Raw genomic sequence first — 68,974 nt, 5'->3', positions numbered from 1 at the left:
ATCCTCCCATCCTTCCATCCATCCTCCCATCCTTCCATCCATCCATCCATCCATCCTCCCATCCTTCCATCCATCCTCCCATCCTTCCATCCATCCATCCATCCATCCTCCCATCCTTCCATCCACCCATCCATCCATCCTCCCATCCTTCCATCCATCCACTCATCCATCCTCCCATCCTTCCATCCATCCACTCATCCCATCATCCATTCATTCATCACATTTGTTTGGAACTTCTATTCTGGCCCTGCCCCATGCCAGGCTCTGGGGTCCCAAAGAGCACCCGTGTGTGCCACCTTCAGCGCCCACCAGCAGTGGGTGGAGGCAAACATACATACTGACAACTATTTTCCCCAAAGCAGGTAATGTTCTTGAAAATGTTCTGTACATTGAAAACTTCATGCAAATGGTCAGAAATTTCCCTCTTCCTGCCTTGGCTTCTGTCCCTGGCACAGAGCCTGGTCCTGAGGAAGGCCTTTCATAAACACTGAATTGGGTTGAACTGAGCACTTTGGGACGTGAAAGAAGAAACAATATGACATTATGGTGTAGCTGGAGATAATACAGATAATACAAAAGACCGATGTTGGCAGAATCCCCAAACTTCGGGTAGCTTTGAGTGTGTTTGTCTCACAGGGCTTTCGACAATTAGCCAGACTTCATCTGGAGCCCTAACCCTGCTGCTGACCAGCTGTGTGACCTTGGGCGAGTTACATAGCCTCTCTGAACCTCCATTCCTCATTTGCAAAGTAGAGCTCACGATAGTGCATTTGATAAAGTTGGTGTGAGGATTAGGTGAGATTTAAGCCTGAAAGCAGTTAGCCCAGTGTCTGGCACATGGTGGGTACTCAGAAAAGCTAACTCTGCCCAGGGGAAGGATTAAGGGTGAGAAAAAGGACAGGGTCTCTTTCCTGACCCTACTTCTTACAGGTGGTGATTTTAGGCAAGTCAGCTCTCTGAACCTCCTCTCGAAAATCAGATGCTGATCCTGGCTGGGAGGCACTGGGGATGCACTGAATAAAAAGGAGAATAAAACGTCCTGGAGCCTTACATGGTGGCCACTGAATTAAAGGGGAGGAAATGCAGAGAAAATAGCAGAACTCTTTGCCTTTCCTCATGGGACACATGTCTTGTGGGGACTCTCTCACTATCATTCTCAGGCTTCTTGTCTCTCTGGATGATCCCCAGGGCCTCCTCTCTGGCTTCCTGGACCTGCTTTGCACCCTGTGCCCAGAGCCAGGTCTGACGATGTCACACCCTGCAAATCTCTCCCATCTGGCAGGACAGGAATAAAGGCACAGACGTAGAGAATGCACTTGAGGACACGGGGACGGGGAAGGGTAAGCTGGGATGAAGTGAGAGAGTTGCATGGACATATATACACTACCAAACGTAAAATAGATAGCTAGTGGGAAGCAGCCGCATAGCACAGGGAGATCAGCTCGGTGCTCTGTGACCACCTAGAGGGGTGGGATAGGGAGGGTGGGAGGGAGACGCAAGAGGGAGGGGATATGGGGATATATATGTATACATATAGCTGATTCACTTTGTTATACAGCAGAAACTAACACACCATTGTAAAGCAATTATACTCCAATAAAGATGTTAAAAAAAAAATCTCTCCCACCCTTCAGGGAACATCCCCTACGAGACCCTCAATGATCCACCCCACTGGCCCTTCTTACTTTCCTGCCTTGTGGTTTTTGAATAAGTCTCTTCCTTTTCCACACACACACACACACACGCGCGCGCGCGCGCGCACACACACACACACACGCACACACTATTGTCAACTCTGAGAGGCCGAGGTCTGTCTGAGATTCATCTCTTGTTTCCCAGGATGGTTTACACAGAATGAGCTGAAATGTGTTTGTCAATTGCATCTGTCAGGATTATTTGTGTTATTTGTAATGGAAAACACTACCCAAACTGACTTAAGTGTAAAAGGGAGTCATTGGCTCCCGTTAACTCAAAGGTCAATGGATTTCAGGCATGGTTGAATCCAAGTGCTCAAAGGAAAGTTTCAGGACAGTTTCTGTCTGTGACTTGGCTCTACCTTCTTCATTGGCTTCATTCTCAAACCGACTCTCCCCAAGGGGTAGCAGAGACGACACCAGGCTCACGTTCTCTCTTAACAACCTTAGCAGAAAGAGCATTATCTCTCTCCTAATACCTCTTCCAAAGTCTAGGGCTGATCTGCATTGGTCCGGCTGGGGTTACCTGCCGAGCTCTGAGCCAATCACAGTGGCTGGGGTGAAGGAATACACTGATTGGCCAATATGAAAACATTATGCCTGCAAAGGCGGCAGAGATGGAATGGTGGGCAGGGCAGGAGGACAGGCAGGGAAGGATGGCCAAGGAAGAGCCGGTTTCAAGGAGGAGGAAGTGATGTCTGTGCTGCCATCAAGTAAGATGAGGCTGAAAAGGGCCCGCTGGTTTCTTCCACATGGAGATTGTTGACGTCCTGGTGAGCACTGAGCTGGTAGGGTGACCAGTGAAACTGGGTGGGCAGAGGGGTAAACGTGTCCCAGGCAAGTGTGCTGCTCAAGGGGTGACCTGTGGGTAACATCAGCGTCTCCAGGGAGCTTTGAGGAAATGCAGAATCTCAGGCCCTGGCCCAGACCAACCCACCAGAACCTGCATTTGAACAAGAGCCCCAGGCGTTTTGCACCTGTTCCAGGCTGAGAAGCCCAGCTCTGGGGAAACCTGGCTGTGAAGCGGGAGAGGGAGGGGAGGAGGGAGCTGGAGGGAACGTGGCATTAAGAGAGGAACCTTGATTCTTCCTTAGGAGGGAGAGCCTGAGACGTGTTCAGCTGTGCATTCTTAACAATGAGAAAAATTAACTTTCTGTTCCCAACATGAAACTTCATTTGTATTTTGCAAGACCCTGTTTCAGATTTGCATAAATCAGATTCACATAGATGTGACCTGAATGTATTTGCTGCCTGAAGGAAGGAACGTCGTGGTGGTGGTGTATCCTGAGAGTCTCCCATGGCAGGTCCTTTGGTGCCTGGAGGCCTCCCCGGGATCACTGATTCTGGACCAGGGACAGCTGGCCCCGCAAAGACTTGGGGAAGAACCAAAGGCCACTCCAATTCCCTCTTCTCTCCCTTCTTTGTCCCTGCATCTGGCTCCACGTGACTCTTCTCCAGGACCGTGGAAACCCTCGGGGTGTTCACAGAGATGGTGCTGGCAAAAGGAGGTTGACAAAACAAATGCTGTCACATGTGTCACTGGGCCAGAAGGGCACATGAGCCACCACAGTCAGGGTGTCTTCAGGCCGGGGCCCAAGGGGCACAAGGGAGGCCTAGAGAGGACTGGGCTCTGGGGTCGCTTTGTGTGGGGTGTGGGGGGAGCCCTGGGGGCTTGGGCCCCTCCCGTCACTGTGGGTTCCCAATGGCCCGACCTCTGGTCTCTTGGCTGCCACCCCATGAGTCCCCCCACCCCCAGGATAGAGTTGTAGAACCAGGTAGTGGTGAAGAGGCCCACCTTCCTGAATCCCAATTCCCTGTGGTACCAGTGGGGAAACTGAGGCCAGAGCAACACGGGGGACTCAGCAAGGATGTGGCAGGGTAGTGCTGGGTCAGAAGGAGAACCTAGGGCATCCCTCCTCCCTGAGGCCCTGGACATCCTCCCTCTTCCAGCCTCCTGCTCTGCCAGAAGGCCTGGGTCCTAATTCACTCTACCTCCTTCCAGCTGTGTGCGAGTCGGCTAGGCAGCGAGCCTCTCTGAGCCTCAATTTCCTCATCTGCAAAACAGGGTTAGGATTACTTCCAAGGATGGTTGTGAGGACCACATGGAATGGCCCAGGTAAGGAGAACAGCACAGGGCTGGGCAGAGACTAAGAATAAACAAAGCTAAGGTCTATTACCTACCGTAATGGTATTGCTATTATTATCCCTATTTTTCAGATGGGGAGACTGAAGTTAAGTGTCTCAGTAGACTGAAGAATTGGGCTCTGAGCCCAAGAGTTCTGACTCCCAACCCACACGTTTAGTAGCATCACTTCTCTGAGCCTCAGTTTCCCATCTTTAAGATGAAGCTGATTACACTGACCTTGAGAGATGGCTTTGAAAAATTAAACGAGATCATGAGAGCCAAGTGCTCAGCACAGTACCCGGCATTAAAAAAAAAAAAAAAAAAAATGCTGCTTTGTACAAATTATCTTCACAGTATAAGAAACATGAATCTGCAGGGTAATGGCGCCACCTTGTGGTGTCCTATGGGAACTGCACATCTATCACCCAACCTGGGCCAACCCCATGGATTCTTCTTACTCCTTCCTCATGGAGCCAGGAGGGTAGGGGGTACGGGGGTTGTGGGGAGTGGAGAGGAGGGTGACTGAAGCGCATGGAGTCTCCAGCCCCTGTGATTGTGGGAACTCATCTATGGGGAGCAGGAGTGAAGCGGGGAGGGGGGTTGACAGTGTGTTCTCACAGCCCTTTGCAATTTCCCTCCACATCTCTGCACCAGTTCTTCCCTCTGCCTCGCAGTTTTTGGACCACCCACCGGTGGACGCAGTTTGTGACACTGTCCCAGGCTCTGCATCTAGGCTTTCCTCATGCATTGTCTCAGGATTATCCTATAAAATAGCCACTATTCTCACGCCCATTTTGCAGAAGAAGAAACTGAGGTTCAGAGTCAGTGGGAAGGGTAGCATTTGAACCGAGGTCTACCTGACTCCAAAGGTGTTCCCTTCACTGCACACCAAAGTGCCACAACAGGGGCCACCCACTCGCTGAAGCACACAACTGCACCATGAAATTCTCATGCGAAGAAAGGGTTCAGGGCTTCAATTGTGTGGGACCAGCAGGCCCGACATTCCCACCCACTGGGAAGGCCCTGGGATTCCCAGGGCCTTTGAGGCCAGGATTCTGACCTTCTGGAATTCTAAATGTGTATTAGCTTACGCTTCAATTTCATCCTTTCTAGGCAGATGCTGAAGTGTACCTTATACACTGAAAAAGCGGCTTTGGAGCAATTTTCTTATACAGGAAAGGAAGGCAGCGTACAGAGGAGCAGGATTGGGGGATACAGGATTGGAGGGTTACAGGCAGCTTCGCTAGTAGCACCTATTGATTCTGAGTCCTAAACAGCTTGGAGCCAGTCCTTCAGTCTGGCTCATGTATCTCACTGGAATGCCGTTGCCATACTGGGTGGAACACCTCCTCGGCCTCAGTGGTCCTCAGAAATACGCAGACCCTAGGCTGCAAATCAGACCAACTGCCTGAAGGGGGAGGATGTTCACTCCTGTCCCTCCCCCATTAGAGCATCACTCTTTTGGTTGGGTTCTTAGAGGCTTTTCTGCCTCGATCAGTACCCACCCTGGAGAGGTGTTTCATCTGATCGGTTTTGAGCGAATGCAAACCCAAGCTCTAACGAAGGGACTGTTTGCGGTTCGGCTGTGAGAGATCAATGGTGGGTAAACCAAGATGGCAGTTTTCTCGAGATGGGGTCAGAGAGCTCCGCAGTGACTCTCCTGGGCTTAACATCCTTACTGTGGTCCTGGCAGCGTTCCCAAGCTGATCCTAGTGATGAGAGGACTGCGGGGTCTCTGCAACTGACAGCAAAGAGAGACATTAGAAGATGCCACCATGAGAAGGACCTGTGGCGGCCACAGTTTTGTCAAGGCCCTCTCTGGCCTCTGGTCCTGTCCCGCTCCCATTTGCCCAGCACTCATCATTGACGGAAAGATCTTTAGAGTCTGTGCATGTTTTATAGATGGGAGAAGAGAGGTCCAGAGAGAGGATGGGACTGCTATAGGATCACCAGAGAGCTGGTAGCTGAACTGGGATTTGAACCCAGGTCTCTGGATGCCCAGGCCAGGGCATCTTTCTGGTCATCTTCTCTGACTTTCGCAATAATCATGGAGAATTCCAGGGAAGCAGCAAGAGGGCTCACGGATAAGTCAGGCCCTCCCTGGCTCCACAGGGAGACTATAGGCTGCCCCTCCTGCTTGGCAGGGATCCCATCTCCTTCCTGCTTCCTGCTTGGGTCCCAGTCTCGGTGAGAAGCCCAGAGGAGGTAGAGGCGGCTTGAAAGAGGTTATTGATGACAATCCAGAAGCTTGGCCAGGACAGCTCTCCTTCTTTGTCCAGCCCAGGCCCCCACAGAGGGCATAGGGGGTTTGGGGATGGAATGGAAGCACAATGATTACACAAATTCCTTTAAGACTCAGAAATCAGTTGGCTCTACTGGAAAGCTCCTCACACTAGATTAGTGGAACATCTCAAGAATCGCACCACAATGCTCTTTACCATAAAGCGGAATAGGCTGGAAACTTAAACATAATATGAAGAACAGCCTCACCAAGGAAAGGGACTGGCCTAGAAACCTAACGGAATGAGATATTCCAATTAACTGACCAGCAGAGTGAAATATTTTAGGAATCCGTCACGTACTCTTCCCTCCAGGGTGAGATAGCCCAGGAATCCCATAACACGGATCATTATGGAGTAAAAAATTTCAACAATTTCACTAAAAGATTAATCATTATAGAGTTGGTGATTCCAGGAATGTCACGACAGAACTCTTCGCCATGGAGTAGGTTAGTTAAGGAGCTCCACCTCGACACTGCTGACTCTGGAGTGGGCTGTCCCGGGAACCCACTCTAACACTCATCAATATGGAACGGGCTGCTCCAGACATCTCTCTCTAGCCAGAGTCACTATGGAATAAGACAGCCTGGACTCCCACCGTCACAGTCATCACTATGGAATGGGCGATCTCAGGAACCCTGCTGTGACACTGGTCCCTGGGAAGCCGGTGTCCACGAAGCCAGCTTCAGTGCTCGATATTGATCAAAGCATGGAATCTGTGTCCGGTGGGCTCTCTGTGGTTCCAAGATTTTACACCTGCTTTCAGGACTCTTGAGGAAGAAGAGTTCAAAATGAAGATGGAGTGGGGACTGGGAGACAGTGGGGGTAGGTATGAGAAGAAAAAACTTACATTCAGTCAGCCAGTTAATGAAAGAGGCCGGGAAGTGTTTGTCCTGGGAAAAACCAGAAAGCCCATGTTAACTGAGCACCTACTACACCAAGTTCTGCGCCTCTCATTTAATCCTCACAACAACCTCGCAATATAGGGACCATAGACAAGGAAGAGAAGACTCAGAGATGTGAATGGCTTTGCCCAGGTCCTACAGGATGCTGGTGGCAGAGCTGTTCCTAAAATCTGGACTTTTGAATTTTATCCTGAACAGCTGAGTGCTGGGAGCACAGGGGCTGTTAGTCCCAAGGTCCCTGAAGTTCTTACTTTGTGGAGCAAAGCACATTCCCCATAAATCAGGACTTCCCATTAGTTAGGGGGGGCTGGCAGTATCATGTTAATGCTTAAAAGAAGCTCAGAGGGGAAGGATGCATTTAAGACCAGACTGAACCACTCCTCCATTCTGAGGTCCCCATGTACTGTGATGCCAAGTAACTAGTTTGATTGTTTGTTTTATTTTATTTTATTTTTTTTGTGGTACGCGGGCCTCTCACTGTTGTGGCCTCTCCCGTTGGGGAGCACAGGCTCCAGACATACAGGCTCAGCAGCCATGGCTCACGGGCCCAGCCACTCGGCGGCATGTGGGATCTTCCCGGACCAGGGCACGAACCCGTGTTCCCTGCATCAGCAGGTGGACTCTCAACCACTGCGCCACCAGGGAAGCCCTACCCTCCATCCATCTCTATAATTTCCTTTTTTCTTCCTTCACCCATTCAATTAATACATATATTGTCTATACATACCTCTCCACCATCCATCTTCCCACACAAGAGTAATAGACCCTTCTTTCCTTCCATTCATCCACCACCCACCTGTCTATATATGTACCCTTTCACCCATTCATCCTTTTATCCAACCATCCTCTCTTCCTTCTTTCATGATTTTATCCATTCTTCTTTCCATCCATTCATCCATCTATCCCTCCATCCCTCCATCATCTTTCATCTTTCCAGTTTCTCTTATATCCATCAATCATTTTATCTCTTTCCTTTGTCTTTCCATCTATCCATAAATCCACTTATATTCCCTTTCTTCCATTTTTCCCTCCTTCCATCATATTCTGTTCACACTTCCTTGTATTTATCCATCCACGCATCCATCCATCTATCCACCTACTCTTCCATACATATTTCCACTTATTTATACTTTTGTCCTTTGTTCCATTCATCGATGTTCTTCTCTTTCATCTCCAGTTCCAACAAAGTATATTTGGAGTGCCTCCCCTGTGCCTAACCAGGAACTGTGAGACAAACACAAGAAAGAATATAATACAGAGTCCCTGCTGTCAAGGAGCTTCTGTTCTAGTGGAGGAAACAGCCAAGAAGCAGACAAGTACTACACAGTCTGGTACAAGTGATGGACAGGTGTGCGTGGGAGGTGGGAGTCCTGAGGAGGGATTCATTCTACCTGGAGAGGTCTGCAAAGGCTTTGGGGGGAACTAACCATTGGAGTCACACCTTGACGGGGTGCAGGAATTTTCCAGGTGCAGAAGGAGGGTGTGGGAAGTCACTTGGAGCAAAGCTATAATGTCTCAAAAGGGCCTGGAGCATATGGGATGATTGAGATCAGCTGGCTGAAGCAGCACGAGGGGGACAGAGCAGAATAAGGCTGGGGAAGCTGCAGGAAAGACCTTGACTGCCAACCTTGGGGTTTGACTTGATCCTCCTACAGAAGACTGAGCAGAGGTGTGATTCAGAAATACCTCTCTGGGAGCCATGAAAGGGAGAAAACAGGAGTGGGTGTGTGGCTACTGCAATAGTCTAAGCCAGAGAGCAAGTCTCAGGTCCATAACGCAACTTACATTTCAGGATGCTCAACCGTTGATTGGTGACGTGGAACCAGAATCGGACCACTGAGCACAGCTGAAACACAGACGAGCAGAGGTCTCCCGCCTTCCAGTCCAGCCCAACCTCTGACTGGTTGTATAAAACTGAGTGGTTCTATCAGAGGCTTTTACAAACACAATAGAAATCATCCTCTCCCACAGGTGTAAACTGCTTAGCACACATTAGTCCCTCAGTAAATATCCCTTACCCAGAGCAGGGACCTGGACAAAGGACAGGATGGCAAAGCTCTGGGAGGCTGGAGAGTCCAAAGACAAAATCGCCCGCCCTGGCTGCCTCTCTCTACCTCGGTTGCATCTCTGTGCCTCCAGCTGCAAAGCCTTTCCAGCTAATCTCTAGGGTCTGCCTGGGACCCACTTTGTCAAACTCACCATGTTGGGTAGAGAGCTCTGCAGGATCTGTTTCAGCATGGCTTCTATCACTGCAGAGAGCAGGCTGGGGAAGGGAACAGGGACTTTTGAAATAATGACAATTATGGCTAATGGTTACAAAAGGTTTCCTCCACTCCAGGGACTAGCCTAAGTACTTGGCATATACTAACTCAAATTACTATAATATTAAAAACACAGATTGCTTGAATCCCAGCACCACTGCTTCCTGGCTGTGTGACCTTGCCTAATTTACATAAGGTCTCTGTGCCTCTCATGTGTAATATGTAAAATAGAGTTGCTGTGAGGATGCAGTGAGTGAAAGAAAGAGATGGGCTAGAGGACATTCAACCCCCTCACCAGCAGGGCTTCTGCCACCTGACAAACAGGTGGTGTTTTTCACATTCTTTGTGATGATTTAAGGCACATAGAGGGCATTTCCTCTTAGAAATCAGTTTCCAAGATAGAGGTTGCAGAATAGTAGGTTGCAGCCCAAATGAGGTCCATAGGTGTGTTTTCTTTTTCAAGGACAGTCTTTTAAAACTCTACAGTTTTAAAAATTCAAATTTCCATTTTCTCTTTAAAATACAGAAAATTGACAAGACTGGGCCCACCTTCCCACATGGCCACAGTCAACTGGAGCTGAAGAGGAGCTGCCCTCTTCAGATGAGGCATATGCTGTCCAGTTTGCCACAGACCCCACCACTCTCTATTGCCTCCCTAAAAATGAAATTGAACTTGTATGCTGTACTTCTCTTAAACTGGGCTCCCTTACTAATTTATCCTAAATTCTTACCGCAATAGGCATTTAAGTTTGTGATCTCTATGCTAAGTTGTTGAATTCAGAATCTGAGAACTACAGAGGATCTCAGATACCAGGCAGTTGGGTTCTCAGGCTAGCCTGCCTATCTTTTAAAACTCATAATGAAATTTAACTGTAGCACTCCTGAGTTATAGCGCCTGTCTGTGACTTACAGCATCCTTCTCAACCATGAAGTAATGACATCAGAGGTCACCTCTAAGGTGGTGATTGGGCGCAGCCCAGGCTCTGGGCATCTTTTAAGAGAATGGCCTGTTTGAAATATAGTGCTACAGAATCTGATTAACCCTTAGTCCATTGCTCTTAAATTATGTGGGCATGCACTTTCAGACTTCATCTAGTGAAACAAGCTTAGGTTTTCAGGGTGGTCCACAAAAGTCTTTTTGTCAGTTTATCTTTTCACCCTTCAATCCATTCCTCCAACCGTATGTCCATCCATCCTTGCATCCATCCAACTATCCATCCACTCGTCATCCCTCCATCCTCCCAGCTACCCATCCTCCCACTCATCTATCCGTGCAACCATCTACTCATCCTTCTCTGTCTTGTTCCCCAATGTATCTCCAGGAACAACTCTGTAGTGGCTGGCTCAATATTTGTTGAATAGGACTTCCCTGGTGATCCAGTGGTTAAGAATCCGCCTGCCAATGCAGGGGACACAGATTCGAGCCGGGCTCCGGGAAGATCCCACATGCCACGGAGCAACTAAGTCCGTGCGCCAGAACTACTGAGCCTGCGCTCTAGAGCCTGCGCACCGCAGCTACTGAGCCCACATGCTGCAATTACTGAAGCCCACATGCCTAGAGCCCGTGCTCCGCAACAAGAGGAGCCACCACAATGAGAAGCCCGCGCACCACAACGAAGAGTAGCCCCCGCTCACCGCAAACAGAGAAAGCCTGCGCATAGCAACGAAGAACCAGCACAGCCAAAAAAAAAAAAATTTGTTGAATAAATAAAAGAACTACGAATCCATGTGTGTGTGCCTGAGTGTCTGTATGTGTGTGCCTTGTGTCTGTGTATGTGACTGTGTGTGTGTGTGTCAGGGGTCTCTGGTGTGATCCTGTCTCCATGTGCACATCTGCAAAGTTCTGGGAAGAGGCCACATCTTTCTCCAAGGCAACCTCAGCCCCCTGTAAGTTAGCTCCCTATTCTAAGCTCCCTCTCTGTGAAGTCTCTCAACTTTCTTGGAGAGAATCACTGACTTGGGAAGACTGTCAGCCCTCCTGTGAGTATCTCATTGTTCCTCAGAGACATCTTGAAATTCCTATGGGAATTGAGGGGACACTCCGAATTACCAAGGAATGCTAACTTTTCCTTGTGAAATCTCTCTTTCTGAGAGCCTTTTTATTTGTTTCTAAAAGAATTCTCAGTGTTTCCTGACAGCTCAGTGTTTCCTCAGAAATACCAGTGTTCCATAAGCATGTCAGAAATAGCAAATTCTAGAGAAGGTGTGGAGAAAACAGAACCCTCCTACGCTGTTGGTGGGAATGTATGTTGGTGCAGCCACTATGGAGAACGGTATGGAGGTTCCTTCAAAAACTAAAAATAGAATTGCCATATGATCCAGTAATCCCACTCCTGGGCATAATCTGGAGAAAATTATAATTTGAAAAGATCCATGCACCCCAATGTTCACAGCAGCATTCCTTACAATAGCCAAGACATGGAAGCAACCAAAAAGTCCATCGACAGATGAATGGATAAAGAAGATGTGGTACATATATATAATGGAATATTATTCAGCCATAAAAAGAATGAAATTATGCCATTATGGATGGACCTAGAGATTATCATACTAAGTGAAGTCAGAAAGAGAAAGACAAATACCATATGATATCACTTACATGTGGAATCTGAAATATGATACCCAGGAGGGTGATCACCTTGTCCCATTAGCCTGGGAATATTCTGGTCTCAGCCCTGAACTACCCTTCTCCCAGAAATCCTCTCAGTCCTGGCCAAACTAAGATAGTTGTTCATGCTATGATGACCTGAACATTTCTTGCAATTTCTTTGAGACCAATGGTGAATTTGATGTCAGAGTAAACACATTGAATAAAGTTTTCAACTAAGAAGAAATGAAAAAAAATAAAATATGATACAAATTAATTTGTTTACAAAACAGAAACAGACTCATAGATATAGAAAACAAACTTATGGTTACCAAAGGGGAAAGGGGGTGGGGAAGGGATAAATTAAGAGTTTGGGATTAGCAGATACAAACTACCATATATAGAATAGATAAACAACAAGGTTCTACTGCATAGCACAGGGACCTATATTCAGTGTCCTGTAATAAACCATGATGGAAAAAAATATGAAAAAGAATATATATGTATAACTGAATCACTTTGCTGTACACCAGAAATTAACATGACATTGTAAATCAACTATACTTCAATTTAAAAAAAATACATGCAAAAAAATAAAAGAATGTCAGTGTCTCTGAGGAAGCTGCAGGAATCCCGTGGGAATTCCAGGGAACTTATCAACCTTCCTAAGGAATCTTGGCATACCTGAGAAATCCTGGTGCTGGCTGACAGAAGGTCCACTATTTCCCTGGAAATGCCAGAAATAATGCCAGCACTCTCCCTCCTCCCAAGGGGCACTGAGGGAGTCTGGGAGCCCCCAGGCTGCACCTGGAGTCTGCACTGGGGCCTTAGGGTCCCACAGGCCAGGTGTGGGACCTTGAATGTATCCCTTCCTGTTGCTGGGTCTCAGCTACCCCCTAGGTACTGGCCTTAGCGGTACCCTGATGGATGGGAGGGTAACTTGCAAACTGTAAAGGGTGGTACACATTGAAGGGGCTGTTATGGCCACAAGGATGGGTGTCTCTGTTGCTTTTCGCTCATCCTCAGTGTGACTCTCCCGGGGCCCATCCTGGGTAGAGAGGAATTAGAGGAGAGGATGTCAGGGCCCAGAGTGGCAAAGGGGCCCAGCAAGGTCACACAGCAAACCAGGCTCCTCTGACCCCTGTAGGCCTCTCCTAAGCCCACTCCCTTATCCCTCCCAGGCACCCAGACTGTACCCAGTCACAAGGTGCTGGGCCAAGGGGCACGTGGGCTGGGCAGGCTGCCTGGGAGGGCTGGCTGGTCTGTGCCCTGCCTGTAGGCTCTTGGCCCATTTCACACCTCACTTAGCAGGAGGAAGACAAACGGCCCTGCCAGGGTGGGGTGATGCGAGGCCTGAGGGATAGGACAGCGTGACCAGGCTGAGTCAGGGGTGAGTGCATGCAGAGCCGAAGAGCCAGGATGCCTCCCTGGGTGAATCCCTTCCGTTCTCAAGCCTCAGGTTGCACCATCTCTAAAACAGGCATATCAGGGTCTGGAGATGGCCATATGGGAGGGTTGGCAGGAGGGGTATCTGCTGATGGTGGGGCAAACCTGACTGGCCAGTTCTCATCCCCAACCTGCAGTCGGCTCTGCCCCAGAATCTGGGTGCGGCACCTAGTGGGCCCTCCCTTTCCCTGACTGTTCGCAGCCGCGAGGGTTTATGTGGCACGTCACTCCACAGCCTCGGAAGATACACTATGATTTTTTTTTTTTTTTTTTTTTGCGATACGCGGCGCTCTCACTGTTGTGGCCTCTCCCGTTGCGGAGCACAGGCTCCGGACGCGCAGGCTCAGCTGCCATGGCTCATGGGCTCAGCTGCTCCGCGGCATGTGGGATCCTCCCGGACCGGGGCACGAACCCGTGTCCCCTGCATCGGCAGGCGGACTCTCAACCACTGCGCCACCAGGGAAGCCCTACACTATAATTTTTAATCAGAGCAACTTCAACCTGAGAAGACTCCAAACCTTTTTGTTTGTACTGAGTTATAGAATTTTTAAAAACCATGTACCTCTCACACCTTTCGTGAAGCAGAGCATACAGACATAAAGTGCACCATCATAAGCATAGAGCTGGGGGAACTGGTTAAAGTGAAGCTTCCCACGTATTATGGGCTGAATTGTGTCCACACCCCCCAAATTGATATGTTGAAGCGTCACTGCCAGGACCTCAGAATGTGACTGTATTTGGAAATAGGGTCTTTACAGAGATGACTAAGTTAAATGAAGTCATGAGGGTCAGCTCTAATCCAGTAAGCCTGGTGTCCTTAGAAGAAGAAGAGGATGGTGCTAAGGGAGAGAAAAGCCAGGCAGGGAATAAAAAGGATTGAGAGGGAGGGAGAGAAATTTTAGACACAGAGGTCAGAGAAGACCTTACTGAAAAGGTGACTTAGAGAAGATTGCAGGGGGTAAGAGAGGCACCCATAGTTATGTCTAGGGGGATGAGCAATCCAGACAGAGGGACAGCACGTGCAAAGGCCCTGGGGTAGGAAAGGTGCTGGTGTGTAAGAGGAATAGTTAGGAGGCCAGCAAAGCTTTCTTGAAGCTGACAAGTGGGAAAAGAACAGGGGATGAGGTAGGACAGGCAAGGAGAGAGATGTGCTTCTTTGCATCAACAATATGTATCTTGAGTAAATTATTTTTCAAATTCCCCCTTGACCGTAAGGCACTAAATATTAAAAATAATCTTTTAGATTGTTATTGTAGGGGAGGAACACTTTTTTCTCTACCCTTCTGGGTTCTTTTGGTTGGTCTATTGATTAAATTGATGTAAGACAGATTAACAGGAGAAAACCAAATTTAATTATGTATGTATGGGCGCTCCATAAAAATAATGAGAACCGAGGCCAAATCCAGCAGCTGACACTTCTATGCCACCCTGAGCTAAGGAATGGGACAGTGGCCTGGGGCTTCAAAGGGGAGGAGGGTAATTCACAGGACAATAAGAAGAGGAGGCGTTTGGTAGTTAGATGTATTCAGATAAAAGTTATCTCCGGTAATAGCTCTCTCTCTGAACCAGACCCCCTGTCTAACTATTTCAGGTGGTTAAGGGAGACCTAACAGTTTTTCTTGAGTCTGTATGCTGGGCTTGACTGCCTTCAGCTCAAAATAATCTACAGGCCAAAGTAGGTTATTTTGGGGTCACATATCCTGCCCTTCATTATCATTACAATTAATGGTCACATGCATTCTATTAAAATTTTTAATAATAATTTAACACAGAAAAGTATTGGTTGAGAAATGGATGTTTTAATGAAGTGGACAGTTTTTTTCCCAGTTAGTTGTTTTATCTGCGAATTACTTTACTCATTGCTAGAAGGAGGCAGGGTTCAGCACCCATCAGAGACCTAATTTTCATCTTTTGAGATCTAAGTGCTACAAAAAATCCTGTATACTTTTTCAACAAGTAAGCAGATGGACATGAGAGGAGTTTGATTAAAACAGTGTTGCTCAATTCTTTGAACTGCTTTCAATGTATATGACAAAAATCACGTGGGGTTGTATTATCAAAAAACGTTTCTCAACAACTCCAAGCAGATTAAGACTAGGAACAGTAGTAACACTCTTCTTTTGTTGAAAGAAAATTGAAAACCACCTGGCTTATTTCCTGGACACTCTAGGATCACTCATAGCCCATTTATTCCAAGTCCTGGAGGTGATGTTCCAAGGCAATGCTCTTGAGTACGGACTGGGGCAAAGAGAAAATGCTTCATAAGGAGGGGGAAGGAACACTTGAGGAAGGGAAGGTGGGAAGGTTTGTGGAAGAAGCCACTCTTGAAAAGAGGGTTCTTGGGAAAGAGAGCATAGAAAAATTGGGAATCAGTAAATGGATTCTCATAAATATCCTATAAATGAACCCACGGACAGTTTTTTTATATCCCTGCTCCAACCTGCTGGACTCACAACGTAGTGATGCATGGAAGATGTGTCTGTGGATTCTGGGTTTAAATCCTGAGTCTTCCCTTTATTATCGGTGTGTTCTCAGACTGCTTCACTAAGTTGACTAAGCCTCAATTTCCTCCTTTATAGAATGGGGACAAGAATAAAGAAATAAAAGAATAAGAAAATAAAGGGCTTGGTCATGTGGTACCCAGCACAAGGCAAGTGCTCAGAGGATCTTAGCTGCTGTTGTGATAATACTTTACATCTGTCTTCGGTAGTGCTTCATCACCATTTTGCCATTATTATTCTCGTTAATTAGGCTATCTTGGGAGTGAGGGAGCCCGAGTGGCAGGGCTTCTGAATCCCACCTTCCTGCAACCCAAGTAGCCCCACTCTCATCTGTTTTTCTATTTGGGCTGTCCAGAAGCCCTCACTAATTTTTCCATCTTGATTATACTACAGTATAATCACCTCAACCCAGGCAGAAGCCAACTGGTGAGAGGGCTCAGTTTGAACACCCCTGGTGCAACGTGGGCTGCCAGTTATCAACTGCACCCCCACCTCCTCTGGTCACTTTGCAGGACCCCATGTTTGGTTGGGTTTAAATGTCACCCCAACATCTCTGTGGCTTAGGTTGGAAGCATGTGCAGCAAAGTCAGGATAACCTGCCTTCAAATCTCAGCTCTGCTCTCTGGCGCTGGGTGACCGCAAATCCCCTCTCTGAGTCTCGGTCTCCTCATCTATAAAGTGGAGTTAATGTCTCGGTCTCCTCATCTATAAAGTCTCGGTCTCCTCATCTATAAGGTGGAGTTAATGGCGGCACCTGCTGTGAAGCGCTGTTGTGATGGCTGAATGAATCTCACGCCAAGAGCTTATCACGCTGCCAGGCACCAAGTAAACTCATCCACTGTTGCTGTTAGGATTTGCACAAAGAGCCCCGCAGGTGAGCTCAGGAGGCCTGGGTTGCCATCAAGCACTGCCTTTTCCTCACCAGGTAGCCCTAGCAAGTCACACCTTGCCCGTGCCTCAGTTCCCACCTCTGTGAAACGCGAATCCCAATCCCTCCTTCGCCTCACGGTTCCCAGATGAAGGCTAAATGAGGTCACAGCTACAACCTGCTTTGGAAACCTCCGTTGAGAGACAGGTTGCCCAAGTCTGGGAAGAAGCAGCAAGGCCTACACCTGGCTCCCGGCAGTAACCTGGAGAGAGGATAGGACCCCAGAGGTTAGAGGCTGTGTGGGAGCCAAGGTGCCAGCACACAGCCTGGGCAAAGACGTCCAGGCTCAAACGTGGCTCCCCAAGCAGTAGAGCTGCCGAAATTCAAAGCATCGCAGGGAGGGGAGGCTGTCCTACTCATGCATCCTGGAATATAGGAGCTGCTCATTAGATGAAGAATCAGATGTGTGGCTCGCAATAGGGTAGCGACAGGAGCTGGGAGACTTTTCTGGTCCAGAAACCAGGGAACGAGGACTGAACCGGGACAGGGACAACAGAACAGTTTGAAAGGTCCCAGCAACTTGGAGGGGGGGCTGGAGCAAGTCTGAGATGGAGGAAGAAGGCGGGTAGAGGGAGGACAGAGAGAGCCCTGAGGGTGCCGCCTCAGTGACGGGGAGAAAGACGCAGAATTCCCCAGGGGGAGACGCAGGCTAACAGGTGGGTTGTCAGCGTTCAGGTGGGGCAGGGGCAGGGGCGGGGCCCTTGAGGGTCAGCTCAGGGCTCAGAACAAGGGCTCTTCTTCGCTGGCCCCGCAGCTCCCCTAAGGCAACTGCCTGTTTTTTGTTTTTGTTTTTTTTGCAGTACGTGGGCCTCCCACTGTTGCGGCCTCTCCCGTTGTGGAGCACAGGCTCCGGACACGCAGGCTCAGCGGCCATGGCTCACGGGCCCAGCCGCTCCGCGGCATGTGGGATCTTCCCGGACCGGGGCACGAACCCGTGTCCCCTGCATCGGCAGGCGGACTCTCAACCACTGCGCCACCAGGAAAGCCCCTGCCTGGTTTGTTTTTATCAAGCCCAGGCCATGGCAACTTCTGTGTTTGCACTTTTCAGAGTCACCTCTTGCCTGGAAAGCGACTGGGGGTGGGAGTTGAAGGCTGGTTAACTCTGTCACAGTTGGTTCGTACCTCGATGCCGGGGAGAGGAACAGACTCAAGGGCTTGGGGGGAATCCCTTGAAACACCCTACAAGTAAGGCAAGCCCAACCGAGTTCAGGGCTGAGCATTGAATATCAGGTCTAAAACCAACCCTGTCACCTGCTTGCCTTTTCCCAGCCTCTGTCCCTGACTGCACAATGGGGATGGCAGACTAAAGTAATATTCCTCAAAGTCTTTCCCCCAATCTATCTGTGAAACTTGTTAAACTCAGATTCCAGTCCCCCATCCTGAAGCTACTGAGTCAGAAGCTCTGAGGAGTAGGGGGCCTGGGAACCTGCATCTTTACATGCTGCCCGGGGATTCTGTGCTCACCAGGATTTGAGACCTGGAGATGATGCAGAAGGAGCTTTGATGGGGACTTGGTCCTGAGCCTACCATACTACTCCTGGCGTGTGGCCCTGGGCTAGTCCCATTGCCTCTCTGGACCTCTGTTTCCGTTTTTTCCAAACAGCAAAGGCTGTGCTTAAAGATCTGCAAGGGGGTGGGGTCTGCATTTCTTGAGCATCTGTCAGGTGCCCAGCAACACACACCTGGGCTTTTAGGTTGACTGTGTCGTTGAATCACACACATTGACTCTACTCCAGAATCATGTGCAAAATGGGAAGTTTAACCACTTGAGAGCGAGACTGGACAACACTGGTGGAGCGCCTGCGTCCAGTCAGAGACTCTTCGGTGTGGCAGGAAGAAGGTGGTAGCTGGGCGCACGGGAGCCTTCCGTGCCTAAGCTTAGACCTCGGGGCTCGGCAGTGGGGAACCTCAGAGGCTCAGATTGGGTGGCCATCCTCTTCACACAGGGAAGTCCTGGGAGAAGGAAATGCCAATATCCAGGTGACCAGGCCTCTCCCAGTGGCCTCCTCTCTTCCTTCAAGGCCCTGACTGAGGCTCCAGCCTTTCCCACCGCGGTCTGCCTTGTCCACTTCGGCATATCCAACACCAATGTCAGGTTCCTTCCACCCCCCACCCCCACCGCAAGACCTTCCATAGCTCCCCACTGCCTACCAGAGAAAATTCAAGCTCTGTGGCCAGCCTTCCAGGCTGCTCACCTGCTCTGATCAGACTATTGCTTTTTCTGTTCCCCAAACCCTCTGGGCTTCCTTACTCTCTGCCTTTACTCACTGCGGTGCAGTGGAAGAGAGCAAGTTCTGAAGCCAAACCCAGGCCAGGCTCCCGGCGAGCCACTTAGACTCCCGGAGCTCACATGCTCATCTGTGAAGTGCGGGTCACACCCTTTATCCCCCAGAATGGCTGTGACAATTTCACAAGACAATGGGTGGGAAATTCCTTGCACTCGCTAGGTCTTTAGTCAAGGGTGCTGCTTCCCCTTCCACCCTCTCCCCCCTGTCAAACCTGACCTGCATTCATGGGTTTAAACTTGGAGCATCCTTCTCCCCCTCGTGCTTTGATCCAGAGACGCACCTGATAATCCCCGAAGGCTTTTTTTGCTGTGGGTGCTGCCTTCTCCGAGGTTCCCAAATGGTTTTCAGGTGGTAGCTGGGGGCTCCCACCATGTCTGGAAGCACGGGGATGCACAGGGCCGAAGGGGTCTCAGGAAGGGCATACTCAAAGAAGAGGCGCTCTCGGGCTGGGATGGCGCTGGCACGGGGAGGGCCGCGCAGAGCAGTGACACCCCGGCGGCTGGAGCAGCACAGAATGTGGAACCACTGGCCAGGGAGTGCAGTCCACCATGCGGTCCGTTGCTTTCCGGGTGACATCATCTGTGAGCAATGCTCCCCGGATCCCCGGTGGAGGTCCCGGCAAAAGGACCACTGGAATACAGGGATAACATCACCTCCAGGCAAAGCCAAGACACAGAAAAGCGCATGCAGGGAACACACATGCGCACGCACACACACACATACTCTCCTCAGCCTTCCTCTCGCTCTGCCAATTCCTTGTTACCCCCCCATGAGACCACCGCCACCACTGCCACCCAAGCTGTCGCCACCCCCACCCAACCCCCCACCACCACCACCAGCTAGGAAATGTTTTCCGAACAAGGGAACCTCGCCGACAGGCCGCCTCCAGCCCTCAGCCCTTGGTGTCCTTGTTGACGCGGCTGGCCGCACCTCCGGCAAGACCACAGCCAGATGCATTCACTTGCAGGGACTGGCTGCCAAAGGCAAGGTTCCTCCCATCCCTGCCCGCCGCGGCCCCCTCCCTAGCACTGCGGCGCTGTCCTTGCTGCTCCGGCCACGAAGTCTCCTAGGCCCGCATGGCGTCCCCGGACAAAGCGCAGCTGCTGCAGGGTTGTCCACCCTCAGCATCCCTGCCACCCGCTGCCACCCCCACAGCCCTCACTGCCGTTGCCCCCGCAGTGAACCACCTCCTGCTGTCCCCCCAGAGCACCCGACACCCCGACTGTGCCCCTGTGAAGCCTGTTCGGTGTGACCCCGAATATTCTACCGCCTACGTCCCCAAGCCCACCCTCGCTGCCTGCCGTCCAGGGTGTCCTGGAGCTGCTGGTGTCCGGCAGCTCATCACACCAGCTCCTCTGTTGTCACTCACAGCTCAGCGACCTGCTCCTATCACACCACCCACGCCGCTCAGCCATCCTCCCCGCAGCCAGCGCCCCCAACCTCCCCGCAGCGCAGGAGGGGTCATCGTCGGCAACTTCTCTCTGAACTCTCTGAGGTCTATCCTTCGACAACCCCGACGCAGCAAAACACTTGAAAACATCGATATCTCGTATGTGCCCTACTCCTTCCTTCCTTCCCGCGCACCCTGTACTTAAACCTCATGACAATCCCATGTGGTGGGGACTTCTGTCATCATTGGACAGTAGAGCCCCAGTTTCAGCGTCGTAGGCCTAGGAAAGAGTGTCAGCCCTGCCGCCCACATACTGCATGCCAACGGGCAGCTTAGCCCCTCAGAGCCTCCACTACCTCGTCTGCAGAACAGGAAGGAGAAGTAATCATACCGCCACGGCGACAGCTGCGAGCGCTCAGTGCAGCGCCCTGCACGGAGTAAGTGCTCCGTAAATGGCTGTGATGACCTTGATGGTGATGATATGTTGATTCAAAGGACTTAGCTTCTTGAGTTGTCAGAGAGAGGTCAAGGCTCCACAGTACAAACTAGAAGGGCTCAGCCTGGGAGTCCAGGGCTGGTCTGGTGCCCGTAGGGACTACAGTCCACTCCACACTGCTTCTAGGTGCTTCTGGGGTTGGTGGTAGGGTCTTGGTGCCCAACCCCAAGGTGGGACCTGGGCACAAGCAGGGACTGGCAGGACTTGCCAGGGCATCAAAGGCCAATGCAAATGGCCCACCTAGGGCCTGGGACAAACAGGCTCTACGGGAGGACACTGGCAGGACCCAACCTTCTCTCTGAATGCTTGACAGATGCCAAACAATTGTTCGGGCCGAAGGGAAGTCCTTAGGCCCAACACTGGACGTTCCAGCCATCCCAGTGCCCCAGCCAACACCACATGTGACAGAAGAGCTGCTCAGTTAACCCACAGAAGCGTGATAAATAATAAGTTGTCGGGCTTTTTAAGCCACTAGGTTTTGGAGTGGTTAGTGATCAGTGATGAATAACTGGAACAGAGTATTTCCCGGGAACCAGCAGCCTCAGAGGCAATTTTATCACACATGCCAGCATCCCATGTTGTGCCTGTTACTTCAATCAGTGGGATGCCCTTGCCCTTTCTCAACCTCACCAGATTCATCTGAGAAATGGAAGGATTGGACTAGAAGACTACTCTTTCTCATAGTGAGCCTACAACTGAGATTTTAGGTGTGGGATTGAAGGCCAGGGTGGTGAAGTTAGGAAGGAAAGAAAGGAATTTCAGAGGCAGTAGGGTCACTCGCAGGACTCTCTGACATTGTGACAAGACTCTGATGAAGTAGCCATTTCAATGAATCTGGAAGGACCTTTGCGAATGATTTGACTAAATGAGTATAACAGATGTGACACCACGTGACTTCCAAAACTGGATCATAAAAATGCCATTCAGCTTCCATTCTGTGCCTCTGGGATGCTCAGCCTTTGAACCCAGCACATGGACAGGCCACACGTAGGTGTTCTGACGACAGCCACCATCAACCACCAGCCAGCTGAGTGAGGAACCCCCCAGGTGACTCCATCCCCCAGACAGCAAGTCACCCCAGCCATTCTTCCCAGCTGAGGCCTGACGTCTTGGAGCAGAGATAAGCTGTCCTGACCCACAGAATCTGTGCAAACACTAAAACTGTGCTTTATGCCGTTAAGTTTTCAGATGGTTTGTTACTCAAGATTAGTAGCAGTGAGCTCTTTGGAGGGCTTCTAGCATTTGTTATTCATCAACTGCAGCTGAAATAGGACAGCAGTGGAGTTACCTAAGAAGTCTCATTGCATGTCCTGCCATGACATTTGCTGCGCTGCAGTGCTTCAAGGAGCAGCCTCGCTCACACGCAGAGAACTGGAATCCCTGCAGTTTTGAGTATCATCCTTGGTTTATCCGTGGAAACTCAGTATCATCCAAAGCTGGTGGAGATGCTTAACAGAGCCTCTTCTCACTTTTAAATTTAAATTAACAGTTCATTTGGTCTTGTCACTGTCAACTCAAGATGTAGTGATGGTTTGGTCCATTTCACCGTGAGCTGAAGGAGGAGGGGGCCGTGTGGTCTGAGGCCTGAACAGTCAGGCCAGGTGTTGAAGACTCTCATCGAGCCTCACTCCTCTGTTATACCCGGCACTGCCCCAGAAGTCCCAGCGTGCCAGACCACTCTTTACCACTTGGATCGTCCACCCCAAGCTCTTCTGCCCAGATTCTAATCTGATCCACAACTCTTTCTCCTTCCCTACTCTTCCAAGTCCACTTTCTCACTTTGAAAGAATGCCTGAGCATGCCCTTTGACTTTTGAGAAGTCATAGACGATGGGAAATGAAATGAGTTATTTATAACCTCAAAATGTACACACCCCCAAAGTTTCAATTCTTTCAAAAATTAAACAGCAGAAAAACTTAAACTTGTTGAAGGCTGTGGGTGTGTTTTAATGTCTGAGGAAGGGGTATGAGGGCCATGTGGAGGACTTCACCATCCCTCCTCCAGCACAGGACCAGTGGACAGATGGGGCTGAAGAAGGGGGTGGGGGCAGAGTTGGCAGGGCCCTGTGAGCAGTGGTGAGGGGTCTGCATTTTGCTCTGGGTGCCATGAAAAGTCCATAGAAGAACTTGAAGCAGAGAAGGGAGATGACTGGACGTGCAGTTTTAAAAACCCAACCTTCTGGCCGCTGAGTGGAGAAAGGATAGTAGGTGCAAGATTGGAAGAAGGGAGACCAGCGAGGAGGCCGGAGCAGTGGTTCAGAGGAAAGATGATGGGGGGGGTGGGGGTAGAAAGGTGGAGGTAGGAACAGAAACAAATGGGTGAATTCACAAGGATTTGTAGGAGGGGTTCTAACACTGGAAGTAGGAACAGAGCAGCCTTAGCCACTGGCCTGGAAATCAAGTTCCTGCCGCCCTCTTGAGACAGGACTTCCTCCCCTCTAGCCTTTCCCAGGGCAGACTGGACAGGAAGTCCTGACCTACTTCTCTTTGAGCCCCCTTCCCAGGAGCTAGGATTTGGGTGTTACCAAGGAGACCAGGAGAGAAAGAGACCCTGGATCCTGGGGAAAGGAAGGGTGATAGACTGTGAAGTCCCCTAGAGGGGTCTCTGATGATGCTTCCTCCTCAGAGAGACCTTCGCTGCCCACCCAGCCGTGCCTCCCCCTCCCCCTTCCCTCTCTGATATGTGTCCCTGTTTATCCCCCTTATAACCCTCAAGACGATCTCAAAATAGCCTTTTTTTTTTTTTACTAATTTACTTGTTCTTGTTTCCTTAGACCTTATTATTATATGTCTGTCTTGTGGACGAGGATCTAAGCTCCAGGAGGGCAGCGTTGGTAGCCACTTAGTGAATGAATGAATGATGCAGCCAGCAATAAACACAATGTATTGGGTTACAATAAACTGTTGCAAATAAACTAAATAGTTTAGCTCCCCAACATTTAAGTGAAAGAAAAAACAAGACATGGGGGGAAAAGGCTTTTTAAAAATCACTGGGAGGAAGAAATATCTTACTTGTGTAAAAGGGACTTCAGTATTTATATGCCCCTTCAAGGCTAGAAGCTGGGATCAGATAAGTCTGTTAAAACTGCTCTAAATGTGCTGTGTGGCTCTAAACATAGACATGGAGCTGTTTGGGAGATCTGCCCCTGCCTTGCTCTAGGAAAGAGCCCTTGGGCATTCTCTTGCCAGCATGCCAAGGGCCCCTCCTTGTTCTCAGTTTAGCTCTGATCAGAGGTGTAAAAGTTAATAAACAGAAACCTCAATTAACTAGCGTTGGGAGACCAGAAAGGGGAGCTGTCACATCCCACAACAATAGCAGAGCCCAACAGGAAGAAGAAAGACTCCTCGGCCCATGAAAAGCCACAGACTCTTTGTTCACTACAGCCCCAGCAACTTCCTTTCCCCCCTCTATAAAAGGGTTCTCCTTCCCTTGCTGTGGGGGGACTTGCACATGGCTCACCACGGTGGCAGACCCCAGATTGCAATTTCCTGCTGTGCCTGAATAAGCCCATCTTTGCTGAAGAAATAACTGGCAGTCTATTTGTTCTAGGTCAACAGAGGCAAGAGGTCCCACAGGCTCACACTCTAGAAATTAGCTCTAACCACAGCAAGCACAAATTAAGCACTTACTGTGTGCCAGCCTCGGTGCTAAGCACCTCAGAAAAAAAATGATCTCATTTAAATAGCCTCACACTCATTTTAGAGTATTATTATTATTATCCATTTTATAGACGGGAAAACTGAGCATCAGAAGGCTAAGGGGCCCACTGAGTCAACCAAGTGACAGTGATGGAATGTGAGCCCCATTCTCCTGACTCCAAAATTCTTGCTCTTTAATGACCTCCTGATGCCAGAGTTGAGGTTGGTGATGTATAAAGCTGTCCTGTGGCAGGGGAGCCTCTCTATAGAATGCTGTCTGATTGTTTTTAATATGGAGACAATGGCTGTTTCCCTCACTGTCTGGCAGATAGGGTTTCCAGGAGCCGTGGGATGGGGCTTGGGGAGCAGTTGCTTTGAGCAGACAATACACGGCCAAGATCTAGGTTTCATTGGATGCATAGTCACTGGGCTTTATTTCTAGAAACCAAGGGCTTGTCTGTAAAGAACTGATTTGGGAGCTTCCTTGCTCACTTTGTGGGCTGCTGCTGCATCCGTGCCTCCCCAGCTTGGACCTGAAGGCATGAGGTGCCTAGTATTTCTGCAAAATCTCTATGGCAGCAGGAGCCTCACTGCCCCTCAGCCACGTCTCCAGCCTCACCTACACAGGAGGACACGGGAGAGTGTGGAAGACATTACTGTGCTCAACGATATACCTGTTTTTCCTTTCCTCCTGATCACACTTCCCTACCCCTTGAGGTCAGGCAAGATCACGCGACCTGCTTTGGCCGATGAAATGTCAGTGGAAGTGATGTGCTTCTCTTCCTGGTGGAAGCCTGGAAGTGCTGATGCTTGACTCCCTATGGTTTCTTTGTTCCGGGGACTGTGCAGCTTTGGGGCCAAATTCAGCCCAGGGCTTGGAAGCCAGGATTGGAAACCAGGATTGGAAGCCAGGTCACATCTGGCTCTGGTGCCCAGGCCCTTGCCCGTTCTCACTGTGTTCTCTTTTCACAAGCCACGCAGCCCTGAAAGCACTGTCCCCACCCCACGCTCCAGCTCGGCCCTGGGGCTGGTCCGAGAAGATGAGCCTCCCTCCCCTGCAGCCCCAAACCCACGCCCTGCTTGGGTCCCCACGTCATTGCACGGAACCGTTGCCCCAGCCTCTTCCCTGCCCTCATGGGGAAATTCGGGGAGCCCCACGAAGGGCCTTCTACCGAAGAAAAAAGAAAAACACTAGCACCCCACCTCCCCCATGCCGGGGATCCCCCGTTCATTAGCCGCGCCTAGAGGTGAGCGACGCCCGCCTTCCGCGGGATCTGGTGGGAGGTCCTTTACCTTGTGCCGCAGCACAGCTTTGATGTGATTCTGCAGCGGGGCCAGCAGAACAGGGGCTGTGCTGAAGAAACCAAGGGGCTTCCCTGGTGGCACAGTGGTTGAGAGTCCGCCTGCCGACGCAGGGGATACAGGTTCGTGCCCCGGTCCAGGAAGATCCCACATGCCACGGAGCGGCTGGGCCCGTGAGCCATGGCCGCTGGGCCTGCGAGTCTGGAGCCTGTGCTCCGCGACGGGAGAGGCCACAACAGTGAGAGGCCCAAAAAGAAGAGACCAGGAAGGGCCCCTGAGCTCCAGGTCGGCACGGTGGGGCCTGTCTCTCTGCAAAACCACAGGTCCCAGAGGAAAGACTATCTCCTCAGCCGGGGGCCAGTGATTCCCACTCCACACCCTGCCATATGCCGGGCACAGTACAGGTACGACTGTCCCCACAGAGGAGGAACTGAGATGCCAAGAAGGGGGTCATTGGTCTCAAGGTTCGGAAGTGGCCGAGATGCGAGAATGAGGCCAGGCTCGGGGGAGACAGAGGGTGTTGCAAAAGCCGGACACGGCCACGTCCTTGGCCAGCTGGCCTCATGGCCACTGAGCCCGGTGAGGCGGGGGTGGGGCTGGCGGCCCGGGTCTGCTTCCTGCTTGGGCCCCATTTCTCTGCGACGCACCTACTAAAGTCCCTTCCTCATTGAGAGGTGGGTCTGAGTCAGTGTTTCTCTGTGCGGATCCATTGGAAATCACGGTTCCTTGGTCTCCTAAAATGCTGACTGTAGCCACTTCCCAGCCTCACTGAATGGCCTCCTGGGGAGGTGGGAGGATGGCATCTATGTTCTCAACAGCATCAAACTCTGGACTTCCGTCTCCCCGTCCATGAACCACAAGCAGCCCCTGCCCATGAGGCCCGTGAGGGGTCGTGGGGGGCTGTGAGTTACACGGGCTGCTCATGGGACCCTGGTGGGAATAGATTTACACCCAAGCCTTCTCTGAGGAAGAAGTCCAGTCTTTGCGTAAATGTCGCACCCTCTTAAGTCTCTGAAGCACTCAACCGCCTCACCGTGAGCCCCCATCCACGGGCGGGAGGGTGTAGACCTAATGCAGAGGAATTCGCAGCGGTGGGGTTTTGTCAGGCTGCCAGGGTTTGAACCCGTTTGCCAGCTGTGTGACCTTAGGCAAGTCACTTAACCACTCTATGCCTCCGTTTGCTCTCCTGTAAAATGAGGGAAATGCTTCCACCTACCTGGTAGGACTACTGTGAGCTGATGCACAGAAGGGGCCCAGAGCACACCCAGCACACAGCAGGTGCTCTGGAAGTAGAGCGACTGTCAGTTTTAGATGCCAACAGGAGCAGCCACCTGACTCAAGGGGAGAACCTGGCGGGCCCCGCCCCTCCCTGGGCCTCAGACTCCTCATTTCTGCGGGGAGGGGCAGCCCTCTGAGGTCCCTAACAGTGGCTGCCAGCCCAGACTCCCTCCCCATATAGTATGTTGATGGCCACTGTGCACCGTCATGTGGTGCAGGGCAGTAGCGGGGACGTGGGCTCTGGCCACAAACTCACTGTGTGACCTCAGGCAACTTCCTCCCCCTTTCTGAGCCTCAGTGTGCTCGCCATAAAATAGGTGTGATACTGTGGGGGCGGGTGGGTGTGCTGCTCAGGTCCGTTTTGGTGATTGGATGAAGTAGAAATTTCAAGAAATGACACCACGGCCTCGGTGTCTGGGATCCTGCAGCCCAGCCCATCCCCCAACAGACACCCACCCGTTATAGCCATCAAGCACGATGGCTTTGTCAAAGAGAGAGAAGCAGCCGGAGATGCTGACCACGGGGGTCCCGATGGAGCCCTGGTTCACAGGGGAGTTGGCCAGCAGTGCCAGGGGTAGCATCAGATGCAGGGGCTCTGGGACACTGCAGGACACCAGTCCTGAGCCACAGTGGTACTGTGGCCCAGCAAGCCCACATTGACTGATGCAAGACCCCACAACCACCGCCCTCCCCCCTGGCAAGAGCCTGCTGACCATCTAACACAGGCGGGGCCTGCACTCAACATGAGATGGCCCCACCTGGGGCAGGCCGGATGCACTCCCAAACTCCACTCAGGGTCACAGACATTGCAGCAGATGACCGTGAACTCTGGCTCCCTGTACCCTCTTACTGCAACACCCTGGGCCAGTCATTCCCCATGCTGAGCCTCAGTTTCTTCTTCTGTAAAATGGACACAAGATTGGTGGTACCTATCTCACAGGGCTGCTGTGCTGAGTTTTCTAGGAGACAATCATGTGAAAACATCCTGCTTGGAGCCTGGCCCACAGCGAGCCCTCATAAAATGGTAGTGTCAGCTCAGAGGAGTTAACACAAGAATGCCCAGCTCCAAGTTTGAATATATATAATGCACAGAAATAATTCTAATATTTTTTTTATTTTTATTATTTTTACTTTTTTTGTGGTACGCGGGCCTCTCACTGTTGTGGCCTCTCCCGTTGCGGAGCACAGGCTCCGGACACACAGGCTCAGCGGCCATGGCTCACGAGCCCAGCCGCTCCACGACATGTGGGATCCTCCCGGACCAGGGCACGAACCCACGTCCCCTGCATCGGCAGGCGGACTCTCAACCACTGCGCCACCAGGGAAGCCCTAAGCTCTTTTTAATGGCTTCAACTTTGTATCGGTGTACTGCATTTATAAACTTTGTACCGTAGGCAGATTGTAGCACCCATTTTACGATGCTACGTATGAAGAAGGAAGAAACTGCATGTTTGTTGCTGATGATGATGACCACAATGATGAAGAAATAAAATTATTGCTAGCAAGAGTCAGAAAATATATGTGCTTTTTATAAGGACATCTATATACATATATGAGTTCTTATACATATATAATATATATATACACACACACACATATGTATATATGGATTCTCTTGGAAATCCAGAGTCTTGGCGATAACGAGTCTGCGTTCCCACAGTTAGCCCGGCCCCTAAACGTGTCTGAGTTTGGGGTTCCTCCACCACCTCTGCCTTTGAGCCTCTGCATTACAGGGGGCTGCAGGGGGCTGTAAACTAGCTCAGATCTGTGTCCAGATTCAGTGTCTGGCTTTTGGAGGAAGTAGCCAAGGGTCTTGCCAGCCCTGGGGACCCAGGAGAGGCACCAGGCCCCCATGCCTGGTCACATCTCGTAAATCCTCTTGTACCCACTCAGCCGGCAGGTGGGAGTATCTAACCGGTCAGGGAAACACTCACCTGGTGGGCTGGAACGCCCCTCCACTCCAGTCCAGGAAATGCGGGACAGTGACCTGCAGGGGGCGCTGGAGAGGGGCTTTCTCGGCTTCAGCCGCTGAGCGGCCAGAGCAGGGTGAGGTCAGGTTGTCCTCAGGAGACGCCGAGAGAGACCACACTGCCCACCATCCGCCCCACACCTTGGGCAGAGAGAACTCAGATTGGAAGGGGTGGCCTTGTCCACGGGCACATGGGGGGCCACTTGGCTCCCCATGTGCCAGCCTGGGGTGCACGACCCCACCAGGCCCCTCCAGACGTGCCTTTCCACCTCTCACTTCTGCCTCTCCAAACCCTACGTGTCTACCCTTTCCTCGAAAACAGTCACACTCTGTGCCCTTTTGCAAGGATCTGAGCAGACCCCACCTCCCCGGAGCCTCCACAAACCCCCAGGCAGAAGGAGCACTTCCCAGTCCTGCGGGGATGGGGTGGGGACCGCCTCACCTGGAGGCTGAGGGCTCTGGAGTCCCTCAGATTCTGGGTGCAAATCCCAGCTCTGCTACTCACCATCTGTGAGGCTGCACCGTGCCTCATTTCCCCCGCCTATTCATCTGCAATGACTAGAATGGTGCCTGTCACATGGGGTCCTTGTAAAGACTGACTCAGTTCACAGTAAGTGTTAGCTCCCATGGCTATTTGTTTTTTGTAGTAATGATGGCTAGCACTTCCACAGCGCTCTTCTGTGCCAGACACTGTTCTGTGGGCTTTAGTTTTCCTCAAAATTCTATGACGTTAGTACATTATTAGGCCCAGTTTTCCGAGCGCTGAGCACCCTGGCCAGGAGAACTCAGATCTGGGCCAAGGCACCCAGCCCTCAAGGCCCTGGACTTCCTCCCGTACCTGGGCTGCTGAGTTGACAGAGGCGCTAACTAAACAATTAAACACGAGCAGAATTAAAATGAGAGGTTGTGGTGCAGGCAGGGAGCATCAAAGGAAGACCCCAGAGGCCCGAACTTCCCTCGGACTCGCTGTGGGACCTGGGGAATCCCTGTGCCCCTCTGGGCCTCAGTTTCCGCAGACCCTAGAGCATAAAGGTGGTGGTCTCCATGCTCCCGAGGCCCCTCTCCTGCCTGACCGTCTGCGGCTGAGATTCACATCCAGACCTCTGGACTCCATCCACACCTCTGGACTCCATCCACAGTGCTCCCCTGACAGGGGCTTGAATTCTGGGGCTTGCGGGATGGGACGGGAGTAAAAAGCCACCAGCCTAGCCACGGAAGAGGTGTGTGCATGTGTTCTCGGCAGTTTGCTTCCGCTGAGAACACACAGGCAGGTGCACCCGGCGGCGGGGAGGGGGCTGTCTGGGGACAAAGGAGGCTCTCACAGCACAGCAGAGGGAGGGAGCCAGGGGAGGGCAGCAGGCCTCCTGTCCCTGCCTGCAGTCATCCACGTGCCACACTAACACGGATCACTGACCCCTTTCACTGTCTGCCCATCTGTCCGGATGCAAGGTTCCAGAAGGTTGTGTGTGCCCCACGGGGACCCTGCAGCTTCCTTGAGCCACTGCCTCGCTGCTTCGTGACCTGGGACCCCTGAAAGTCCCCTCCACTGTCTGACCTGAGTTTATCACGTTGTTATCTGAGTTTGATCTGGTCTTGGGGAAAAGAGCTTCTGATCTCTCACCGCTGACCCAGCCTTGGTGGGATCCCAAAAGCCTCCCCGGGTAGTGCTGGTGGACAGCTTTTGTCCCTTCCTGGGCCTAGATGTCCTCATTTTGCCCTCTGCCCTAGGACTGGACAGGACTTGGAAGGAGGGAACAGAAACATGGGACACAGGCCTCACCCAAAAAGGGCCCAGAGAGGGGCTGGTTCTCACTGTGAGCCCAGCAGCGCTAGATGTGCCTCTCCCCAGCACGCGTGCACATGCAGGCCCCCAGGCATACACACGCCCAGGGTGCACAGCCACAGTGGTACACATGTTCAGGCCTGCACTGTGGCCCTTGCACACAGGCCAGTGGTTAGGCACCCTCCCCAACACACGTGGGCACATCTCCATGGATTTTCAAACTCATACCAGACGCACACAAGCAAAAGGAGCCCCTCAAACCGACCCATCCTCACATCACTTGGCCACGGGAGCACATGTGCACACCGGGCACAGCATGTAACTCCCACTCACGCATTCATTTATTTATTCATTAATAAATACTTGTTCAGGGCTTCCCTGGTGGCGCAGTGGTTGAGAGTCCGCCTGCCGATGCAGGGGACACGGGTTCGTGCCCCGGTCCGGGAAGATCCCACATGCCGCGGAGCCTGCGCGTCCGGAGCCTGTGCTCCACAACGGGAGAGGCCACAACAGTGAGAGGCCCGCGTACCGCAAAAAAATAAAAAAATAAAAAAAAAAATAAATACTTGTTCAGCAGCACTGTCTGGGGGCCAGGGACACAGCGGCAGAAGAGAGAAAATCCAGGTCCCTGTGGGGCTTTGAGGTCATCGATGCATGCGTACAATTAGGATCGTACACACACGTACAGACATGGACTCACAAGCACATGCTCATGCAGAGACACACGCAGGACAGCCTGGCGGCACGTCTCTTACCGTAGCTCAGCACTTCCTTGTTGAGTCTGACCACGGTGTCCGGCCTGGAGGCACTGACCATGGGCAACAGCAACGCCAACAGCAGGCCCAGCCCGCGTGCCCGAGCCATGGCAGCCCTGGCCCCTGCCCCCCAGGATCTGTGCGCTGGGGTGGGGACAAGCATCAGGGAACTTGTCCAGAGCGGTCCTGCCCTGGGCAGCTTAAACCTACCCCAGCCAGGACGTCACAAGCTGTGAGTGGCGATCCCAGTCCTGCTCACGACCTGCCACATGTCAGTTTTTGCATCTCTGCACGGGCAAGAATCCCCTTCCCAGCCTGCTTCATCAGAAACCACGGGGGCATCTGGTCTGGAAACGGCCCCCAAGGCCCAGAGAAGACATGGCCTTGCCTAGGGCCACACAGCAAACTAGGACCCGGTGCAGGACCCAAGTTGTGCCAAAGGAGGATGGAGAGACGTCCAGATGTGGAGACTGAGGGCAGCTTCCTGTCTCAAGGAGGGAGCCCAGGCCCAGCAGTCCAAGGCCTAGGGCTGTGTCATCTGATGCCAGGAATCCAGCCCAGCCTGGTGCCCAGTTGTCCGAACCCAGCCAGAGGAGGACCCAGGGTGGTCCAATCCTCACCTCATCCTGTGCCAGGTGAGGAATGTCCCAAGTGTAGGCCTCTCACATGGCCCCCGGCCCCTCCTGACCCAGCCCAGCTGGGTGGACTTGGGGAGAGGGAGTCAGGCGGGACCGGGGGCCACTGCTCAGATGGGTAACTAAGGCCCAGTGAGGCGGCACTTGCCCAGTGTCCCACAGCAAGACCAGGGATGGACCCTTCTGCAGAAGGCTTTTGGAAGTAGCATCCCCACTGAACAGATGGAAAAGTCAAGGCTCCTCCCTGGAGGAGTGCCAGCCCCATCTCTGTTCGGACCTCAGGCAGTTCCCGGGGCAGGTGGGTTCTCAGTCCCAGCCAAGCCCTCCGCCCGGGGCACGTGTGGAAACTGCTTTATGAGGCTCCCCGGTACACAGGACCCACTGTGGGGGATCCAGGGAGGGGCAAGTTTGCTTGTGGTTGCAAGTGTTTTCCCTGCAAACATGGCCTTTGCCAAAGTGTGTGATCCCACATGTGTTGGGGGGGGAGGGGGGCTGCCACGTCCACGTAGCAAGCCCGCTGCCAACCTCTGCAAGACCCTGGGGCCGGGCAGCATTGGGGCCTCAAAGATCAGCAGATCTCTAGAAGGAGGGCTGCCCCCGGGAGGTCCCCTCATCGCCCCTGGGCCAGGCCCAGGAGGAAAGGGATGCCCAAAGCCAGGGGGATGACTGACCTCTCCACCTGTGCCTCCAAGCGGAAACCCAGCTCTTCTAGGAGGCTACCTGAGCCCCAACCGACTGAGCCCTCTTCCTGGTCACACATACTTCGCCCTCATCAGACGTGGAACCCGAACTCAAAGGGTGGCAGACGAGAGCGTGTGGAGGACCCAGTGCTGCTACTTAACACTCAGCCTCTCTCCAGATGCACATCCCACTCACAGAGGACTGAGCCCGTCTGCTCTTTCCGCGTTACAAACTCCAGCCTCCGCCTTGGCTATACGGGGCCCAGGGGACCGTGTGCCCCCGAATGGGTCTGTCTATACATGCGTGTCTGAGGGGTATGTGCGTCCTTATGGTTGTGTGTGGTTGTGTGTGCGTAGTCATGCACACACACGTGTACTAGGTCATAATTACTGGCATCAGAGGAAAGTGTGTGTTTGTGTGTGGGTGTGCACATGAAATGGACGTGTTGCCGTCTTAGTTTATGGTGTCACATGCCTGTTTACATGAGTGCAGGTGTGGGGAGTTTTGTGTACAATATGTTTAAGTGGGCTTAGTATACTGAGTGTGTCTGTGGGTCTGTACGTGTATGTATATGTGTGCATAGTGGACTGGTTCCTGACATTCGGGGTATGCATATGTGTTTGTGTGTGCACGTACATGTCTGCACAGTAGGTGATGGCAGAACTGCAGGGAAGGCCCTTCCATTCTTCTGCATGGCTCATCTGGGGTACAGACACAAGGGTCCCCAGGGCCTTCCCCCACTCCAGAGCCCTCCATGGCTCCCACTGATTCCACACCAGCCCATATACCAGGCTCAGAGTCCAGGCCCACCCACGCTGGGTCCCCACTAGTGCCCACAGAGTTGACAGGAAGTGCAGAAACCATCCAGCCCTCCCGTTAGAGACCAGAGTTCCCCTGGACCAGCCCTGCCTCCTAGCCCATGCTCCCCTGCCCCATTCTTTAGGCAGAAAGGAATGAACGGAGCCAGCTGCATCCTCCCTGATATCCTTCCTCTGGCCTCAGTTTATCCACTGATGCATAAGACCAGCCCTCCTGGTCTTCGCTGTAGCCGAGGCAAACAGCAGACTCAGCGGAAAGCAGCACAAATATTGACCAAAGCCACTCTCAGTGTTTGCTCTAGGCATGAACACTTCCTCTTCCTCCACATTTCAAGCACCAGGGGACACTGGGTGACAGCCAGTAGAAACAAAGGAGGGAGATTCTCACCAGCCCCACCTCCCAACCAGCAATGACAAGCACTGTTCCATGAGCACCCGCTACGTGCAGGCTATTCTGCAGCCACTTTACCCTCCACCCCGAGAATAGGAGCTGCTTCTGCTCACCCCTGTGCTTAACAAATAGCCTAATAAATACTTGTTCGATGACTAAATGAATGCACCAATGAAAGGCCCTTGTAACGATGACAGTGGCAGCATTTCAGGGCTTCCCCTTCACCAAATATTCTTCAGGGCACTGTCTTAGTTTCCTATTGCTGCTATAACAAATTACCACAAACTTAGTGACCTAAAACACAAATTTATTACCTTAACAGTTTTGGATGTCAGAAGTCCAAAATGGGTCTCCCTGGGCTAAAATCAAGGTATTGGCAGGGCTTTGTTCCTTTCTAGAAACTCTAGAAGAGAATCCACTTCCTGGCCTTCATTCCTTGGCTCATGGTTCCTTCCTCCATCTTCAGAACCAGCAAGTTAGGCTCCTTATGCTGTCATCTCTCTCCTCTTCTGCCTCCCTCTTACACTTATAAGGACCCCTATCATTACCCTGGGCCCACCTGGATAATCTAGGATATTCTCCCATGTCAAGGTTAGCTGCTTAGCAACCTTAATCTCATCCACAAGCTTCAGTTCCCCTTACGTAACCTAAAATATTTACATGTTCAGGTTTTAGTATGTGAGCCTCTTTGGAGGACAGTTACTCTATTTACCACAGGTACTTAGCCTGCAATTTGAGCAACTGCCACCAGGGGGAAGAAGTGAATTCATTTTTAGCTCCACAATCCAAATAGGCTCTTCACAGGCAGGACTGACTGAAAAACCACAGCCTTCTGTATGCTCTTCTTTTTCACCAGTAAAAAGTAGAACTTTATTAAGACAACAACACATAAACAGCATTTTGTATTATGTAAAATACAAAACACCAAGGAGAAGCTCGACATTACAGAATAAATTCATGTACAGCCTAAGAATGTGGGAAGATTGGGGCAGAAAGGGGCCTGGGAGCAAGAAAAAGCATGGCCTGGATATTGGCATGCCAGGTCTCTCCCCTGTCCAGCCCCAGAATCCCTGGCATGGCCCTTCCTTTCTTGAGACCTCAATTTCTCCATCTTTAAAGTGGAAAGTTGGTCAGAATGGGTTCCTCCAAGGGGAAGTTCCAGGGCCAAGCTAGAGACTGGGCTGACCATCCCCACCTGCTCTGTGAGGTCACAGTGCCAACAGCTCCCCTTGACCCAGGGAAGATTCCACATGGCACCTTCCAGGGAACGCTAGGAGGTGGCAGCAGGAGTAGCCATTTCCTCCTCACCGACTCCCAGAGAGCCCTGCCACCAATTCCCCATCCTAGAGAAGGACATCGATGCCCCGGTCCTCAAGGAGCCCTGGGAACTCATGTGACCCACGCAGAAATGTGGTCCACATCCCCAAGGAGGTCAGATCCAGGAGGTGAGGACAGCATCCCCTCCCTCTGCCCAGCCCTTGACAGTTTACAAAATGCTGCCCCTCAGCCTTTTCATGGAAGCCAGCGGGCATTACCAGCTGCGCCTACAGATGCAGCACCTGAGGTTAGAGAGATTAGACAGTGGCTTTCCTAAAGTCTCCCAGCCAGGAAGTAGTGGAGTGGTTATCTTTTCAGCACGTGTTTACTGAGCACCGTCTGTGTGCTAGGCACTGGGCAGAGTGCTGGGAGCATGGCGTTGCACCAGATGGGTGTGGTCCCTGCCCCTGTGGAGCTCACGTGAGGGAGACAGATAGTAAATGAGAAAACACACATCTCTGCCATCTTTATCTGTAGGAGACCTCTGGCTGCAGGTGATGGAAATTCCAGCTCAAATTGATGCCTAAGTCTGGGCCCCCAGAACAGGTGTATATCCCAAGAGGGTGTACAAAACAGTTCACTGGGGTAAGGGGAAAAATTATTAGAACTTCAGTGTGTATTTTCCTTTAGCTCATCCTCTTTTAATTTATATTCCTCAGGCAGGTATAAATAAATCTTGTACATTTGAAAGGGCAAATAATATATCAGCACACTTGTAGATATATATATATATATATATATATATATATATATGTATAGCTATACATACATATATAAATAACATTGGGAGTATAACAAAAAATGATGTTTGGAGACCATTACATTAAGAAATAAAGAAAATATGTATACGTATAGCTGATTCACTTTTCTGTATAGTAGAAACTAACACAACATTGTAAAGCAACTACACTCCAATAAAAATTTTAAAAAAAGAAAAGAAAGAAAAATGTACAACACAGGGAATATAGCTAATATTTTATAATAACTATAAATGGACTATAACCTTTAAAAATTGTGAATCACTGTATTATACACCTGTAACTTATAAAATATTGTACAACTATATCTCAATTAAAAAATTTTTAAAGGAATAAAGAAAATTTATCTCACATATTCAAAGGTCCCAAGATATGGGGGGCTCCAGAGAACATTAATTCTGAGGTTCTGCAGTGCCAGCCAAGATGCAGGTTCCTGCCATCTTTTTTTTTTTTAAGTTTATTTATTTATTTATGGCTGTGTTGGGTCTTCGTTGCTTCGCGCGGGCTTTCTCTAGTTGCGGCGAGTGGGAGCTACTCTTCGTTGTAGTGCGTGGGCTTCTCATTACAGTGGCTTCTCTTGTTGTGGAGCACAAGCTCTAGGCGCGCAGGCTTCAGTAGTTGTGGCCCGTGGGCTCAGTAGTTGTGGTGCCTGGGCTTCAGTAATTGTGGCTCATGGGCTCTAGAGTGCAGGCTCAGTAGTTGTGGCACACGGGCTTAGTTGCTCCGTGGCATGTGGGATCTTCCCGGACCGGGGCATGAACCCGTGTCCCCTGCATCGGCAGACGGACTCTCAACCACTGCGCCACCAAGAAGTCCCTCCTGCCGTCTTTTTGCTCTCCCTTTTGGCCTCCGCTCATGGTCACAAGATGGCTACCACTGTCCCAGGGGTCACACAGAAGCATGGTCATATAGGGTGGAAGGAGAGTGGGTATTGCATCCTGTAGGTATCAGCTTAGCAGTGAGAAAACTTTTCCTCCAAGTCCCAGACCCCTGTATCCACCCCCACACCTCACCCCTGCAGACTTCCCCATCCTTGTGCCAACAGCAAGGGGACTGAGAATACAACAGGCTGAGACCAATCAGGACCATCTAAATCACTCGGGGGAGAAGGGGACAAGGGACCAAAACCAGCCTTCTGCCAGTAAGAGGAGAGAGTGGCTTTTGGAAGACTGCCATAGCAAACTGAGTCCTTTCCTCTAAAGAGACCTGCATCGGGGGTCAGCCAGACCTGGGTCTCTCCCTGATTCGCAGTCCTGTGTTCTTGAGCAAACTTTTCTACAATTCAGTTTCTCCATCTAGAAAATGGGGACTCCACACTCCTTGTAAGTTGTAAAATGCAATTGTGAATCTTGTTGTTGCCAGGGTCACCCAACGAGGCCGGAACACCCGCAGGATGACAGAGGAGGATTTGTCAAACACAAGTGAGAAGGGAGGGGAGAGGGGATCCCAGGGTCATTGTGGGCAGTGAGGGGCTGAGGCTCAAAGATGTCAAATGGACAACCCAGGGTCACCCAGCAAGGGGAGGGGCAGGGCAGGGGGCAGGGATGCTCCCGCGGTGTCTGCAGGCACCATATCCCAGAGGCTGGCAGTGACATGACAGCCCTGTGCTCTCTGCAGGTGACACCTTCCTGTTGCCTATCCGCATCAATGCCTCAGGCCTGACCCAGTGCATGCTGGGATGTATGTGTACATATACACAGAAGAGCTGCCTGGGCCATCAACATGGGCCTGGGAAGAGGGCCCAGCCTCAAGTCAGGCTGCAGGTTGAGCTCTGGGGGTCTTCCCTTCAGAGGTGTCAGGGGTGTCATTCCAGTGAGGCGCTCTGACAGTTGGAGAGAGGGACTAAGAGAGAGACTTGCTGTCTGGAGGAGAAGCTAACTGCTAGGCCTTTTCTACTCTGCCACCAGGCTGGCCTCTGAAGTCATGGGAATGATTTGATGCAACTCACCCTCACTTCAAGGACATGGTTCTGACCACACCCTAAAGATCAGTCTTCTATGTTCGTCCAGCCACACTTCCACTATTCATCCACTCAGTCATGTATCCAACCATCTGTTCACATATCCACCTTCTGGGATATCCATGTATCCCATTAGTTCATCCACCCCTCCAGTCCGTTCACTGAGTCATCCATCAATTCACCCACACCTTTATTTGTTAATATTCATATCCATCCAGTCATCAACCCATTCATCCTTCTAACCCCCCTCTCATTCTCCCATCCTCATTCATCTTCCTATTCATCTATCTTCCAAGCCGTTCTCTTACCCATTCTTCCATTTATCCATGCATCCTTCCACCTATTCATCCATCCTGAACCCCTACTTTTTGCCTAGCTCCCCAATGCGGGGCAATGCTAGGCACCCGGGGATGAACCAGACAAGGACTCTTCTACTGAGAAGCTCTCAGTGTCTGGGAATGGACATTAGCAAGGACATCTCAGACTTTTCATGTGCCTGAGTCACTTTTAAGTGTTTATTAACCACCGGTTGCTAGCGGGTTTACTATAGTTCCAGTACTCACTCCAAGCTGGTGCTTACCCATAAGTAGAGCAAAGGACTGTCCTGGGCTCGAATGGCAAATTGAGAGGGTCTCCCAACAACAGGGTCTCACCCCTGTGAGTTGTTGCAGGATAAGAATGAGGGTGCAGCTACTCACTGCTTCCCTGTCTTCTCCACAGCCTGGATCAGCCGCCTGGCTTGCTTCCTGAGGACTCAGGCCCACCAGGTTCTGTTCAACACCTGCAGGTGAGCAAGGGCAGGTGAGGGGAGGGTTATGGGGACTGGAACCGTGCACTGGTGACCATGGCAGCCCCGTCACTGGTTTGGACCTCCCCTCAGATAAGCTATCTCAAACCTGGTTTTTATCACGTCGCCTCACCCCAGACCCCAGTGTGGCTCCCCATCGCTCCAGCACATCAGCCTGTAGCCCTCTGAAATCTTGTCCCTCCCTTTCTTTCCAAGCTCCTCTTATTCTGTTTTCTGCTGTGGATCCATTGGGCCAGCAATGGGCCAGCTAGGATTCTCACTCCCTGGACCCACTATTCCTCTTCCCACCTCCATACCTTTGTACAGGCCGTTCTTCCCGCCTGCAATGCCTGTCCCATTCTTTCCCTTTCTGTTCCCTGCCCATGCAAATGCCTCTAAATTCCTGCAAGAGTTTTCCACTTCATTTGTTCATTTAAAGTTTATATTCTAAACGCTTCCTTAATGCCTACTCTGGGCCCAACCTGGCCTCCATCACTCATGAGCTCTCAGTTGGGTGGGGCAGGCAGACACCAAAAACAGTGCCAAGCTGGAAGTGTTGACTCTGGAGGTTGTAGGCAGAGGGGACATTTGAACAAAACCCTGAAGGGTGCACTTCCCGGGAGAGAAGAAGGGAGGGGACAAACAGTATATAGATGGAGGGAGTGAGAAGGACATGGGTGACCACTGTGAGCTGATCTCTGATGGCCCCAGATACTGAGGTAAGAGCTTTCTTTCCTCTGAGATGCTGTGGAGCCACAGAATATGGCCAGCATTAGGGAGAGAGTGTCATTGCCCAGAAAGGAGCCTGTCTCTTGGGGTGGGAACGGGGCAAGAGCCAGGCTAAGACTTACTAGGCTGTGCAAAGCCCTACCTCGCCTTGACCACTGCTTCTCTGTCTTCCAGATGCAATCTGTCCCTCTGCAAGCTCATGGGAAAGACAGGTGTTCTGATCCTCTGCGCTTTTGGTGTGTATCCAGAGCCCTGCCCCATCCCAGGTGGAGGTATCCCTGGGCTCTTGCCCATCCTGGGAAGGGAAAGAGTGAGGGCTCTGGCACTGACTATGTGACACTGGGTCAGACACTGCCCCTCTAGGAGCCTCAGTTTCCTCATCTGTCTAATCAGTGTTGCTCGGAAGATTAAATGAAACAATGACCAAGAAAATCTTTTGAAAGCTAAGAAAAACTTTGAAAACTGTAAAGCTCTCCCCAGACCATGTATGATATTCATTTCTCTCTCTCTCTCTCTCTGAGTCTCTATGGCTTCCTACCAGACACCACCACCACCACCGCATCACAGCTTTGCTTTTTCAAGCAAAGGAATCTCCTCCTTCCACTTAAGGGCACCACGGGGTTTGGAGCGGGGGGAGAATTTCCTAGGAAATTAGAAATTCCTAGGCAACATAACCCAACAGATAAGATTCTTTTAAATAGCTTTATTAAGGTTATTAAGGATATCATAAATAACCCCATTTTTAAGTGTATAATACAGCAGTTTTTAGTATATTCACAAAGTAGTGCACCCATCACTACTAACAAATTCCAGTATTTTCACTGCCCCCGAAAGAAACTTCCCAGTCCCTGGCAGCCATTCCCCATGCCCCCTCCCCTTCGACCTAGGCAACCACTAATCTATTTTCTGACTCTATGGACTTGCCTATTCTGGACATTTCATATAAATAGAATCATACAATATGTTGTCTTTTGGTTCCTTTCACTTACAGTGTTTTCAAAGTTCATCCATTTTGTAGCATACGTAAGCATTTCATTCCTTTTTATGGCTGAAAGTCCATTGTATGGGTAAGCCACATTTTGTTTATCCATCCATCAACTGATAGACGTTAGGGTTGTTTCTACTTTTTGGCTGTTATTAATAAAGTTGCTATGAACATTCCTGTAATATTTTTGCATGGACACGTGTTCGCAATTTTATTGGGTATATACCTAGGTGTAGAATTGCTGGATTACTCTAACTATCTGAGGAATTGCCAAACTTCTCTTCCAAATGGCTGCACCATTTACATTCCCACCAGCAATATGTGAGGGTTCCAATCATTATTTTTTTTTACATCTTTATTGGAGTATAATTGCTTTACAATGGTGTGTTAGTTTCTGCTGTATAACAAAGTGAATCAGCAATACATATACATACATCCCCATATCTCCTCCCTCTTGCGTCTCCCTCTCACCTTCCCTATCCCACTCCTCTAAGTGGACACTAAGCACTGAGCTGATCTCCCTTCCAATCATTATTGTCTGTCTTTTATCAGCCATCCTAGGTCATGAGAAGTGATATCTCATTATGGTTCTTACTTCATGTCCCTAATGACTAATGATGTTAAGCATCTTTCCTTGTGCTTATTGGCCATTTGTATATCTTTGGAGAAAGGTCTATTCAGATCTTTGCCCATTTTTAAATTGGATTGTTTGACTTTTTATTCTTGAGTTCTAAAAATTCCTTATTAGTCAGGATTCAAGTCCCTTATCAGATATATGATTTGCAAATATTTTCTCTTATTCTGTGGGTTGTCTTTCTTGATAAAGTCCTTTGATTAAGGCCAATTGTAAATTTTAATTAAGTCCAATTTATCTGTGTTTTCTTTTGTGATATGTGCTTTTGGTGTCATATCTAAGAAACCACTGTCTAGCCCAAAGTGATGAGGATTTACTCCCATGTTTTCTTCTAAAATTTTTATTGTTTTAGCCCTTACATTTAGGTCCATGGTTCATTTTTTAGTTAATTTTTGTATATGGTGCGAGGTAAGGGTCCAACCTTATTCTTTTGAAGTAGATATACAATTGTACCAGCACCATTTATTGAAAAGACTTCTCTTCTCCATTAAATTGTCTGGTACTCTTACTGAAAATCAATTGACCATAAATATGAGGGTTTATTTCTGTACTCTCAGTCTATGCTATTGACCTATATGTCTATCTGTTTGCTAGTACTACCCTGGATTGGTTGCTTCACAGTAAGTTTTGAAATCTAGAAATCGTTTTGGCTATTGTGGGTCCCTTACATTATAATATGAATTTTAGGATCAACTTTTCCATTTCTACAAAAGAGGCCATTGGGGTTTTCATAGGGATTGCATTGATCCACACATGAATCTGGGGAGTAGTGTCACCTGAACAATGTTAAGTCTTCCAATCTATGAACATTGGGCTGTCTTTCCATTATTGATGAATAACTCTATGCCTCCTTTAATTCTTTCAATGATGTTTTGTAGTTTTCAGAGTGAAAATTTTGTACTTCTTTTGTTAAATTTATTCCTAAGTATTTTATTCTTTGACATTCTGTTATAGATGGAATTGTTTTCTTAATGTCATTTTCAGATTGTTCATTGCTAGTGTTTAGAAATACAGTATCCTCAGGGGGACTGGTTCCAGGAACCCCTGTATATACCAAAGTCTGCAGATGTTCAAATCCCTTATATAAATTCATGTGGTACAATGAATACAGTCAGCCCTCCTTACTTGCAGGTTTTGCATCCCCAGATTTGACCAACTGCAGATGGAAATTTCGATCAGCAGTTGGTTGAATCTGCAGATGTGAAACCCCCCAACATGGAGAGCCGAAGGTATATTTATTGAAAAAAATCTGTATGTATGTGAACTCCACAGTTCAACTCCTTGTTGTCAAGGATCAACTGTACAATTGATTTTTGTGTACTGATCTTGTATCCTGCAACCTTGCCAAATTCATGTGTTACTGCTGACACTGGGCAAGACACCAGTCTTGTATACTTTAGGATCTCTATATGCAACATCATGTCATCTGCCTTTTATTTCTTTTTCTTGACTAATTGACCTGGCTATAATCTCCAGGATAATGTTAAATAGAAATGGCAAGAGCAGGGAATTCCCTGGTGGTCCAGTGGTTAGGACTCATTGGTTTCACTGCCAGGGTCCGGGTTCAATCCTAGTCTGGGAACTAAGATCCCACAAGCACAGTGCTGTCAAAAGAAAGGGAGGGAGGGAGGGAGGGAGGGAGGGAGGGAGGGAGGGAGGGAGGAAGGAAGGAAGGAAGGAAGGAAGGAAGGAAGGAAGGAAGGGAGGAAGGAAGGGAGGGAGGGAGGGAGGGATGGAGGGAGGGAGGGAGGGAGGGAGGGAGGGAGGGAGGGAGGGAGGAAGATGAAAGAAAGAAGGAAAGAAAGAAAGCGAGAAAAAGAAAGAAAGAAAGAAAGAAAGAAAGAAAGAAAGAAAGAAAGAAAGAAAGAAAAGAAAGGAAGGAAGGAAGGAAGGAAGGAAGGAAGGAAGGAAGGAAGGAAGGAAGGAAGGAAGGAAGGAAGGAAGGAAGGAAGAAAAAGAAAACTGGCAAGAGCAGACCTCCGGTCTTTCACCATTAAGTATGATGTTAACTGTGGGTTTTCATAAATGGCCTTTTTCAGACTGAGAAAGCTCCATTCTATTCCTGGTTTGTTGAGTATTTTATCATGAACAACCAATGGGTTTTACAAGCTTTTAATAATGGCTTGAATAATGAGATTTCAGGCAGCACAGATATCATAAAATGCAGGGGAGACCACACCCCCTTTTCTTCTCTTTGTCAATTATCCCCAGTAAGATTGAGACAGGAGAGAGAGAGGAGACAGATTATTTGGTTTATGGGAGACACTTTGCATATATGATATCATTCAATCATGAAGTGCATATGACTGCTATTCCCATTTTACAGAGGAGGAAACGGAAGTGTAGAGAGATTAAGTAACTTCTCCCAAATGCTAGTAAGTGGCAAGGCTGGGATTTGAATCCAGATGGCTTCACTCCAGAGCTCTTAACCTTTCACCTTAAATGGCTCATTCTCATTCCCCCATCCCCACAGGATTCTGGATGTTTTCTATGCACTTGCTGTCCAAAATGGATGTCTGGCAGGTGAGTGTGTGCTCTCTTCAGGCCCCACCACTGACTGGCCTCACCCCAGCCAGTCAATGTCGCCTTCATAAGCTCCTTTCACTCTTAGGGTCACAACTGGACCCTACTCAGTTCCTGACTCATTCCAGCTCCAAATCTCTGCCTTTGCCATGCCACCCACCCGGAACCCATTTCTCCTGCCAAAATGTGACTTTTGAGGACCAGAGGCATAGTTCCTCCTCCAGGACGCCTCTCCTGTCACTCATTCCCAGAAGTGACCCATCTCTTCTTTGTCAAGGCCCCCACCTAGAGTGGGATGGTGAGGCCAGGGAACACATTTCTCTCTATTCAAGGCAGTTTGTTCTTCTGCTTAACTGAGATGAGACCATTTGCTTTGTGGTTCCTGGAGAAGAAGGAGGAGGAAACCAATGGCCAGAGCTCCCTGTCTAAGGACAGAAAAGAGCCCTAGAGAGAAAGGGGATCTGATGGGCCTGTCCTTCCCTCTGCTCTTCTCCCCTCATGAACTTCATCATATATATGCTTCAAGATCCAGCTAAAATGTCACCTCCTCCAGGAACACCTAAGCAGAGGTAGTCACATTCCCCTCTCCCACAATTTTCTGTAAACATAAATGCAATTTTTTGGTAATAACTATTTCCCCAACTGTATTAGGAGTCCTTGAAGGCAGAGCCAGGTCTGATTCATTCCAGCAATGTCCACCTCAATGCCAGGCACAGGGTGGACACGATCAACGCTGGATGTCTTGATGGCCAGATGGGAATGTGAATGGATGGGGGATGGAAGTAATGGATGTAGGGATGGGGGGAAAAAATGGATGGATGAATGGAAGAGTGTACAGATGAGAGAGTGGATGGATGGGAGGGCAGATGGGATAGCCTGAGTAAATGGATAGAGGGATGAATAGATAGTTGAGTGGGATGGTAGATAGATGGGAGGGTAGAGGGATGCATGCGTGCATGGATTGATGAGACGGTCAATGGATAAGGTAAGGCAGATGGATAGGAGGGTAGATGGATAAGAAAGATTGGATAAATGGAGGAGCAGATGGATGGGAAAGGGTGGATGGAAGTGTATGTGGATGGATGAATGAAAAGAAGGGTAAATTGGATTTTGAATGTATGGCAAGTGGATGGGTGGGTCGGTGGGTGGAAGAATAAATAGGAAAGTGGATGAGTGGATGGATTTATGGTTGTGGGAGGATGGATGGATGAAACTCTATTGGGCCCAGATTAGGTCATCTGAAGAAGATCCCTTGCTTTCCTCAACACCCCACCAGGATGAGAGCATAAATGGTCCACTGCAGAGATTGAGGTAAGAAGAGTCTGCTAAATAGTCCTATTATCACCTAAAAACCAGAGCTATAGCCAGGACCTGAGACGTATTGGCTAAGAATGTGGGCTCTGCCAGAAAACCTGGGTTTAAATCCCAGCTTCCATACTTCCTACCTGGCTAAACTTATGCAAGTCACGTCACATCTCTGGGCCTTTGATTCCCCATTTATGAGTGAGGTATAACATCCACCTTGTTCTAGGTAATTATGGGTATTAAAGAAGATGTAAACTGTCTTGAATAGTTCCTGGCCCATAGTTAGTGCTCAGCAAATAAGAAATTTTAACCAACAAGATACCACCTGGTGGCAGCATCCTTAAATGCAGACAAAATACTCAAATATTTAGAAGGAATGAGATGGGTTTAAGGATAGTTGGATAGTCCAAGCAGAAGGAAGAGTATGAGTAATATTTTAGAGGTAAGAACTTTCTGGGTAGGTTCAGGGATGGGCCCATGAGAGTGGAAAAATGTGAAGCTAGTTCTTTGTGGGCTGACTGGCAAAGGTAGAAGCTGAGGGTAATAGCAGCATCATCACAAATTGGTCAGTCCATATTCTCACTCCTTCCTCATAAGGATGTACCAAGAAAAGGTGCAACATCATGCTGGGGAAATCCAGGACCTCCGAGGTAACTTGAATCAGCTCATTGCCAAGCTCCAGAAGATGGAAGCCATGTCAGATGAGGTGAGATGCTGGCCATTCTGCCCCAAACACCTGACCTCTCTTTGTTTGATGCCCCACTCCTCATATCCCAAGTTTTGGTGGAGCATATCCCACAATAATTTCCTGGGAAAGAGCAAAATAAGAAGTATATTATTTTTTTAAGAACTTGCGTGTTTGAAAACACCTTTACTCTACTCTTGCACTTGACTGATAGTTTGGTTGGAAATAGAATCCTAGATAGGAAATTTTCCCCTGAGGATTTTGAAAGACATCCACTGTTGTGTTCTATTTTATACTGTTGCGTTCTATTTTATACTGTTGCTTTAGAGAAGTTTAATGTCACTCTTATTATTCATCCTTTGAGTGTGATCTGTTTTCATTCCTGAGAGTTTGTAGGATATTCTTTTTACCTCCAGTGTTCTATATTTAATCTGCTTGGGGGGTTGCTGAAATTATTGACTCTCTGGGTTGATTTTTTTTCAATAGTTTAGGAAAATTCTTAGCTATTATTTCTTAAAATATTGTTTCTACCCCATTATCTTCTTAAAATATTGTTTCTACCCCATTATCTTCTTAAAATATTGTTTCTACCCCATTATCTATCTCCTCTCCTGGGACTCCAATTACATCTATGCTAAACTTTAGAGTGCTTTCCACATAATTCCTATATTATTACCTGGTTTGCTTGTTTTTTCATTCTTTTTCTCTATGTGCTTAAGTTTTGATACTTCCTCTTCATATTTCTTCAGGTTAACTAATAATCCTGTAGTCTGTTCTGTCCAATCTACTCAAAACTTTCCATTAAGTTCTTAATTTCATATATTGTATTGTTTAGTTCTAGAATATATATTTGATTCTTTTTCATAGATTTTAATTCTATGGTGAAATTCTCCATCATTTCATCTATGCTGTCCGTCTTTTCCTTTATTTTATTTAACATACTGGTCACAATTTTTTTAAATCCTTGTCTGCTAAATCTAATATCTGGATCATCTATGGTATCCTATTTTCCGTTTTTTCTTTGGAGTATCAATCTTATGGTCTTGCCTTTTCATGTCTGGTAATTTTTTAGTGTTTTCTGGACATTGTTTACAAAAGAACTAGATGCTCCAGATAATTATAATTTCAAACAGGGAGAGTTCCCCCTTTTCTTTGTAAGGAAGATGAAGTATACTGATCACTTCTATGTAAACATGCATTGAACTGGTTCAGACCTGGATTGCAATTTTTATAGGATTTAGTCAGAGGTTTTCAGTTTAACCCTCTAGCCTCCTGCCCGTGCAGTTTCAAAAATTGGTAAATTTTTTTTTTTTTTTTTTTGGCTGTGCTGGGTCTTCGTTGCGGTGTGCGAGCTTCTCATTGTGGTGGCTTCTCTTGTTGTGAAGCTTGAGCTCTAGGCTTGCGGGCTTCAGTAGTTGTGGCGGGCGGGCTCAGTCGTTGTGGCTCGTGGGCTCTAGAGTGCAGGCCCAGTAGTTGTGGCGCACGGGCTTAGTTGCTCCATGGCACGTGGGATCTTCCAGACCAAGGATCGAACCCATGTCCCCTGCATTGGCAAACAGATTCTTAACCACTGCACCACCAGGGAAGTCCTGGTAAATGTCTTGATGGGAAAGACTGCCATGTGTTTGAGGCCTCTTGAGTTTCCAATTTTTTTAAATTTATTTTATTAAAATATAGTTGATTTTCAATGTTGTGTTAATTTCTGCTATACAGCAAAGTGATTCAGTCATACATACATATATATTCTTTCTCATAATTTTCCATTATGGTTTACCACAGGATATCGATTATAGCTCCCCGTGCTATACAGTAGGACCTTGTTGTTTATCCATTCTATATATAATGGTTTGCATCTGCTAGTCCCAAACTCCCAGTCCATCCCTCCCCCACCTCCCCTCCCCCATGGCAACCACAAGTCTGTTCTCTATGTCTGTGAGTCTGTTTCTGTTTTGTAAATAAGTTCATTCATGTCATATTTTAGATTACACATATAAGTGATATCATATAGTATTTGTCCTTCTCTTTCTGACATACTTCACTTAGTATGATCATCTCTAGGTCCATCCATGTTGCCACAAATGGCATTATTTCATTCTTTTTTATGGCTGAGTTGTCTTCCACTTCATATATGTATATGTACCACATCTTCTTTATTCATCTGTTGATGGCCATTTAGGTTGTTTCCATGTCTTGGCTATTGTGAATAGTGCTTCAATGAATATTGGGTGCATGTATCTTTTCGAATTATACTTTTGTTTGGATATATGTCTAGGATTGGGATTGTAGGAACATATGGCAACTCTATTTTTAGCTTTTTGAGGAACCTCCATACTGTTTTCCATAGTGGCTGCACCAATTTACATTCCCACCAACAGTGTGAGAGGGTTCCCTTTTCTCTATACCCTCTCCAGCATTGGTTATTTGTAGAATTTTTAATGATGGTCATTCTGACTGGTATGAAGTAGTCCCTCGTTGTTTTGATTTGCATTTCTCTAATAATTAGCAATGTTGAGCATCTTTTCATGTGCCTGTTGGCCATCTGTATGTCTTCTTTGGCGAAATGTCTATTTAGGTCTTCTGCTCATTTTTGATTGGGCTGTTTGGTTTTTTATTATTGAGTTGTATGAGCTGTTTGTATATTTTGGAAATTGAGCCCTTGTTGGTCGCATCATTTGCAGATATTTTCTCCCAGTCTGTAGGTTGTCTTTTCATTTTGTGTGTTTTCCTTTGCTGTACAGAAGCTCATAAGTTTGATTAGGTTCCATTTGTTTATTTTTGCTTTATTTTTATTGCCTTGGGAGACTGATCTAAGAAAAACAATTGGTACAATTTATGTCAGAGAATGTTTTGCCTATGTTCTCTTCTAAGAGTTTTATGGTATCATATCTTATATTTAAGTCTTTTAGCCATTTTGAGTTTATTTTTGTGTATGGTGAGAGGCTGTGTTCTGACTTCATTAATTTCATGTAGCTGTCCAGCTTTCCCAACACCACTTGCTGAAGAGACTGTCTATTCTCCATTGTATCAATATATTCTCACCTTCTTTGTCAAAGATTAATTGACCATAGGTGGGTGGATTTATTTCTGGGCTTTGAGTTTCCAATTTTGGATACAAAATCTCTGACCCCACTGGAAGCCTTACCTGCCAGGGTCAAGCTTGGATTCTCAGCCTCTAATTGTACCCATAATTTGTTTAGGGCCCTCAGGTAAGCACAGCTGTAGCTACTCAGTATTGATTTAGCATTTCTTCTAGGGCATGACTTCTTACAGTGAGGCCCCTATTCCAGCAGCATCCACATTAACTGGAAAAATGTTAACATTTTCAAATTAATGGGCCCCACCCAGACCTACCAAATCATATACTTTGATGATAGGAACCAACTATCTATGTTTCAACAAGTCCTTCAGTGATTCTGGCACACAATAAGGAGAATCACTGTTCTAAGGCTTTAACCTCTTGCTTGTTTTGTTTTGGGGTCCACTTCCTCAGAGGGACTTTGTTTACTAAGGCTTGTGAGACCAGGAAGTTTTATTCTGCCTTTCAGAAGCTTTCAAAGTAGCCCTTTAGCTTCTTACATAGTCTTGGGGTTCAGTTAGCATCTAATGGAGGAAAGTGGTCATGGTCAAGGCTCCTCAAATCTCCAATTTCGTCTCACCCACTGTATGTAACTGTTAAAAACTTTGCTACTTTCTCTTTTACCAGTAGCAGCCCCTTGTCTGACCCAAACTCAGATTCTCAACCCATGCCCAGAATCATCAAATGCCCCAGGGATTTTTTTTAAGAATGTCAGCACATTTTAGAGTGGTTGTCCCCTCTCTAGAATTTTAGTCCCTCTGTTCCTGTTTCTTTCATAGCTCAGTGATGGTTTTAAAATATGATTTAGTAAACTATCTGGCTTTTTCTAGTTGTCTTTAGTGGGATCATTGGTTCTCTGTAACTTACTACATCTTACCTAGAAGCCCTACATCTTACCTTATAGCTGAAATGTCACAATAATATGCCTATGGGCTGGCCACACTTGGAACCCTTTTAATTTGGAAACATGTGTTCTTTAGTCCTAAGAAATGTTCTTTAAGAAAGACAAATATCATATGATATCACTTACATGTGGAATTTAAAATTATGATAAAAATGGACTTATTTGCAAAACAGAAACAGACTCACAGACATAGAAAACAAACTTACGGTTTCCAAAGGGGAAAGGGGGGAGGGATAAATTAGAGGGCGAGTTTGGGATTAACATATACACACTACTATATGTGAAACAGATAAACAACAAGATCCTACTGTATAGCACAGGGAACTATATTCAACATCTTTTCCTATAATAGAAAAGAATTTGAAAAATATATAGATGTGTATAACTGAATCATTCTGCCGTACACCAGAATCTAACATAATGTAAATCAACTATACTTCAATTAAAAAAAAAAGAAATGTTCTTTAATCATGTGATTAAATTGATGATTTCCCCCTGGCCCTGGTTGCTCTATTCTCAGTTTTGAAACTACTCATTATGTGGATGTCAAACTCCTAAACTAATACTCTGGGATTTTTTTCTTTTCACCCCATTTTCCTCTCTTTATCTTTTTGCTCTACAGTTGAGAAAACATTGTCACTTTATCTACCAAACCTTCTACTGAATTTTTCATTTCTGCTAATGTATTCTGAATTCGTAGCGGTTTCCTCTTTGTTCTCTCGGTGCTCCTTTTCATATTCTTATTTTCCTATTCTTATTTTATAGATGCAATATCTTTTCTTTTTTTTTATCTTTTTATGAGCAAAATCTCTTCTTACCTTTTGGAGTTCAGCTCTTACTTCTCTGTGCCTCAGTTTCCACATCAACGAAATAGAGTAATAATCACTGCCCTATAACACTCTAGCTATCATCTTAGTTACCACTGCTGCATGACAATCCAACCTAAAACATAGTCGTGCAAAACTACCATTTTATTATGTTCAGAGATTCTGTGGGTCAGGAATTCAGACAGGACCCAGCGGGGATGGTTTGTCACTGCTTCATGATGTCTGGGGCCTCAGCTGGGAAGACCTGAAGGCAAGGGGTGACCCAATAGCTGGGTCTGGAATCATCTGGAGGAATCTTTATTCACTTGTCTGGAGGTTGATGCTGGCTGTCAGCTGGGAACTCAGGGCTGTTGACTAAAGCACCCATAGTGGTCCCTTCGTATGGCACGGGCTTCCTCACAACACGGCAACTGGCTTTCAAGAGTGAGCGTCCCCAGAGAAGCAGGCGGTTCACCTTTTAGGACTGAGCCCACAAGTCGTACAGCATCACTCCTGCCATAGTCACAGGCCCATCCAGACCGATGGGGAGGGCACTGAAGTCCCACGTCTCCATGAGAAGGGTGTCAAAGCCACACTGAAGGAGGAGCGGGGAACGGGAGACATTTTTGCAGCCATTTTTAGAAAATACAATCTGTCACAGCTGTGAAGAGTCTAACAGAATAATAGCCAGTGATTACTGAGCACCGACTATGCTAAATGCTTTGCGGTCTTTCTCTGGCAACAGAGCATAGTGGTTGAGAGCCTGAACTCCAGAACCCAAGGTCCCGGGTCTGCCTCTTAACAGCTGTGTGACCCTGGACAAGTTACCCTTTTGTGCCTCAGGGTTCTCCTCCTTAAAATGGGGATGATAATAGTACATACCTCCTAGGGTTGCTGTGGGGGCATAAGAGTGACCACACGTGAAGCCGAAGACAGTCCTGGCATATAGTAGCGGCTTTGAGTCTCAGCTCTAATCCTTGCAAAAGTAGGAGGTGGACGCGATTATCAGCCCATCTTACAGACAAGAAAATCGAGACTCAGGGGGCGGTAAATAGCCCAAGGGCTCTTAGCAGGAAAGGTCTGACTCCAGCTCCCCTGCCCTTAACTTCACTGAGACCCCTGGTCCTGCGTGTGTGACATCCCATCACCGTGGGTGTGAAAATACTAAGTAACCCCATGGGTGGGATAGGGCTGGCCCTGGGCTTCCTCACAGCATAGCACTGGGCAGCCCTGTGTGTGGACCACGCAGGGGCAAGCAGGTAGGGACAAGAGGGAGTCCTGAAGGCACACATCACCTGGTGTGAACACACCTGTGGACCATGATCTGTAAGAACGCACCAGTGCACAGCTTGGGTTTTCTGCCTTCTCAGCAAAAAATGGCCCAGAAAATAATGAAGATGATCCAAGGAGATTACATTGAAAAGCCGGACTTTGCCCTGAAGTCGATAGGTGAGTGCCTCCCCCTGCCCCCCTCCCCCTCCCCCTCCCCCTTGCCCCACCAATCGGCCCACCTCCAGTTTCCTTAGAAACCCTTCAGAGGGTGATTTCAGTTCTGGTCTGGGGCACACCCTGCTGCTGGGAAGTTTGTCCTCAGAGCTAACCTCTGCCTCCCAGCTGGTCTCCTTGTTACAGTTTTCCGTTTTCTCCCATGGCAGCTGAGGTGGGGAGGGGAGGCCCTTCCCCAGCCCTCCCCCACCCATCATCCTCCAAATCCAGGAGTCAGCAGAGCTGTCCCTGCCCGGCTGGGGAGACTGACCACGGACCAATTACAGTTGGGAATCGTGCCTTGGAAAAATAAAGCCAGTGGCTGCAGTAGAGGGGTGGGAAGGAGGACGCTGGGTTGAGACCTGGTGAGTAGGGAAAAGCGTTCCAGACTAAGGGAACCGACGTGAAAGGTGCCCCTGTGAGGGGCTGTGTGGAAAGCAGGGAGGTGGGCCGGCAGGGTGGGCTGCCCTGTGCAGACAGTACCAGCTCACGCAGGCACCCGCAGGCCCAAGGAGATGTAGGGTCAGAAGGCCTCAGTCTAACTTCTCGGGCCCGGAGTTTCTTCCTCTGTGAAATGGGTATAATCATGGCCATAGTAATAATAACCAGGTTATAGTAACTAGGCTGACGTAAGTGGGCAAGCACCTTACTTCGCACCAGGCGCTGCTGGAAAAACGGTTTGGTGTATTAACTCCTTGTAACCTCACAACAACCCTATGAAATGGATGCTATCATTACTACTATTATTGTTACTATTATTACTCCCATTTCCCAGAGGAGAACACTAAAGTCCAGAGAGCACCAATGACTCTTCCAAAGTGCTGCCCCGGCACATAGTGAGTCTCCCCTCCACCAGGCAGAAGCCAGGGCTGCTCAGCTGAGACACCTCTCTCCCCAACCCTGCACCATCACCTCCCATACAGGGGCCTCCATCGACTATGAGCAAACGTCAGCCACATACAACCACGACAAGGCTCGCTCTTACTGGAACTGGATCCGGCTGTGGAACTATGCACAGCCCCCGGACGTGATCCTTGAGGCAGGAGGAATGGCAGGACTTGCGGAGAGTGGCAGGGGTGTGGTCAGGGGCCTGGGGGCAGGAACTGAAGGCAGAGGTTGGAGCGAGAGTGCAGGGGGTGGGGGCCTGGGGCAGGGGTAGGAACAAGAGAGCGGGGTGCAGAGGCAGAGAAAGGGGGCAACTGATGGGGCGAGGGGGGGGGCTCTGGGGAAAAGTCAGGGAGCAAGGGCAAGAGGCGAGTGCAGACAGCAGGGACCCCTGGGGGTGCAGGCACAGGGGCAAGGACAGCCTGCTTTGGCACTGGAAAGGGCCCCTCCCCCAGCCCTCAAGTCTTGAGGGCAGGGAACCCTCAGGGCCCTGAGAAGGCCCCTGCCCTCGCTGCACTGGGCTGAGGGGAAGGCTTATCCTTGCTACCTATAGTCAGGGAATCTTCCTGGTGGTGGTGGTACTCGAGCCAAGCTTTGTAGACAGGAAGGATCTGGCTCATCCAGGAGGGCCGATGAGGTCTAGGAACCCAGGGTGGGATGAGGAATCTGCTCTCCCCCACCCACCCACCCACCCAGCAAAGCCTTCATTGCATCTGCCACTTCTAGCCCAACATGACACCTGGCAACTGCTGGGCCTTCTCGGGTGACAGAGGCCAGGTGACCATCCAACTGGCCCAGAAGGTCTACCTGTCCAACCTGACACTGCAGCACATCCCCAAGACCATCTCACTGTCAGGCAGCCTGGACACTGCCCCCAAGGACTTCGTCATCTACGTGAGCATGCCCTGGCTGGGAGCGATGCTTAACTGAGGGAGGGGACAGCTCATAATGGCAGTATTCCAGGCACTGTGATAAACTGTCTGCACAATTCCCGAAGCCTGCAGGGGCTGGACCTTAAGGCTGGGAATGGCCAGGGTTGGGGTCAGATCACAGCCTTCAAGGAAAGGGGGTAAACAGTACTTTATTTCAACCCAAGCTTTTCAGAGCCAATTTAGTCTTCAGAGACCATTAAGCCCCCATTTTACGGACAAGAAAACTGGAGATTCAGAGAAAGGGCAGGGAAACATCAAACCCTACAAGTCTATGGCAGAGTTAGAAGTGGACCCCTAACCTTCTGACTCCCAGTCCAATGCTCTTTCCTATTCATTACTCTGTGCTGCAATGGAACAGTGCCCAAAGAGGTAGGGAGCTCCCCATCCTGGGAGGTGTGCAAGTCTCGGCTGGGAGAAGGCAGCACCCTCTAGATGTCCTACCTGTGCCTGACACTTTCTTTGTGGCTCTGATTCTCCAGGGCATGGAAGTTTCCCCAAAGAAGGAGGTGTTCCTGGGAGCGTTCCAGTTTCAGCCAGAAAACATCATTCAGATGTTCCAGCTCCAGGTACCTAGGAAAAGCTGCCCACGTTGAGCACCTGATGAACACACACTGCGTGCAGGGCTTTACCCAGGGGCCCCCACTTCATCTCCCAGCAGCCCGAGGAGGTGCACAGTTGTCACTAACCCACTGACAGATGAGGAAACTGAGGCCCAGAGTGATAGAGCTACTGCCCAGGGCCTAGGGTAGGACCCTGAGGAGACCTATTCGCTTCCATTTCCCTGACCTGCCCAGGATCCCTCCCGCTGTGGTTCCTCCCAGGGACAGCAGGTGTTGAGCAGGTGGGGCCCGTCAGGCCAGGGTTGCTGGCCTCAAACCTAGAGTCTCCATACTGGGGGCCACATGATCAGCACCTGGTCCAACCACAGGTGGGGAAGCTGAGGCCTGGAGGGGAGGGAGCTGGGGACAGAAGCAGGACCAGAGGGTGGCTGCTGGAATGGCCCTGAGGCTCAGTGGGATGTCTAGGCTTGGGAATCAGGCTAACCCTGACCCAAATCCTGACCCAACCAAACGTTCTCTGTGATCTCAGGCTATTCCCTTTCTCTCTGGGCCTCAGTTTCCCCTGGTGTAATTCCCTGGTAGGTTGAGACCATCCAGTGAGATCTCACAGGCCAAGGCCCCCTTTTGCACTGGGCTCCATCCCCTCTGGGGAGGGTGCAAAAAGGGGAGGGCGAAGCACTTACAGAGCACCTACTGTGTGCCAGGTGCCAGTAAGCCATCTGGCCCCAAGATCTCATTTCATGCTTACGGCAACCCTGAGAAGCAGATATTACCGCTCCCTCTTACAGACGGGGAACTGAAGCCCAGAGAGGCCGTGGTTTGCCCAGGGTCCCGGAGCACGTACGTACTGTGCTGGGACGCATTCCTCATCACAGTCTATCTGTCCTCTTCTCATCCCCTTCCATCCCAGCCCCTGAGTAGCAACTTACTGTGTGGCTTTGGGACATTCTGCTCTCTGAGCCTCAGTTTCCCCACCTGAGGAAATGGAGGGTTCCCTTTCTCTCCCAAACACTCCTCTGGACAGGCCGGGTGGGGGCCTATGGCGAGCTGCCCCCCGTCTGTGACTCTTTTCTAGAACCACCCTCCCAGGACTTTTGGAGCAGTCAAGATGAAGATATCAAGCAACTGGGGGAACCCACGCTTCACCTGCCTATACCGAGTGCGTGTGCACGGCTCTGTGACCCCACCCAGAGAGCAGCCTAACTAGAGGCCCCACTCCGAGAGAGATTAAAGTTTATTCTTCATGCCCCCGGCCCAAGTCTGAGTGTCCTCTGGCCCCGAAAAGTGAGGGTGGGCTAGGGTTTGATGTCTGAAGCTCAGTTAGCAATTATCAATCATGTGCTGGGTACCCAGGCACCCTCACAGCAGCTCCATGAGTCCCCATTTCACAGATGGGGACAATGAAGTCTCCAAGCAAAAAAAAAATGACTTGCCAGAAGTCACAGCCAGCAAATGGCAGCACTAGGATTCAACCCCAGGCAGTCTGATGCCCATACATGACCCAGCTTCCTGGCTTCAAGTCAAGCTCTGCCCCTGACCTGAGTGTGACCTTGGGCAAGACCCAGCCCTCTCAGTCTCTCCATCTGTACAATGGGTACAGAATTATGGCTGTTGTATCAGATGATGTGGGAGATGAGAAATCCCACACTTGACCATCACAAGAGTGTTTCAGCATCACTGATCATTATGGAAATGCAAATGAAAACTACAATAAGATACCACTTCACACCCATTAGGATGGCTATCATCAAAAAAAAACCCAAAAAAACAAAAACCAGAAACAGTAAGTGTGGATGAGGATGCAGAGAAACTGGAACCCTTGTGCACTATTAGTGGGAAGGTGTGTACAGCCACTGTGGAAAACAGTAAGGCAGTTCACAAAAAAATTAAAAATAGAATCACCATATGACCCAGCAATCCTGCTTCTGGATATTTACCCAAAAGAACTGAAAGCAGGGTCTCAAAGAGATACTTGTACACCCATGTTCATGGTAGCATTATTCACAACAGCTGGACGCAACCCAAGTGTTCATCAACAGATGAATGGATAAACAAAATGTGGCCTATACATATAATGGAATATTATTCAGTCTTAAAAAGGAAGGAAATTCCACAATATGCCATGACTTGGATGAACCTTGAGGACATTATGCTAAATAAAATAAGCCAGTCACAAAAAGACAAATACAGTATGATTCCACTTCTATAAGATACTTAGTCAACTTCATAGAGACAGAAAGTGGACAGGTTGCCAGTGGCTGGGGGAGGGGAGAATGGGGAGTTAGTGTTTACTGGGTACAGAATTTCAGTTTTACAAAATGGAAAGAACTGTGAAGATGGATGGTGGTGATGGTTACACAATATTATGAATGTATTTAATACCATTGAACTGTGCACTTTAAAAAGGTTAAGATGATAAGCTTTATGTTACATGTATTTTACCACAATTTTAAAACTTGAAAAAAAATTATAAAATATCTGAAATCCTGTAAAGGAAAAACTCTGGGAAACTTTAGAAACATTGTAAGAAAATTCTATAAATTCTGATAGCGTGTTCCATGTCATCACTGTATACGATTAGAAATGCAGATGTAAATATTTTTTTGTTCCTGTTCCCTCAATCAGTCACTCATTCCTTATGTGCATAATCTTTGTCATAGCTGAGTCTCACCTGTTCTAGTATTTACTTAAGAGCTTACGGAAGTGCTAAAGCCAGTATCTACTGTGAGTATCTATCACGGTTCCACCCATGGAGCTCTCAGCACAGAGCATGGCACACAGTAGGTGCTGTGTAAATGATGGGTAAATGATTACCAAGGTAAATGATCACTGTTAACCTCTGGCCCCAGGGGGGTGATAGGAGGTCCAGTACTCGGGGACGGGGTGACGCTGTGCTAGAAGCGGGCCGGCTGCTCAAGCCGCAAAGGGCACAGGGATGGAACCTGCAAGGGAGGGACTCCATACAGGCAGGGGGAGGCAGGTGGAGAGGCTGGCAAGGGTTCAGCTGGACATTAGGAGGGCGGATAAATCAGAAATACACTATCTCCTGGGAGAGCACCCCGGACAGGCCCTTGTCCTGCAGCAGAACCCATCCCTCTGGCCATCAGGCAGGCTCCTCACCAGCCCCTGGGAACCCTCCAGCACCCAGTCCCAGGGCCTGCCTCTAATGGTCTCCATGGTCAGGGTGGCTTCAAGGGGTCACCTCAACCTCCTGCCACTCCCTGCCCCCTCCCAGCAACCAGTGGACCTGGGAGCCATTCATATGCAACTTGGCATTATTTCCATAGTTTTTATGAGAACCGGCCTTGTTATTAACAAGAATTTTTGTTTGTTTGTTTGTTTGTTCGTTTGCAGTACGCGGGCCTCTCACCGTTGTGGCCTCTCCCGTTGTGGAGCACAGGCTCCGGACGCGCAGGCTCAGCGGCCATGGCTCACGGGCCCAGCCGTTCCGCGGCATGTGGGATCCTCCCGGACCGGGGCACTAACCCGTGTCCCCTGCATCGGCAGGTGGACTCCCAACCACTGCGCCACCAGGGAAGCCCTCCAAGTATTTCTGAGGTATTTTTTAATCTGAAGGGAAACTCCAAAGTGTAAAATAGATAAAAAGCTGAAGTGCTCTGGAGAAGCCGCTGTAATAGCCTCCAAGCATCTCTCCACAACATGTTTGGAAAACTACTGGATGGGGTGACCCCGAAGGCCCCTTCCAGCTTTAATCTGCAAAGATATGGTCATTCAGAGACTGTATGGCTTCCTAAGTCCTACCAAGAGCCCAGTGAGACCGGAGCGATAAGCTGTAGCAGCGATGGGTCAGAAGTGAGCCACCTTCAAGGGGACAGTAATCTCAGAAGAACACAACTAGCACCACCAGGCTCTGGAGTCAGACTGCCTGGATTTTGGATCTATTACTTCTTGGCTGTGTGACCTTAGGTGAGATGCTTAACCTCTCTGTGCCTCAGTTTCCTCATCTGTCAAATGAGGATAATTACAAAAACTACCACCTACGTCCCTAGCTCCCAACCTCCTCCAGAACAAGCCACCACCATTCCCTCCACTTCCCAGGGTGTCCCCTACCCACCCCCAAGCCCTACGTGGTTCTGGCCCACAGCTGAGAGAGAAGGAATAGGACAGCTTGTTTCTGTTGACCTTACCCTCTTGGGCAGCGAGGGCAAGGGGCTCTGAGAGGCGTTGAAATGGAGGATGGGCCCGAACATGCTGATGTTCCAGAAGAGGATGTCCCCATTGTAGGAGGAGGTCCCAAGGAACTGGTTCTGGTACCTGGCCATGCTCAGGACATCCTCCGTGTGGAAGGTCTGCCAGTGGTAGCACAAGAGCACCAGCTTGGTCTTGTGGAACCTGCACACATGGCCAGAGGCAGAAGGGCTGAGAGCTCAGCCTTACTGGTCTCCTGGGAGACCATCATGGCCTCTAGGCTTTGGAGCGCTGACCCGGAGGAGGACACTGCAGAGGAGGTGTAGATCAGGGATGAAGCTCTGCCCTGCCGACTGCATTTACTAAGCACCTATTACGTGCCTGCTATAAAGGTCCGGTCCTAGGGGCTTTATATACACTAATCTTACAGATTTGCCCCATTCAGACACCCGAGTAAGGATTCAGGTTGAAAGAAGGGGAAACCATGGGCCTAGAAAAGCCCTCTGAAGAGGAAGGGACCCTGCACATGCTGTTCCCTCTGCCTGGAACGTCCCTCCTGTCCCTAGCCCCTCACTGCTTCACTGAGACCCCTCCTGCTCACTCTTCAGATCCCACTCCACCCGACATCCTCAGCTGACCCTTTTCTGACGGCCCCTGAGACTAGATCAGATTTCTGTCCCCTCCCCATAGAAACCTGTACTTTTTTTTTTTTTCCATAGCACTCAACAGACTATCACAAATGAAGTTATTTGATTAGTGTCTGCCTCCCCCTGGGAGCTCCAGGAGGATGAAGACTCCATATGCTTGTTTATACCCGTCCCCAGCACCTAGTACAAAGCCTAGAACATATCGGCTGCATGGAGTGATGAATAAATGGACAGATGAGAGGGTGAAGCAACAGACATCACCCAGCACTAATTTCCTGCTTGGTGTTCCAACCACCAGCAAAGCTAGGAATGGAGGAACCCATCTGAAGTCAGGAGAGAACAGTTAGCTGCCCTCACCTCCCATGTGCACCCTGGCTACTCACGTGAAATAAGTGATTCTCTTACTCCATCCGGTCATGTAGAACACTTTGTTCATACGGACGATCCCACTAATCTGTTGAAGTTGAAAGAAGACAGAACTCTAAGGTACCTCAGAGGAAATGGCTCCAGGCCCCAAATGTCTTCCTAATTATACCAAGCAAGAAATCAAAACTCCCCATAATGATGAGAATTCCCTAGAGGTGATACCACCATATTTTTTTCAGAGTGCTCTCACATCCCATTATCCATTTGATGGACCTGGAGGGGGCAGATTGGGTAGGTATCCATGTCCCTCTTACAGGGGGATAGCAGGGAAACAGACAAGTGACTTGGCTAAGGTCAAACGACTGAGTGATAGGATCTGGACCAGTCCTCTACACCCCCGGCTTCTCGGCCAAGTGCTCCTTCGGAGCTGGTTAAAGGACTGTGTCACAGGGGTTACTACTGGGCTCAAGTCCCAAAGTGGGACTGCTGGCTTTGCACTTCACCACACCCACAGACCATCCCTATAACCCTGGCAGTCATTTCCCAAACAGGGGTACGGGTGGCTCTGAATCATGTGACCCCACTGCTAGCAATGCCATCCAAAGCTCTAGGAGGTAGGGTAAGAAGTGCTAACACACCAAAAGAGCAAGAGTAGCTCACATTTGTAGAACACCTATGAAGGACAGGCCCTGTTACCTGTCTTCATTTTTTGCACAAGGACACAAAGGGTCAGGCAGGCACGAGGCCAGGCAGTCTGTGTGCACAACCTTTCAGAGAGGCATGGACAACAGCATGTCCCAGGGTCACAGGAGCTGTGAGGGGCCCCCAGGCCCCAGCTGATGGACCAGACTGACCTCCATCTGGTCCAGGCTGGGGAAGGTCAGCAGGCATTCACCAACGCTGGAGTTCCACATCTTCACGGCGCCATCGCGCAGACCCGTGAGCAGGCACGCCTCTGGCTCATCCAGGGGCATGGCGGTCAGCTCCACGTGCTGGTCGCCAGTCATGGAGAACTCCGTCATCCTTTTGCCCGTCACGACCTCCCACACGCTCACCACGCCGCTCAGGCAGCCGCTCACCACCTGTGGGGGAGCACACAGCCAGGGCTCCTGGAGAGGAGAGGGCCCCCGCTCCCAAGGGCAGCCTCCAGCTGGCGTGACTGCGGGTAGCTCCACTGCCACTCTGTGTACCGAGAAGACAGGCGCTCTGGGCCCTCCTGCTGCGGGATAAGCCACTCTTGAAAACAGGCTTTCCTCGGCCCTGAGGCCCACGGCAGTGCAAACAGGCACAGTTTTTTCAGAAGGAACCAGTCTGGTGAAATCCCCTTCAACTCAGAAATGGCATTTATCAGAATCTATCCAGAGAAAATAATCTCTAATTCAGAAAAAAAAATTTACTGCAAAGTCATTAATCACGGGGGATAGAAAAAAACAACAGGAAATACACTAACTGTCCCCTAAGTAGGGAAATGTTGAGTAAAGGTACATCACTCCACCTAAGGCAACATTACAACTATTACAATGAAACAGTAACAGGTGAGCCTACTTCAGACCAACCTTTCTGATGAGAACATCTAGAAAGCTGGGGAAGGGGAATTTTTTGAAGCTGCTGGAAGGCACTGAAGAGCCCTAAGGTATGAGGGGTGCTGGTGCCAGGGGTCCGAATGAGAGGGAAACCCAAAGAGGTGAGCTCTGGCCTCGCGCAGCCAAGGCCATGCTGCAGCAGACGCAGTGGGGCCAGGAAAGGGGTCCCAGTGGCAGTGGGCAGAGGGCCCAGGAGCCCTTTCTGTCCCCACACTTCAGAATCCACGTTCCCAGTTGCCCTGACCAATGCAGAGATCTCTACTCAGGACCAGGGGGCTGTCCACAGCCTGGGCCTCCCTCCCCTCCCACGACGGACAATGCTGAACCAGGGCTTCCCTGGAAATGGCCCCCAGGAGCAGCACCCACACCCACCCAGGGAGCCTCGAAGAGCAGCTCACACCTTGTGTTCCATCTCACACTGTATAAAGAAGGCTGCCTGTCCAGAACTGACCTGGGGCGGTAGCCAGGGGCGCACAGGCTCACAGGAGTTTGGTGACCCGCTGACCACGTGGTGGAGCTCCTATCTTACCCGGGGTGACCCCTCTGCAGGGTTGCTGCTCGCCCACCTCCCACTGTCCTGCACCACCACCCAAGCTATGAGCGTCCTGTCCCACCCCACCCCCTGCTGGCCTCAGCGACGAGCTGCTGACCACTTATCTGCTTGAAAACCTTGCTGTAGAGGATGGCGCACAGGAGCGTGCTGTAAGTCGTGGTCTTCTCCTCTGCTCTCCCAGGCCCCTGTGTCTCCAGGTACCCTTTTAGGATGCCAATCTACAGGTGAGGAGGGGCAGACAGTTGGGCAGTCAGATGGGGCCTGCCCTCAGTGATTTGCCCCAGGGAGAAACTTTCAGTAAACTGAGACATCAAGATATCCTCAACTACACACAGGCCTGCTGATAGCTCACCCCTACTCCATGGCCCCCACTCCCTGAGATCAGGGCTCCCAAAGCCTCGTGTTCCCACAAGATCAAAATCCAAATCCAAGGTCCCTTTTATAACTTCTGAAAAGCATAAAGCCTCAATCTGGTGTCCCCTCGTCCAGGAAGCCTTCCCTGACTACCTCTGCCTCAGGCTAGGCTAAGGATCCTTTCTCTGTGCTCGATGAAGCACCTAGCACACATCTCCATCATAACACACAGCATTTTCTACTAAAGTTATGTGTTCTCCTACTACCCCATAAGTTCCTTGAGGGATGGGACAGTGCCTAATTAATATATTCTCTGCTCCTGACAAAGAGCAGAGGGCTGATAATGTGTGATGATTTGAAATGAACTTCAAAGGTCTATTTAATTCAACAAATGCTGGCAGCCAGTCTGACACTCAGCAGAGACGAAGGAACCCACCAACTCCCTTCTCAAGAAAAACCTGCCACCTGGGAGAGCCAGCCAAGGGCACAAGGACAGCGTGTGCGTCACCGGCCAACAGAGGGAAGGAGGTCTCAGTGGGGCTTCCCCTTCCTCCCAACCACAAATGACACCCTCACCTCCCTTTCTAGATAGAACCTCCCCCTCTACTGGCTGCTGATTGTCCTTGCAGTCCCCTCAGCTCCCATCTTGTCACAGGCCTCCCTGTCACCCTGGACGGTCAGCCCCTTGTGTCTCTCCCAGGCTGTCCTGTCCTCCAGAGTAAGGACAGACCTCACATGGGCACCAGCTAAGTCATGGCTCATAGACGGTGTTCACGCCAGGTCCCTCCAGGCTCTCTCCTTCAGAGGGGCTGCTCGGGGGTGGGCCCTGCCCTCCTGGGCCTCACGATTTGGCAGGAGGGACAGGCATATAACCACGACAGGACAGAGTTATAAGGGCCGTGATCAAGGGGAGGCAAGGGAGCGTGGAGCGGTGGGGGCGGGCGGGGTCTTCTAAGCCAGCCCAGGCCTCAAGGTGGGCTTTGAGGAGTCTGGAGGATGCACGGGTCAGGAGGACAGCAGCGTAGAGGGTGACCACTGAGGGCCTAGCAACAGTCCCCCAGGAAATCCCAGGAGACGAGAGGTTTGAGGACCAGCCCACAGAGTCTAGCAGCTTTGTCCTCATGACACGAAGCAGTCTCAGGACGGACGGGATGTGACCACCCCTCGGTGTCCCATGGGACTGCAGAACGCGGCTGCAGCCCCTCCCCTCTGGGTGCAGACACAGTCCCACCTCCCTCTCGTGCAGCGCTGAGTAGGTGCTACAGGTGAGGCTGTCGTCATCCTTGTGGAAGTATGCGCTGGTGATGGGGCAGTGTCCCAGGGCAAAATGCTTCCCGCAGAAGGACTGGAGGCATTCGTAGTCCTGCATGTCCCACACGCGAATATTCTGCGGGGGTGAGAAACAGGCAAAGGGGCCAAGAGTGGGTTCTCGGGGATGCAGCTGGCACCTGAGGCCTTGGGGTTCTCCTGGGAGCGGGGCCAGGGCACCCAGTGCAAGCACTTCCAAGACACACCCACCACGCTAAGTGACTGCCATGGATCACAGCCCTAAGACAGACGCTGTGCTTATGCTCAAATGAGGAAACCGAGGCACGCCCCCCGCCCAGCCTCCCCCAGGGTCTCTACCCTGCTCGAGCAGCTGCTGCTCATCGGCTGAGGATGAAGACCTCACAAGGCAGCACTTGCCCCTGCAGACCCTCCCTAGCTCCCACCCCAGCCTCCCTCGAGTAAAGCCAGGCAGGGCACAGAAAGAGCTGCCAACATCGTTGCCCAAAAGGCTCACCTGTCCCCCTCGACTTCCTCCCAGGTTGAGGAAGTGTCCCCAGAGGGGCCCCGTGGAAGTCCCTCCAGGACACTCCTCACTCGGGGCGTCGGCAGCAAGCTGGACACGGCATGGGCTTGGAGTCCACAGACTGCCGTCCACACCGTGGCTCTGCCCATCGCTGCCCATGAAGGTTTGGGCAAGTCTACTTCTGTCCCCGACCCCTCCAGCCTCGGAGCCTTCATCAGAGGTGCCGATGCCCAGCTCCCAGCGCTGCCAGGAGAGTTCCAGACAGTACCAAGTGTGGGGATGTGTGGGCAGCGTGGCCTGGTGAACCAGGGCCCTGCCAGCTCCTGATCTACTGAGTCCCAGAAGACACAAACTTGTCCCCTGAAGGAGGGCACCTGGAACCATTGGCCTGCATCCCCCAGCAGGTGGGGAGAGACCCTAAACCCACAGCTCAGAGGAGCAGAGGAGCGGGCCTGATCAGGGGAACCCCGGGCATTTGAAAAAGGTCTAGTCAGGCCCTGCAGCCAGGGCAGCCAAGCAGTGGTCACTGGGAGAGCTGAGAGGAGCAAGTTCGGGTCTGTGGGGAGGGAAAGGCTCACATCTGTTGTACACCTACTATGCGCCAGACATTCCTCTGCTCTTTCACCAGCAGCTCTTCTCTAAACCACTCAACACCCATTCTCTGGATGAGGAGACTGAGACCCCGTAAAGGGAAGGGCCCTGCCCAACTCTGGTGGGCTGCTCAGAGCTGGGCTCAGGACCCTATGGGGGTGGTCAGAGACCCACGGCCCCTTCATGGTGCCACCTGGGGTACCTGGCCTCAGGCCAGGGTGGGACCATGGACAGGGAGGTCACACCATTGCCCTGGGCCTCAGGCTCCTGCCAACTGCCAGCCAGCTCCCTGGCTGGCTGAGCTCGATCGTTCTCCCTGGGCCAGCACCTCTGCTGGGGAACAGGAGCTAGTGGCGGGCGTCAGGGCCGAGCTCCCTGAGGACAGCTTGTCCTTGGAGATGCTGAGGAAGATGCTGCTGTGCTTGCTGTTCACGAGAACGTGTGTCACCGAGGTCTCATGCCCCTTCATCAGCCACATAGGCTTTTTCGAGAAGAAGGGGTTCCACAGGCAGATGAGGGGGTCATGGCCACCAGTCACTGAAGTTGAAAACCGGGTATCAGCCACCGGGGGCCTGCGCTGGGACCTTGTCCTGGGGCCAGGCCTCGGACTCCAGTCAGGCTCGGCAGATGGGGGGCGTTGCTATGATCCATCCCTCTGCCCCTCTCGTCCCGCCCCTCTGCCACCATGCCAAGCAAGCCCCTGTCACCACTCCACCCCAGGTGCCCAGGGGCGGGGACCAGAGTGGCTGGCGGCAGACGCTGCACGGCCTCCGCCTCCGCTCTGATGGGCCCCACCTCCCCAGCAGCCCTCACCCTAGTTCTGCCAGACCAGCAGCCTCACGTGATACAAACGTTACTTACCCAGGACATTCTTTTCTGGGCAGTAATCAAAGCAAAGAATCCCTTTTCTTAAATTCAGCACTGAAAACCTACAACAGCACAGGGGGAAGGCTGTGACCGGAGGCCTCGGAGAGCCTCTGAGGATGGGGTGTGGAGGAGCTAGAGGCAGGGCCGCCGGGAGGCCAGGGAGAAGTCACCACGTCTCCACCCACGGAGAGAGCGGCCCCCAGAACCCTGCCCTGGGCTCACCCTGCCCCCAAGGCAGGGCCAGCACCGCCAGCAGAGCGGCAGCCCCGCTCAGCCCGAAACCAGCAGTACCTGGAGGAGACGCCCACCTCTCGCCTGCACATGAAGGCGAAAGCAGCCGCGAAGCAGGAGCAACTCCTGCAGCTGCACCATGCTCGCCTCGCTCCAAGGGCCAACTTAACCCAATCTGCACCTTCACTATACTGGGACGGCTGTCCTCCCACCCATGACACAGACCAAAAGGTGGAAGGGGATCCCCCAAAGGCTAGGGGAAGAGAACAAGGTGTCCCTGCTACGTGCTGGTCCCTGTGCTGGGTGCTGTCTTGTGAGTCACCTGGACCCCTCACACAACCCTGAAGACTGTCATGAGCCCTGTGCCGTGATGAGGACACAGAAGGAAATTAAGGAGCTTGCCCAAGGTCCCACAGCTGGCAAGGTGGGGGGGTCAGTGTTCAGACCCAGGGTGGGCGTGGCAGGGAGAGGCAGTAGGCTCAGGAACCAGAGCTCCAGGACAGGAAACGGTGTAGCAGGGCTGGAGGTCCGGGGGATGGGAGCTGGGGAGCCAGGAGGCCGTCAGGGTGCTCAGGAGGGCCAGGGGACCCAGGCAGGGCTTCTGGGAAGATCAGGGGAAAGGTCAGGCCCAACAGCCCTCACAGGCCCCAGAGCCCTGGGAGCTCTGTGCCTTGCGTGTGCTATTCCCTCACATCCACACATCCTGCCCCGCCAGCTCTTTCCACTCAAACTCTCCCTTCAAAACTCAACTCCAAGGCCTCTAACGCAGCATGCTCTCCACTGAACTTGCCCCTGAACTGCACCTCTGCTACTCCCCAGGGAACTAAGCTTGGTTATCACCCTAGAGGCTCCCTCTCCTGCGCTCTCATTATTCACCTGGGCCCCAAATCCTCTTTGTTCACATCCCACCACAGCCCAGGGCCCCTTCGTTTCTGCATCAGCCTCCCAGGAGGGCCTCTTAACCTCCCGCCTTGCTCCCACTCCCCTGTGCTCCCCACTCCACAGCCAGAAGGATTCCTCTAAAAGTCAAAACTTCACCAAAAAACCCTAGTCAGGGAACTAAGATCCTGAATGACGTGCCGTGCGGCCAAAAGAAAAAAGAACATTAGAAAACTTCAAGAAGAGCATATCAAATACCTGTATTGTCAAACCAGATAAGTCTCCCTCCATGCTTATGTGTGCAGAGAAATGTTCTGGAAGAACAGTCACAAAACATTAACTAGAAATCATTTCAGCCTGATTCACCCATTTATTCAACAAAGACTTCCTGGCTCCTATGCCCTTCCTGGATGACCAGAGGCACAGACAGGATGCCCCTGCCTTCACTGGAGCTTTTCTTCTAGAGGAAAACAGCCTGCGCAAGTAAAGGAACACAGGGACAGGGAGACGGACATGTACACATCATGGCAAGTCCTGCAGGGAAATAAGCAGGTGGCTTTGACAGGACGGCTGGCTGGAAGAGACCAGGTCTCTGCACAGATGGCTGCTGTGCACAGAAGGGACTGGAAGGTCAAAGGGGACGCAGGGAAGAGGTCTACAAGGCCACTACAGAGGCAGAATTTGGGTTGGCAGTGCCAGGCCCCACCTGCAGAGGCTACGCCCCAAGAGGACATCACCAGAACAAGAGACCAGCCAGCAGTCAATGGTGCCACCTGCTGGCCAGTGTGTGTACTTCATACAGACAAGAAGGAATGGGGTGTGTGCTCATGTGTATAACTATATTCTGCAACCCACCCCTAAAATATATCTCAAATCTCTCCGTCTCCACGCCAGGCAGACTCCAGACCATCATCACATATAGTCTGGATTATTACAATGGCATCCTCACTGGTGTCCCCATCTCCCCTCCTGCCCACATACGTACATTCCACTTGCAATGGAGCAGCCAGAAGGATGCTCCCACACACCAGAGCACACCATTCCTCAGCTCAGAACCATCCTAGAACCTTGTCTATATCTGATTTCAAATAATCATAAAAAGATATTTTTGAGACACTTGGGTAAAGATTAACTTGGACTAGTACTAGTGATATTAAAGCATTATACTATTTCTCTACTTTTGTGTGTTTAAAAATCTTTCATAATAAAAATGTTTAAAAAACAAAAACAAACAAAAAAACAGGCAGAGAGGAGCAATGCAAAGGCTTGGGGGCAGGAACATGTGTGAGCCACAAGGGGGCCCCATGTGGCTGGAGTGAGAAGGTGGCAGGCAGACCAAGGAGCCTGTCATAGCCTCCTGCCCTTGAGACCCAATAAAACAAGAAGCTGAAAGACATATCACAGACATGAGGTAATACTCCCACCAAAGCAGAGAGATGGACCTCAGCAAACCAGCTCCAAGCAAAATCCCACCACACCGCCCCGCTCAAAGCACAAAAACCAAGACAGAAGATTCCCCACCGCCACAGGCATACACTCCCCTCCTCCAACCTGCAGTTAGTTCCAGGACTTGGGGATTGGATAAGGGAACGGGGAGAAAAGCCCACAGGATTCCGGCTTTATTTATAGTGCTTGAATTTTTTACATATGTACGTATACCTGTGTGACTAACAGTTGAGTTTTTTTTTTTTTTTTTTTTTTGGCCGCACTGCTCATCATGCGTGGTCTTAGTTCCCTGACCAGGGATTGAACTCTCGAGCCCAGCAGTGAAAGTGCAGAGTCCTAACCACTGGGCCGCCAGGGAATTCCCAACAGCTGATTTTAAAAAATAAAAAAGACAGAAGATGAAAAGATGTTCCCTGGGGTAGAGGAATCTAGAATGAAGGAAATAGATTAGAACCATCTCCAAAGAATTAATGTGGCCAACTAGTGAACACACGCTATGTACAACACTCACTCATGTAAGCCCTGAGGTAAGTGAAGGGCTATCATCACCCCCTTTTACAGACAAGAAAACTGAGGCTCACAGAGGTGAAGCAACTCACATTCATTCCTTCATTCAGAAAACATTTTTCTGACTGTATCCTTACACTGTGTGCTAGCATCTGTGCTGAGTTTTGTGTATAAATTGGTGGATAACAGAGGCCTCATATTTTTGCTGCTGGTGGCAATGCCAGAATGATTAAAACCAGATTCCATAAAAGTTCTTATCACAGGGAAAAAAAATGCACAACTGTGTGTGGTGATAGACGTTAACTACACTTGTGATCATTTCACAATATATACAAACATCAAATCGTTATGTTATGCGTCTTAATATAAACTTAATATAATGTTATATGTCAATTTTCAAAACTGACAACCTCAATTTAAAAAAAAACAGACTCCAGGCCCATATTCTAACCACCACACCTCACTGCTGGCCCACAGGACACACAGTGCTTCCTTGGACCCAGCATGATTCACAGGACACTGTATTAC

At 50.1% G+C, this 68,974-nt stretch overlaps 3 protein-coding genes across 3 annotated transcripts in view; 1 reads left to right on the top strand and 2 right to left on the bottom strand.

Annotated features, from left to right (window-relative positions):
- Positions 1-25,088: 25,088 nt before the first annotated feature.
- BPIFB2 (BPI fold containing family B member 2) lies at positions 25,089-31,734 on the bottom strand (the record flags this gene model as incomplete). The annotated part of the gene is made up of 5 exons (XM_082856807.1): positions 25,089-25,157; positions 25,832-25,892; positions 27,575-27,721; positions 29,053-29,146; positions 31,626-31,734. 5 exons carry the CDS (start codon positions 31,732-31,734, stop codon positions 25,089-25,091), a joined length of 480 nt encoding a protein of 159 aa, XP_082712933.1.
- Positions 31,735-35,840: 4,106 nt separating this feature from the next.
- SUN5 (Sad1 and UNC84 domain containing 5) lies at positions 35,841-55,688 on the top strand (the record flags this gene model as incomplete). The annotated part of the gene is given in 15 exon segments (XM_082856806.1): positions 35,841-35,859; positions 37,588-37,619; positions 37,623-37,689; positions 37,692-37,712; positions 37,843-37,911; positions 38,906-38,972; positions 39,876-39,937; positions 43,794-43,843; positions 45,120-45,154; positions 45,746-45,854; positions 51,990-52,068; positions 53,028-53,143; positions 53,716-53,883; positions 54,401-54,487; positions 55,557-55,688. Coding segments are annotated over 15 exon segments (1,113 nt in total).
- A 1,687-nt stretch (positions 55,689-57,375) lies between these two features.
- The window catches only part of EFCAB8 (EF-hand calcium binding domain 8), a gene marked incomplete at both ends in the record, with an annotated part of 25,435 nt that continues 13,836 nt past the window's right edge, over positions 57,376-68,974 (bottom strand). Inside the window, 9 exon segments of the mRNA XM_082856805.1 lie at positions 57,376-57,423; positions 58,630-58,834; positions 59,661-59,731; positions 60,498-60,725; positions 61,884-61,997; positions 63,383-63,520; positions 63,917-64,168; positions 64,845-65,053; positions 65,378-65,445. Of these exon segments, the coding sequence (XP_082712931.1) occupies positions 57,376-57,423; positions 58,630-58,834; positions 59,661-59,731; positions 60,498-60,725; positions 61,884-61,997; positions 63,383-63,520; positions 63,917-64,168; positions 64,845-65,053; positions 65,378-65,445 (1,333 nt within the window).

Source organism: Leucopleurus acutus (genome assembly GCF_964270905.1).
Source record: "Leucopleurus acutus genome assembly, chromosome: 16".
Taxonomy (NCBI): Eukaryota; Metazoa; Chordata; class Mammalia; order Artiodactyla; family Delphinidae; genus Leucopleurus; species Leucopleurus acutus.
Note: the sequence above shows the minus strand (reverse complement) of the source record. Positions and strands in the feature narration are given on the sequence as shown.